General features: G+C 54.6%; 1 protein-coding gene across 1 annotated transcript; it reads right to left on the bottom strand.

Moving 5' to 3' along the window:
- Positions 1 to 26,957: 26,957 nt before the first annotated feature.
- Positions 26,958 to 27,944, bottom strand: LOC309416344 (olfactory receptor 14A16-like; the record flags this gene model as incomplete). Its single annotated transcript, XM_082015906.1, has 1 exon — positions 26,958 to 27,944. One exon carries the CDS (start codon positions 27,942 to 27,944, stop codon positions 26,958 to 26,960), a length of 987 nt encoding a protein of 328 aa, XP_081872032.1.
- Positions 27,945 to 70,720: the final 42,776 nt, after the last annotated feature.

Below are 70,720 nucleotides of genomic sequence, written 5' to 3'. Positions count from 1 at the left end.
GCACAGCGATGCACCTTCATTTTGAATGCATGATGACTACTGTAGAAGGAACCAAACCTGAGGAAAGTTTTACGTGTGTCTGTGTGCATATATTTCTTTTTTTTTTTCCTTAATTTGTAATGAAATTGGGGCGTAAAAAAAATTCAAACCAAACCCAAACTCCTAATCACCCCCTACCTCCTCAAACACCTAGTGTCTTGTCAGCTATAGAATGACGTGTCTCTGTCAGTTAACCTTGAGGAGACATTTTTTTTGTTCCTGACTGTGGGCGAAATCCAAGAACTAGCAAAACAAGGTTCTCGTTCTCTAGAGCTCTGTGTGGGGAATTGTTATAGGAGAGGAGGTCTTAACTTCCTAGGGGGTGAGTGGACTTGCATTTGATCTTTTGGCCACACAACATTTTCCCTCTTTCACCCTAAGGAAAACTCTTTTTTTTTTTTTTTTAATGCCAGTTTCCCATAAAAGCGATGATGAACGATGTGAGCTTCATTTGGTAAACCGATTCCTTTTGACAGAAAGGGAAAATATTGAGTATGCAGTGAACGGAGTCACGGGTGAATCTACCAAGCAGACTGCGACGTTTACTCTCGCAGGCTTTACTGTATCCGAAGCTAGTGGATTCAAGTAATGGATTGGTAAGCGTGTAAGCATTTGCAGAATTAGGACTTTCCAGTTAGCCTTCTTTTCTGTAACGTTTCTGTCTACACCAGCTTGTACGCCAGGATCCTAGCTCATTTTCTGTGCTTGGGTCTTTGCGTTGTTTCTGCATTCAACTTCGTTTCCAGGAAAACACATCAAATCTGTGAATCATTACAGCATGCCACAGTAGTTAATAACCTTTGGTTTCTGTTCCTGGAGCAGATCTGATTGTTTTAAAGGCTATTTATATCTAAAATCAAGGGGTAGCGAGAGCAGGGAAGGCACCTGTTTGGTTGTAACAGATGCATTTGTTGCCAGGACTGACCATCAAGTGGCTGAGAGAGTTTTCTGCTGAAAATAATGAGGCTAATCAGTGTCTTTTTTTTATTATTATGACTCCTATAGCTGTCCTTCATGTGGTGGTTGTGAATTAGCTTTGTGCCACTTTCTAAAGTGTCGGGCTTTTTTATACATCTGGTATATTGAATGGCAAATACGTGATGTAAAGTCTGCAGCTTTACTCCGTAACCGGACTGTAAACCAGGACCTGAATTAACCGTAACTGCAGGGCGTAATGGCACATTTTCTCGGATTTTACCCTCACCGCCTTTCAGGCCGTGGCTGGAAACCTGCTACGCGTGGCGCGCAGGATGCGGCAGCAGCTTTGGCGGCGGATGGCGAGAGGCGAAGGCCAAAGCAGAGGCTGCGCGGATCCCGTGCGCTGGGTTTATTGTTTTACTTAGGAGCGTGGCCGTTCGTCTTAAACTGTTTATGGTGTTCTCGCCCAGTGCAGCAGTTTGCAATCAGCTGGTTTAAGGAAAACGTGATGTCATATCCATCAAAGTTTTAAATATTCTGAAAATCAAATATGAAAAGAAGAACTTTAATCCTGGGTTTCCTGGGATTAGCTCTTGGAATTGTTGTAGAGTCCCTTATGTGTGGCATCACAGGTGGCACAGTCCTGTGCTCGGAAGGGAATGGAAAGTACTAGATGGAGCTGGTTATGAAATTGTGGAAATAGATGCTGAGGGTTAACGCACTGAAAGACAAAGCTGTTACAATTTGCATTGGAATGGCAGAATTAAGACATAAGCAGAGGTAAAGAACTTCCTTCTTCACAAACCCCCAACAAATATACCCCCCCCCCAAATGAATGAATTCATTAAACCTGGAAAGAACAAAATACGCTGCGGCTCACATGTTGCGGAGATGTGTCAGCATCTGGGTCTTTGATTATTTACAAGACCTAATGTCCTTCTGTGGACTTTGAAGGCTGAGTGTTTTGTAGTCTAGCAATTTCCTGCTGCTGTTATGTATTCACGTAGATCTGTAAGGCAACTTTAGTTACCGTTTTTGTATCATCTGATAAAGTATTTGTATAATCTGAAAATTACATTTTTGTGGTACTCTCCTTGGAAAATAGAAAGTAAGCCTGCCATTAGATGCTGGGCCGCAGCAGTTGATGGCGCAGGGTAGTGTATGTTACATTTTGTGCTACGCTTGGTCAAGTCTCCGCTATGTCGTGTTCCCTGTTATTTTATTAAATTTAGTATCTGCACTTTCCATTTCCAGACAGGCCTCTCGTTCAGAGCTTGGAGGCACGGTTCTCTCTGCGTCTGGCTCCTCGTCCCTATCTTTTCACTCCTTCCTCTCCTCCCTGTAGCCTGTCGCTATCGTTTTCTTTCACCATCTCTCTCTCTGCCTGGCTCCGGAACCCCATTTTTCCGTTCCTCTCTCTCTGTCCGTACTTTTTCTTGCCCTGGCTCTCTTTGTCTGGCTCCCTGTCCCCGTTTCTTCCTTCTTGGCCCCGTAGCACGTTGTGATGCCGTTTCTTTCTCCGCCTCTGCTCTCCCAGCTCGCCGTCCCTCACTTTTAATTCCTCCCTCTCCGCGCTGTCGCCCGTGCGGTCTCTTGCCTTTCTCCGTCGCTGGCTGGCAGGCTGTCCCTGCTCATTCATTCCTCCCTCTCCCCCCTGCAGCGCCTGTGGCTTTTGTCCGTTCTCCCTCTCGCTGTCTCTGGCTCCCTGATGACCCTATTTTGGACTCCCCCCACCCCCCCACCCACCCCCTTCTTTCCGTGCTCATTGCTGTTCTTCTTGCTCTCCAGCTCTCTTTTTTCCCAGTACCCTGTGCTATTTTCCTGAGGAAAGTTTTATGTGTGTCTGTGTTCCTGTATTTTTTTTCCTTAATTTGTAACTGAAATTGGGGCGTAAAAAAATTCAAACCAAACCCAAACTCCTAATCACCCCTTACCTCCTCAAACACCTAGTGTCTTGTCAGCTGTAGAATGACGTGTCTGTGGAGGTTAACCTTGAGGAGAGATTTTGCTGTTCCTGACTGTGGCGAAATCAAAGAACTAGTTCTTTACCCAGCAGAGAGTGAACCTGTCGAAGCCACGAGCCACCACTTTCTCCAGGAGAATGCTGTGGGAGAGGGTGCCAAATGCGACGAGCGAGGGAAGGCATGCAGTCGACTCAATATGAGTGATAAAGCAAGCTTCAACTTTATTGCAAAACCTTACACATATTTATACACTAAGTTCTACCTTATGCATACTTGTCTTACAATCATTGGCTTAGCCCTAAAGATTACATTATCATACTCCTCCTACTTGCGGTTACTGCTACGTGGTCCGGGTTCCATCCTGTTTTTCTTATACAGTGCTTCTTCTTAGCTGTTTACCACAGCTCCTTCTCCTCAAGGCCGAGCCCTGCAGATGTCCAGCTGTTTACCAGCTTCCCAGTGCCACAGCTCCCTCTTCTCAAGGCCGAGCCGTGCAGATATCTAGCTGTTTACCAGCTTCTCAATGCTGCAGCTCCTTCTCCTTAAGGTCGAGCCGTGCAGAGTGATCCCAACAGCCAAAGGCTTTACTAAAGTCCGGGTGGACAACACCCATAGCCTTTCCCTCATCCACTAGGTCACATGTTACTTAGCGAAGCTTTCTGACTTTTCCTAAACGGTAACCCGGTATAGAGTGACTGTGGCACTCAGATCTGGAAATTAAGAAGTAGGTGTTCATCCTCCCAGTTGTTACCCAACAACAGGTACGGCCTCCTGACAACTGACAGACAGAACAAAAGTATTCCTGGTTTGCTGTTTGGCTAATCGCTGAGAGCTGAAGGGTCTCGCCGTGCCCTTTCCTGGCCCTCTGGTCCCCTCTATTCGTACAAAGAAAGAGGTGACCGTAGTCGCACGCACCGACATAACTGAAACTTTAGAAACAGAGCGCTGCCTGTACATGGTCCAAAGGAAGCGCATCAGGGAGGTTACTTCACGCGCCAGTTGCCTTTTACAGGAGTTCTTTCGCTTTCCTCAGATAAATGAGGCACCGGATAACGTGCCCAATTCCAGTCCTCCTACAGGCACGGCGAGTCGAATGGCAACGAGAAGTAGCCCAGACCGAACACTCTCCAACAAGAGCAGCACAGACCTCACACGAGCTGGTCAAAACAGGGTCAGCTTCCCGTTACCTGGTGCTGCTGTCAGCTCTTCCCAGGTGCTGCCGGAATCTCTGGCACACAGGGAAGAGCAAAGGAACGGTGAGAGCCGCACAGGACACGGTACGATAGCTGGTAGTGCTACAGCTCCAGCCGTGCCAATTTTCAGCAGGGCTCAGAGCCAAGGTGAATTTTGGTGAGGGCTTAACGCCAGCTGAACGTGACATCAGGCTCCTGGGTATTCCAGCCTGGAGCTGGGAAGTAGCTGCGTTTTATCCTTTTCCCGTACCGCCCGCAGTACCATAAAAAACGGGATTAGGAGGATTCAGAATTTGTAACCGCCTCCAAAGGAAGGATCACCTGCGTCCAGACTGCTGGCACCAGATTCCTCTGGCCATTCAGTATTTGGGCCCCACATCTCCCACATGGTCAGGCCCACCGAACAAGCCCTAGACATTCGACTGCCCGTGTACGTCAGGTGCGGCGCACCCGGGAGCGACAGCGTCCATCGCTCACACGGCCCTGTCCTTTCCTGGGCCTGTCGTTAGAAGCACACCTGGGAAAGAAGATCCTGGCCGGCTGCGACGGATTAGGACCGGAAGGCACGAGGGGAGCCCTCGGCGCACTCGCACGGCGGGCGCGAGGCAGCGGCCCCCCCCAGCAGCCAGGCGGTTGCAGGGACTCGCCGCGAGGCCGGCCGCTCCTGCACGCGACCCGTTTCGCGAGCCCCGAGGCAGCCACGATTAACGAGCCCGACGACGCCCGCGCTGGGCTGGGGGTGGGCAGAGGCAGAAGTGGAAGCAGGGGACAGGGACACCGGGTGCAGCAGCGCTGGCGTGGGCGGGAGAGCGGGGAACGGTGTGGGGAAGGGTCACTCGGGACGCCTGCTCCGCTAGCCCGGCCTAAGTGACGGCCGAGGACGCCTAAGCACCGCGTACGCCTAAAGAAACCTGCCGGCGCAGGGTGGCGGGAAGAACACCGGTACGCGACGACCGGCTGAAGCCGCCGCGCCCAGGCCCGGCTGACCGCTGCCACGGACTCCCGATCCCTCTGCCGCAGCAGGAGCTTGTTGCACAGGCACGCGTTCGTTTTGCGCGCGCACGTGCAAGCGTGACTCGGAACGCAGGCTGACGTCAGGCTACAAAAGCCGCCCGAACGCCCCGCTTGCGTCGCATCTGCTTCGCTCGCAACAAGAAGACCCCACTTCTCCTTCCAAGATTTCTTCTTTTGCAGAATTCTTCTTTTATATAGTTATATAAATTATTATATATATTATTATATATAATATTATAATATGATATATATTGTAATATGTTATATAATTATATATATAATACAAGTCTTCTTTTGACTGATACTGGGTTAGGCTGGTTCTCTGGCTCAGCTGCAACAGTCTGAGCAGATACAGTGCCTGTTGCAGGGGTTGGAATAGTGGCAGTGCCCGCCGCGTGGATTGGAGTATTGGCAGTGCCCGTTGATGGGGTTCGAGTAGTCGCAGTGCCCCGACACGGGGGTTGGAGTAGTGGCAGTGCCCTTTGATGGGGTTCGAGTATTGGCAGTGCCCGTTGATGGGGTTGGAGTAGTCGCAGTGCCTGTCGCAGGGATTAGAGTAGTGGCAGTGCCCATTGATGGGGTTCGAGTATTGGCAGTGCCCGTTGATGGGGTTGGAGTAGTGGCAGTGCCTGTCGCTGGGTTTGGAGCAGTTGCAGCGCCTGTCGCAGGGCTTGGAGTAGTCGCACTGCCCGCCATGGGGGTTGGACTAGTGGCGGTGCCCACCGCAGGGGGTTGGAGTAGTGGCAGTGCCCGTTGCGGGGGTTGGAGTAGTGGCAGTGCCCACTGCGGGGGTTGGAGTAGTGGCAGTTCTCACCTCGGGGGTTGGAGTAGTGGCAGTGCCCATTGATGGGGTTGCAGTAGTGGCAGTGCCTGTCGCGGGGGTTGGAGTAGTGGCAGTGCCCGTTGATGGGGTTGGAGTAGTTACAGTGCCCACTGCAGGGGTTGGAGTAGTGGCAGTTCTCACCTCGGGGGTTGAAGTAGTGGCAGTGCCCATTGATGGGGTTGCAGTAGTGGCAGTGCCTGCCGCGGGGGTTGGAGTAGTGGCAGTGCCCGTTGATGGGGTTGGAGTAGTTACAGTGCCCACTGCGGGGGTTGGAGTAGTGGCAGTTCTCACCTCGGGGGTGGGAGTAGTGGCAGTGCCCATTGATGGGGTTGGAGTAGTGGCAGTGCCTGTCGCGGGGGTTGGAGTAGTGGCAGTGGCCATTGATGGGGTTCGTCTACTTGAGGCTGGCCGGGAGGTCAGCTGGGGGGTGAAGTCTGCTGGGCCCACCCCCCTGCTCAAGCAGGGCCACCTGCAGCCGGTTGTCCATGACCGTGTCCAGAGGGCTGTGGGCCATCTCCGAGGATGGAGACCCCACAAGCTCCCTGGGAAGCCTGTGCCCCCGCTCATCCCCCGTACAGCACCCTTTGCACTTCCCCTTGCTGAACGGCATGAGGTTCCTGTCAGCCCATCTCTCCAGCCTGCCCAGGTCCCTCGCAATGGCAGCAGGATCCCCTGTCTTAGGAGCCGCTCCTCCCAGTTGGGTGCCATTCTCCAACTTGCCCTTATCGTCCAGACCATTAATTAAGGAAGGTGTTAAAGAGGATCGGTCCACGTCTTGGCCCCTGGGAGGCACCACGAGCTACTGGCCTCGCACTAGACCGGTCACAAGTGGTGTTCCCCAGGGCTGAGTATTGGACTCTGTCTGGGGACAGACTTTTCAGCAGGGCCTGTTGTGGTAGGACAAGGGGTAATAGTTTTAAAGTGAAAGAGAGGAGGTTTCAACCAGATAGGAGGAAGAAAGTTTTGACAATGAGGTTGGTGAAACACTGGCACAGGTTGCCGAGAGACGCGGTAGATGCCCCGTGCCTGGAAACATTCCAGATCGGGCTGCACAGGGCTCTGAGTCATCTGATGTCATTGAAGATGCCCCTGCTCATTGCAGGGGGGTTGGACTAGACGACTTTTCAAGGTGATTCTATGACTGGGGCCAGTTCTGTTTAATAACTTCGTCCATGATCCGACGAGAGGATCGAGCACAGACTCCTGAAGTTTGCAGATGACACCCCGATGTCTGGGAGTGTTGATCTGCTTGATGGTAGGAAGGCTCTATATAGCGGCCTGGACAGGCTGGCTGGGCCGAGGCCAAGTCTATGAGGTTTAACAAGGCCAAGTGCCGGGTCCTGCACTTGGCTCACAACAACCCCATGCAACGCTACAGGCTTGGGGAGGAGTGGCTGCAGAGCTTCCCCGCGGAAAAGGGCCTGGGGGTGCTGGTTGACAGCCGGCTGACCATGAGCCAGCAGTGTGCCCAGGTGGCCAACAGCATCCTGGCCTGTGTCAGCAATGGTGTGGCCAGCAGGAGCAGGGCAGCGATCATGCCCCTGTACTCGGCACTGGTGAGGCTGCACCTCGAATCCTGTGTTCAGTGTTGGGCCCCTCCCGACAAGAAGGACGTTGAGGTGCTGGAGCGTGTCCGGAGAAGGGTAACCAAGCTGGTGAGGGGTCTGGAGCACAAGTCCTGTGAGGAGCAGGTGAGGGAACTGGGGGTGTTTAGGCTGGAGAAAAGGAGACTGTGGGGAGACCTCATCGCTCTCTACAACTGCCTGAAAGGGGGTTGTGGTGAGGTGGGTGTTGGTCTCTTCTCCCAAGCCACCAGCGATAGGACGAGAGGAAGCGGCCTCAAGTTGTGCCAGGGGAGGTTTAGACTGGATGTTAGGAAAAATGTCTTTACGGAGAGAGTGGTCAGGCAGTGGAACAGGCTGCCCAGGGAGGTGGTGGAGTCACCATCACTGGAGGGATTTAAAAAGATGAGTAGACGTGTCACTTAGGGATATGGTTTAGTGGTGGACTTGGCAGTGCTAAGCAAACGGTTGGACATGATTGTCGTAAAGGTCTTTTCCTTCCTAAATTATCCTACAGTTTGAGGAGAGACTTGGTGCCACTGAGCAGCACCCTCTGGACCTGGCAGTTCCGACCCTTTCAGTCCCGCTCGCTGTTGGCTCATCCAGCCCATTTCTCTTCAAGGGACATGAACTCCATATTTAAAAACAAGAGAGTGCAGGTGGGCACAAGCACGCCCACAGCTTTCAAAGTCCCCTAACAGAAACCGCTTGGACTGGGTATTTCCACCAATTGCCTCAGAACCTACAGGGAAGAAAACAGCCATAAATTACACGCACAAGGCCAACAAGTGTTTTTAATTCTGGCTTGGGCTTTTCTGCCTGTTGTTTACTAATGAGTTCTGTTTTCGCAAGGTGATCCCAGAAGTTGAACGCAGATTAAAGCTCTTCCTCGAGGGACCTGTGGGCAGGCGGGCCAGCTGGCAGAGCTGCCCAACTCTCTGGAAGGTCTCTCTGAGCTCTTCCTGGCCAGAGGCAGCCATGGCAGGAGGGACCGCGTGGGCTGCTGGTGCCCTTTGTGCAGCCTGGTCCCTGCCGGGGCCAGTTTTGGTGCTTCCTGGATTCTTCCTCCTCCTCCTGTCCGGCATTGCAGCAGTCAGGTGCTGTGCTCCTCCCTCATGCAGGGTCACAATCTGCCCCCGTCACCACCACAGCACCCTATGTGCTTGTCTGATGTGCACCTCTAGGGCACTGAGGCCTTCCTCTTCCTCCTCCCCCTCTCTGCTGAGGGGTCAAAGTGTGTGGTGTCCACAGCTGAGCTGCAGAGATCATAGCCCCGCCGTGGGGGTGTGCTCCGCTCCCTCTGCCCAGGCAGGGTTTGCTCCCAAGAAGCCCCGGGAGACCACTTGGAGATGGTATTGGAGCACCCTGGAGCTGCATCATCCCCTGGGGCTCGTTCCTCATGTGGAGGACTTGTTCTCCACCTCCTCCTCCTCCTCCTCCCTGCTGAGCAGTCATAGTCCGTGATCTCCACGAGCCGGCTGCGGAGGTTATAGCCCCGCTGCAGGGATCTGCTTCGCTCTCTGCTCCTCAGCAGCTTCTGTTCCTGAGCAGCACTGGGTGCGGGAGCCAAGGGGGAGCTGCCGTTGGAGGGCCCTGCAGCTGCGCCATCCCTGGGAGCACAGTCGTGGCTTGGAGGACTAGTTCTCCTCCTCCTCCCTGCCGAGATGTCATAGTCCGTGGAGTCCACGAACCAGCTGCGGAGATCACTGCCCCACTGCGGGGATCTGCTGCGGGCCCTCTCCCTGGCACCGTTCCTCTGGCAGCGGGAAGAAGGGCTGAACCCGTGCTCCGCTTTGTCGCTGTCTTCTCGCGCGGTGGGCAGCACACGGTCCAATGGCTGACAGTAGACTGGGCACGCGGCTTTCTTTCTGGACACCAAACTCACGCAGCCGCAGAAGAAGCGGCGCAAGCAGAAGCCCACGTAGGAGGCGATGCTGAGCCCGCCCGGCCAGGCGGGGCACGGCCAGCCTGCAGACGCCTCCCGTGCGCCTGCCCAGGGTAGCTGGCTGGTGCTGGCTGTTGTGGAGCAGCTGCCGTCCTCTGCAGAGTCCTCCAGGCCCACCGCCACGTCCTGCAAAGAGAGCTGTGAAAAGGTCCTGCCCTTTCCTCCTGAAAGGACCAGAAGAGCGGGGAAAGCCCAGAAGCTGTGGCAGGGGACAGCTAAGGGCCTCCCAAAGGCTCTCCTGGAGGGCTGCAAGGGCAGAAGGGCCAAAGGCGGACAAGTGGGACGGATCTAGGGGGGATGCTTTGAGAGGGAGAAGCGTTGCGGCTGGGAAGAAAGCTGCAGTGCGGGAGGGAGAAGAGCAATGCCAAGATCCCAGAAAGACGCGCACTGTCCATGTGGGGCCCTGACCCACCTCCCCAGAGTTACCTTAGTCCGATGAGGCAGACCCTGTGGCCCCACAGAAGCCGCCTGCTTGCTCTCAGCCCCCCACTGGCTGAGGAAGGAAGGGGCATATGATGGTGCCGGCGAGGTAGGAGCCCCTTCTGCAATTTTCACAGCAGAGCACCTGATTGGAGAAAAAAAAGGGTGGTCTCCATTTGGGGCTGTGCTTGCAGCCGTCTCTGGGGTTCAGTCATTTTCTTGGAGCGGTTTCTAGGACAGAGAGAATCATAACCGAGACTGCAAATGGGCAATTCGCTTGGGGTCTTCCCACCAGGTCTGCCCCTGTCGGAGCAAGACCTCGCCTTTATACCCCTTAGGGCCTCCGTTTCTTGGAATCACAGAAGCATCACGCGGTTTGGATTGGAAGGCATCGCCTAGTTCCACCTCCCCTGCCACGGGCAGGGATAACTTCCCCTAGATCAGGTTGCGCAAAGTCCCATCCAACCAGGCCCGGAGCACTTGCAGGGAGGGGGCATCCACAGCTTCTCTGGGAAACCTCTTCCAGTGTCTCACCACCCTCACCGTCAAGAATTTCTTCCTCATATCCAACCGCAATTTATCCTCTTTCAGTTTAAACCGTTACCCCTCGTCCTACCCCTTCACCCCCTGAGAAAGAGGCCCTCCCCATCTTTCCTATAGGCCCCCTTGAAGTGCTGCTCTCTGCATTAGCCACCGTCAGACAGCAGACGAGTAGCCGTGTACCCCCGGGCAGCAGCCTAAAGCCCGCTAGGGAAAGAGAGTGGTTGACGTGGGGTCGTTCAGCTTCGAGAGAACGGAGTGATGCAGGTAGTAATTGCTGCTGTGGCAGAAAGAGAAACACTCCAGAGGAGGAGAAGGAAAAGAGCAAAACCGGGAAAAGGAGAGGTGTTCTGAACGCATTTTCATACTGGTTCTCACCTGGCATAAAACAGTAAATAGGCTTGCTGCCCGAGAACTGTGTCGACGCCACACTGATCCACAGACGCGTCGTCCATTTTGTACCACAGCCCATTGCTGGCCTGTAAGAAAAGGCAACGACAGCTGGAGATGAACTGCGTGGTTTCTCCACAAAAGCACCAGCAGAAAGCTGCAGAACCAAGAGCATGCCAAAACAAATCCAATCCAGCCCTGCAGGAGACCTTCTCGCCGACAGCTGTGGCTACCAGAAAGACTGCCACGCACGTTTGTCTTCCCAAGCACCCATTCGTCCCTTCTTAGGAAGGAAGTTGCACTTTACCTTTGCGTAGCAGAAATAGTGTCCTGCATGACAGCTGCCACCGTGGTGCACCAGCACAGCGTATAAGGCATAGAGGAGCGGTTCTCCAGCGGTCTGAGACGTGTACGGGCGAAGATCCAAGTACTCGGGATACTCCACAAGCTACGGAGCAACCAGGAGGGCTCAGAAATGATCCAGAAATACTACACAAAAGAGCATTCCAAGACTAAAGGCTCGAGGGGCACAAATACATCTTTGGAGCGAAGGGACACGTGGTTTTCCCTGAAGCAAAATGTCAATGTCCAGCTGGCAGGAAGCTGCTGCCAGCCAAAGCAGCTCTGCCAAAGCCGAGCACATGCTGGTCTTCCCTCAGGGACTCTCCTCTCCCCGGAAGGGGACTCAAAAAGCCCACCATGACCAACTTGTGACAGAGCGTACTGCTTTGGGACACCTCCTGCTCCGCGGAGAGAAAGTTGCGCTCCGACTGCGTACACACCTTGCTGATCTTCCCGCCGGTGACGTCTGCAAACCTTTTCAGACACACGGTGAGAACCCTGGGTGCACGATGGATTGTAAACCTCTTGGAGGCGGCAACCATCCTGTCACACCTTGAAACCAAGCACAGAGCCAAGGGATGAAATGCACCCTTCAGTGCACCTTTTTCTCCCCCCCGCCAGAAGGCCAGACAACCTTTCATATCTCACACATCCTCGACGCTCTTTCAAGGCTATTCGGTACCGTAAGGACACACAGAAAAACAGCCGCGTCTCACTACTGTACGTTAAACCTACGTGAAATGCTAACTTCTGCTCGATGACGTGCAGCACCTTCCCGCAGGATCCGGTATTAATATGTCGTTAGTAATCGTCTTACTTGCTACATTTAAAGCAGTTCTCGCCATCCAGCTGCTCCGGTTTCACAAAATCCTCCAGGGCTGCGGTGACAGATGAGGCTGCCTGGAGGAGTGAGAAAGGAGAGCACTGAGCTGAGGACACGCCCTCGCCAAAAGGGCCAGTTTTAGTTTATGCCAAAACCCAGCTCGATGACGCTGAGGGGACCCACCCTGAACCCTCAAGCGGTGCCCAGAAAGCGGCAGAAAGAGGGTATTATGCTGAGCATTGCCCTCCATTCCCAGGGATTCCTAGGGCCACCAGGAGCTACCTCTCTGTGGCACCGCGCGGTTCAGCTCCTGGTGGTGCACAGAGTCATCAAGAGTGAAAACAACACAACCCACCACGCCAGGAGCCAGACTGGTGTGGAGGGAGGGCAAAGGGGAGAAGCATGAGAGTACGTCAAGGGTGCAGAGAGGACGATACGTACTTGTCCGGCTTAAAGCCAGCACCTACAGGGAGACCACTGCCATGGCCTCCCCAGAAGGGCACCGTGCACTCCACTCCACAGGCACCACCGAGCTCTCATTTGTGTTTGTAGTGTGCGTTCCTAAGCCAACTGTGCTGATTCTGGAAAGCTCCAGGGCCCTTGGGGGGTCTTGAAGCACAATTACAAACCCTCGTACTTGTATATCCAAAGGCACGTCCAGGAATGCCTCGTAGGAATCGGAAGCCACTTTGCAGCTCAGGCACGTGACTGGAAGGCAAATGGAAATGCTCAGCGATAGGGGAAGTCGACTGTGCCGCTTTCTGCTCGTCACACCTACCACGCCAGTCACACGAGCAGCTGTTTGTCACAGGCTGACAGAAGGGCACAGGCAGTTCCAAGGAGAGCAGCACTTGTGGAAACGTACCTCTGGATCTCAGAAAGCCCCCAAATATTTGACGGACAATGGTAGTCGACTGAGAAGAGATGTCCCAGCTGGAAATACATGGTAAGGCCGAGAGTTACCGCCTCCGAGAAGGTACTTTGTCCGAAAACCCTGGCCGCGGGTTTTCCTTGAAGGGAGCACATGGAGGAGTCCAAAGGGCTTGGCAACACTGGAAAGGTGATTTGCTTGTGCTTACTCGCTGCTTCCACTCAGGCAAGCTCTCTGCATGGCATCGACAGTATAGCGTAAGAACTCGTGGGCATCTTCCTGCAGGCCAAGCATGAAATGTCCTCCTATTCCTGAGAAAGAAGAAGTTAGTCGTTCTCTCCTCCAACAACGGCAGAAAACGTGTCAAAGCACCTGAAAGGACTTACGTGTGAGAACACTGATGACGGCCCAAGGCTGGATGGCACTGGCTGAGGAACGCAAGACGTTGTTAACGTGCGCTTCCATTCTGCACATCATGCAGAAGCCTTGCTGACGACCTGAAGAGGGAGGGAGGGAGGGAGGGAGGGAGGGAGGGAGGGAAGCTTCTCAGGTTAGCAAAATATCCATAGCGATGGGAAACCTAAGAGAGACCTTGAAGTTAAAAGGAGAGTCTCCACTCCTCCCAAGTCGTCAATGTCCCAACAAGTCGGGGACATTTTAGTGTGTAGATAACTTTCTTCAGAGGGATGCTAAGCGGACAGAAGTTTTCTGTGCAAGCCGCAGAGAGGGTTGAACGTGCAGGAATAGGGACCAAGACCCTGGGCTGGAAGGGCTGCTTCTCTCCTAAATCAAATTCCAGATTCTGGGAATCCTCTGGCAGTGTCAGATGATTGACGAGGAGGTGTTCCGAGAAGTACTCACAGGTCTGGCTGTGCTCACGAGAGAGCAGATAGTTGGCCAGAGGCGGGGTGTACGTCAGGCACTGCAGGATGGAGTTGAGGAAGCACGTATTGCCCAGGTTGTGGAGACCCGCTCCAGCCCTCTGTCGTTGCTGCCAGTCCATGCAAATCTTCTCCGGGGGAAAGAGGATCCTTTGTGGCAGAGCCATTCCCTCGACAACGACTGCAGGACAATGACATTAGGAAAGAGATGAGAGGATATTGTTGCACGAAGGCATATTTTAAAAGTCAAGTTTTCTACAGAAGCAGCCAGGACAAGCAGCTCTAACCTCCGACACAGAACCCTCAGCAGAAGCCTAACACTGCCATTGACCTTTACTGGCCAAGAAACAGTTTGGGAACAGAGTCAGTTCCCCCGCTTCCTTTGCCGAAAGTCCAACAAAGCCACGCTCCGATTTCTGTGCCTCGGGCTACCTTCCTTTCCTTCTAGAGTCTTGAATTGCATTATCAGGTCAAGCCTTCCCTTTGCCGGCTCGTAACTTGATGAAAACAAGCAAGTAGCTCGCACAGAAGGGAACCGTACTGATGTCAGACCTTTCTACAAGCAATGGCACCTTTCCAAGTCTTGTACATAGTGGCAGCGGAGGTATAAGGCGTGCTTTTCTGTCTCTAACTGAAAACACCTGGGTACGTCTGGCTGCTCTCAGGAAACGCCCCAGAATGCACTCTAGGCTGTCAGCACATCAACACTCAGGGATGGAGCACCAGCCACGTCCGTTGCCTTTGGGGATTCACCACGTCCAAGTCCTGCTGGGAAAGCCATTACTCACAGGAGTCCTGCCCCATTGTGGCCATCGCTCCTCTTCGGAACAGAGGGGAAGCTCTGGGTGACAAAGGATGTCAGGACACGCTCCCGAAAGAGAAGATCGGCACCAATCCTGTCACCTGATTGAAAAGGAATAATCGTACCTCGACAAAATGATCAAAAAAACCCCCAAACACAACCCACAGAACAGCATCCGCCACCAAAAGTGTTTCAGCGGTACTCGTAGCTGCTGCTGCAGAGCTGCGGGCTGATGGCCCTGCTGTCCCGGCCACAGGACTCCAGGTGACAGCCATTACCAAGGACCTTTCGAAAGACTGCGTTGCGTGTCACCTTCTCTGGAGAGGCCCTGCTGCTGACCTGTCGCCAGCGTTAGCAGCAGAGCCCTCTGGCTCTGCAGCCCACACTGTCCCACCTGCTATGCAGGAGTGACTGGCTGTCGGCTGCTGCTTTAACGGCTGCCTTTGCCCTGCTCCTTGGCTGTCTCCCTGCCTACCGCAGCAGCCAGGGCGGGCTGCTTGTCATTCTAGGCTGAGCCCAACATTTCAGGCTACCCTGCAGCCCTCTACTTCCCTATCCTAGGCTATGGTGAAGAACCGGAATTGGCAGATGAGAACTCTACCCATAGCCCATCTCTGGCCAGCCCAGAAAGGTGTCATAGCTCAGCCTACAGCTCGGAAGGTACAGACCAGCCTACACTTTTATCCTCTATCTACCTACTCTAGGAGCTGTTACGAAAGACCGGTCGTAATTACCTTTGAAAGACGATGGAAGTTGAGGAGAAGTGGGCAGTAAACAATAAATGGTTGGAAAAAAGTAGCCACGCGAGTAGGAAAGGGAGGAGCCGAGTTATCCCGAAGGCCAGCTCAGCCCAACTGGCTTTCGCCGGCCCACTTCTCAGGACCCCAAGCCCTGGCCAGGTGAGCTCACAATCGCTGGGTGGGTGCCGCATCACTGCCCCTTTGTGACATGGGGCTGCATGGGGACATGTCGGGACAGAAGGGCACAGACAATTGCAAGGAGAGCAATAGTTGTGGAAAAGTACCTCTGGATCTCAGAAAGCCTCCAAATACTTGATGGACAATGGTAGTCGATTGAGAAGAGAGAAGAGATGTCCCAGCCGGAAATAGGTGGTAATCGGAGCTCAGGCTTAGGGCAGAGAGTCATGTCCTGCAAGAGTTTTGCTTTGTGTCTTAGAAGTAGGGAAAGGAACGTACCTTCCTAAGAGCTCTCCTCCTTAAACTCTCAAAGCTGTTAACACACAGGGGTCTTTGCGAATCAAAAACTACCTAAAGAGGAGGCCACCTGAAGTGATTTCCATGTAGCAGACCCTGAAATGACTTACATGTGAGGACGCTGATGACAGCCCAAGGCTCGAGGGCAGTGGCAGAGAAATGCAGGACCGTGCTGACGTGCGGTTCCACTATGCTCATCGTGCAGAAGCCTTGCTGGCGACCCGAAGAGGGCAGAGGGAGAGCGGAAGGGGAAGCAAGCTTCTCAGGTTAGAAAATATCCGTAGCAACAGAAAATCTTGAAGGTCTAAGAACAGTCTCCACTCCCATGTACCAGTGGAAGGACAAAAGAAGGGAGAAGGGATAATCTGACAGTTCTTGCCACTGAAGCCAGAGGACGACCGCCGTACAAACCACCGGGCTTACAAGCAGTCCAGCGGTCCGACCCGGTGTTATCCGCAGCTGAAAAGCTTTGTTTGACTGTCCCTGCTGAAGAAAGCGACTCTTGGAAAAGGCACAAGCGACTCAAGACCCCCAGGGAACACGGACAGCAGATACGGAAAACCTCCCTATGTTACCTGAGCAACAGGTGATTCCTGTAGAAAAAAGGCATCACCATCTCGGGCACTCGGGGACTGCTGCACTAGCCCAGGCAGTTACCCCCGTAACAGCCGGAGCCCGACGTCAGGGACCAGACGAGCTCAGTGGACATTTTGTGCACATTTTATGGACGTTTTACAGTGCTGGCCCACAGAGCCAGGGAGCGATACCTGTGTGTTGTGTCAAAGGACAGGAAGGGGAGTGGTGGTTCTGAGGATGTACTGGGCAGCGTGGGGCCTGAGCCTGGGGTTAATGGTGTGGAAAAGGGGGTAGAGAAGGGACTGTCAGGGTGGTCCCCATGGGAAGGACACCATGGGAATGGGCTGCTTGTTCCAGCTTTATTGCAAAAAAGAAATTATTCAAATATGGCCGTTGTCAAGAGGACAATTTAATCTCTCCAGGGCTCAGCAGGGCCAGCAGCACCACGACCGCAGGCTCCATCCTGACGGTCGCCTGCGTCTTGTCAGGATGAAGATGGTCTGAGCTGCCAGGGAGCTGACCAAGGGTTCAGTGTCTGTCCTCAAGGGCAGGAGGGCTGCAAGAGAAGGAAGCAGAGCAGTCATGAAGCCCCACTGCCTCCATGAAGACCCCCAGGAGTCCCCTCCAGAGCGCGCCAGGCCCACCCCTCTCTTTCCCTGGCCAGGAGGAGCAGCTGGGACAAAGGGAGCAGCCGGAAGCTGCTGCTCAGGAATGCCCCACGTGCCCCTGACAGGCTCCTCTGGGCCTGAAGCGTTTTCCTGGAGCAGGGCCAGGCATGGCAGCACCCTGCCCAGGCTCCGTGCCCTGCCCCACCAGCCCCAGCCAGCACCACACTGCCCCTACTCACCGTTGCAGATAGCCCACAGGTTAAGATGGCTGAGGTTCCCCCGTGCAGCAAGCCCTAGGCACAGAGCTCCTGTCAGACCTGCTGCCCCCCAGCACGTTCCAGCCCCCGAGGCTGCCAGCTTGGCCGCACACCCTCCTCCCCCTCAGCAGCGCTGACCCCAGGCAAGGACAGTACCCCAGGGCGGTGGGACTGAGCACGGCTCCCAGCCAGCCCACCTGCGTGGTGGGCCCTGCCGCGGCTCTGGCAGCCACAGGGCCGCCCCTTGCTGCCAGTGCCGCGGCAGGGACTGGGGCCAGGCTGCCAGAAGAGGGACCCTGGGGCTGTGGCTCACCGATGAACCTGACGGCTGCCTCTCGCAAGGTGGCCTGCGTGTCCTCCAGGTACGGCAGGCTCTGACACAGATATTCTTCCACCCTGCTCCTGTCACGCAGTAGCTGGAGAGAGCACAGAGGAACGGAGCTGGTACAGACCCCCCCAAGCCACCCCGACCCGTCCCTCCTACCAGCACCCACCTTCCCTCCCAGCCTGGAGCCCTGTGGGGCTGAGGTTCAGAGAGAGCCGCAGGCAGCGGGGGCCCACGGGTGCCGAGACCCCTCTGTCCCACTGCCAGGGCCCACATGGGCCAGGGTCGCCTTCAGCACCCTGGGGCAGGGAGAGGAGAGGGGCCTGGAGAAGAGCCCTGGTGGGCTCCGTGCTTGAGGGCAGGGAAGGAGGATGCAGCTCCAGGCTCCAGGCTGGAGCAGGGCAGGCGAGGCACAGCTGCACAGCCCTCCCCATGGGCACGTGGGGCAGTCCTTGTCCAGCCTGTCCCTGGGACTTGGGGGTTGTCCTCACCAAGCACTCTCCGATCTGGTGTGCCTGATAGGTCTCGGCCAGGTAACTGAGTTTCCTCCAGCCCAGGAGCTCTGCACAGGCAAGGAGGGTGTCCCGAGAGGCCTGCAGAGAAGAGCAGAGGCTGGGAGATGGCAGCACGGCCCAGGGGAGGAGACCGGCCATCCTCCTCCTCTTGGCCAGGCTCCGAGCCCATTGCCAGCCCCTGATGGGACCCTGAGGGGACACAGGTTCCATCACTGATGTCCAGCAGCCCTTTGCCTCATGCCCAGGCTGCCCCTGTGGTGTCAGCGCTCACTTCGCCGTGACACAGGGCACTGATCACTGCACCTTGGCCACACTTTCCATCTCGTCATGCATATGGATGAACAGCGGGAGCAGGAGCCTCTGCACTTGCTTCTTCATCTTTTTCTTGATTTTCCCTGCCACCGTCTTCATCATGTCACAGAAGTGGCTGATGGAGAGCTCCCGCACCTGGCCAGACTCCTGGTAGGGAGGAGCACAGGGGGACTTGAGCAACAGCCGCTCCCTGCCCACGGTGAGCAAGGGCGTTTGCGTGGCTGATGTGAGGGGACGTGCTCCGGGGTGGGCTCCTGAACACAGGAGCTGTGGGCCAGATCTGCAGCTGCGGCTGAACGACCCCAGAGCCCTGAAAGGCCACGCAAGAGGAGCGAGGAGGGCAGCCCTGCCCGCGTGCTGCCCGCAGGGCTGCGCCCAAGGGCAGCTGTCTTTGGCGAGTGCCCATCTGTGGGGCTCAGGCTCCCACGGCAGCCTTACATCGTCAAAGAGGGGCAGCAGCTTCTCCGCCAGCTGCAGAGTGATGCGGTTGGCCTCCTCCCTCTTCATGTGGCCCATCACGTTCCTGAGGAGCACCAGTGCCTTCGTCTTGACGTCAGGGTTGCCATCCTGCAGGGTCTCCATGATGTCTGGCAGCAGGACCTGCATTTTTCTTGCCTGCATGAAACACACCGGTTCCTTCTTGTGAAGCGGAGACAGACTGCCCTGGCAAACATGCCCCGGGGGCTGAGCACCTCCCTCCCGAATGGCTTCCCAGCAGGGGGGCCAGGAGCCACTGCAGCAGCCGCCTGGCAGGCAGCGGCCGCTGGTGGGGATGCGGGGAGAGGAAGGGAAGGGAGTGCAGGAGAGCAGTGTCCCCTGCCCAGCCACTCCCTCTTCCCACCGGCCTGTAGGGGAGGATGGATTGGTAACCCTCTGTGCCGGGAGGGCTCCCCAGGCACCCACCAGCCCCCTCCATAGCGGGGAGGGTGGCTGGAGCTGTCAGCCCACATGCTGACTCCCAGCCAAGGCCAAGCCAGTGCATTACCCACTGCCTCAGGCCCCGGCTGCCAACATGGTTCCACTTGACTGCACTCTGCTCACCGTCTCCGGGGTCTTCGAAAGCGTGATGAGGCCCCTGAGCACCAGTGAGAGCATCACCAGGCTTGGATGCCTCAGGTACCTCTGGGCTTTGTACAGGGCGGCAAACTCCTCTGCCTCAATGTCAGCGCTGCTCAGCAGCTAAAAGGAAGGCAGCAGTGAGAGACCAGCTGAGCGCGCAGGGCTCCCTCCACCGCGCTGGCACAAAGGAGGCACGACGTGCAGGCGGGGCAAGTGTCTCTCCAGACTTGAAACCCCCTCAGCCTGTGCAGAGGCCGTGCCTCTGCCCCACGCCCAACTGGCCTGACTCTGGCTTCTGCCCTTTCTCTGCCGCTGCCCCAGGTTTCCAGGCTGCAGAGCTGGGCAGGGGGAAGCAGGCAGGGGGGAAGCAGAGCGTTGTCCTGGCAGGGGCAGGCTTTGTGTTTTCTCATTGCGGCCAAAACAGCACAGGGCGGCCCCGGGTGTCTGGCGCTGGTGCTGGGCAGGTCCCTGCTGACCCTAAGGGGATGTGTCCCTATGTACTGGGGGAGGTGGCCATTTGGAGGCAGACGGAAGGGGAGGGGGCCGTGCCTGTTTCCCTGGGGAGGCAGGCACAGCCCTGAAGCTGGGCACGGTCACTCACAGCCAAGGGATAGATGCAGGCGTCCTCCGCGGCACAGCTGAACACCTTGCGCAGCCGCTGGTCCTGGAGCATCCTGAGCAGCTCCGTCAAGACATTCCCCAAAGCCCAAGGCACGGAGATCATCACCTCCCACATGGCCAGGGCGGCGCTGCAGACCCAGAGCGCTCAGTCAGCCGCGCTGCCTCGGCCACTGCACCGCGCTCGAGCCAGGCTCTCTAGACCCAGGCGATGCTGCAGCAGGGCCCAGCCCACCCGCCTCCCTTGGGGTGCTGGGGGCCCTGACCGGGCAGGCAGAAGGAGGCTGAGGTGCCGTTCCCCATGGGGCAGGGAGGAGCCTGGAGGCAGGGCTCTGGCTTGGCCAGCTTTGGCTGCTGCAGGGCTGACCGACCCACCGAGGCTGGGATGCGTGGTGGGATAGAGGGCCCTGCTCCTTGTGCATGTCCTGCAGTTGTCCGAGACTCTCTGGCAGCCAGAGAGTCTCTGGGCCCCCTCCCCACAGGGAACCCTCAAGGCTGTCTGGGCTGATACCTGTCACATGTTGGAGAGACCTCCAACAGGTTCCAGACCGCTTTCATGGGGCACCAGTCAACCAGCAGGAGAAGGAACAAGTCCAGGCTGTGCTTGGTTTGCTTCATGTGGATGCACTCCACATTTTTGTGGATGGACGTCATGATCCTTGGCACCTGGAGGGGACACAGGTGAGGTTGGTGCTGCCACAGGAGTACAGCCATTTCCCCAGCTGCCACTGAAACTGCTGCCCTTCCCATCCCTCTCTGCTGCCCTGAAATGGCTTCTGGTGTGTGAGAGAGCTGGGTTAGGGAAGGACGGACGGAGGAACAAGGCCTGACAGGGCTCATGGGCAGGCAGTCCAGCCCCAGGGCACTTACATCCGTCAGCCAGGAGGCAGGGTCTCTCATGGCCATGTCCAGGATGTTGGCGCCCATCTGCCTGTCATAGACGTCATCTGCTGTCAAGGCCTCAATGGCCACGAGGAGAACGTCTGTCATCTGAGAAGGATGGAGGTATTCTCCAAACACCTACGGGAGGAAGGAAGGGCGGGAAGACGTGTCACACCAGGCACCCTGATGGAGTTGCTCGGCTGAGCGGGGCAAACAGCTTTGGCAAGAACTGCCTGGCAGTGCTGGCAGCAGTGCCCATGGGAAAGCTGGACACAGCGGGCGCAGTCTCTGCAGGGCAGAGGATGACAGCAGAGGGTCCCCGGGGTGAGGGAGGAGGGCTGGGGTCATGGGCACCACGTGTTGTTCCTACAGATTACTGTAGCTGTGGCCAGGACACTGGAGTGCCGCCCCTGGATAGTCCCTGCTCGAGGACAGCAGCAACCCTCTCACCAGGGACAGTGAGGCCATTCCAGCCCCCCTGATTCTGGGTCCCGTTGCTCACACAAGCCTCCTGCTGGTGCCACGGACAAGGGTCCCAGCAAGGGGGCAGCTCATTACCGTGGTCTTGTCGCTGCTGTCGAGTGAAGAAAGCAGCCAGGTGCTCTCAGAATCCCATCCCCGCTGGAGCTCTGGATTCTCCCCTGGCATGGAGGGGAAACACAGAAGAGTCGATAGGACACAGCATCTTTGCCAACAAGCTTCCCAAATGGTGAAGAGAGCTCAAATCTCAGCATGGCTGAGGAGGGCGGCTGTGCTGGGGCCAGCTCCCAGCACCGAGCACCCCTGGCATTCAAGCACCGCCGTACCCTGGTTTCGAGCCGGTCGCATTCGCTGGCCAAAACCCTGCCCATCCCCAGGGCCCCCTCACTCACCGATCTCCAGCGGCTGCACCATGGACACCTCATAGGGCTCCGGGGGAGAGCTGCTCTCCTGGCGAGCCCCCACCTCCTCCCAGGCCACCCTGGGGCAGCTGGGGGGTCTCTCCGCCATCCTGCGAAATGGAGGAAAGTGCCGGGGGGACAGGGGCAGCTCAAGGGAAACGCCTCGGTGCTGTGAGGCTGCCGGTGGCAGCAGGGAAAGACGTGGGCTGTGCTCGGGGTCTCCTCGCCAGCTCCGCGCTTCTGCCCCGTCCCGTCGCTGTCCTGTCACACACTGCAGGGTCGCGGCCGCGCTGGCTATATATGGTGCCGTGGGGTGTCACAGAGGGGGGTCACAAGGGGCCCCACTGTGACCCGCCACCCGGGCCGGGAGGGGCAGGGTGTCCACTGCAGGGGGTAGGGAGTCGGGTCGCCATTGGCCCAGGGGTGCTCTCGGGGTGCCCCCAGGCCCCCATCTGCCCTGACGTCCCCTCGGGACCTCCCTGTACCCTCCGCCTCGTCCCAGAGCCCTGCGTTCACATGCCTCGGCGTGGCCCCACGACCTCCCTGGGAGACCCCGGCTTCTCCCGCTCTGTGTAGCGCTCTCTTCACATCTCTACGGTTTCTGGCACCTCACAGCTACGTCCTTTCCCCTACTCCGAAAACCTCTCTCAGCACCCGGAAGCAAAAGACGTTTCCGCCCGCTCCTCCCCTCCCATCGCTTTTGGGGATACAGTTGCCCATGGGACTCTTACGGTGTGTATCGCTTACCAGATGCTGCCAGAATAGGAAACCTGAAAGAAATAGTCTCCCCCTTTTCTGCACTGCCTGAACTTCTTCAGTCCACGCCCTCACCTACAGCCTGAGACGGAGAACTTGAGGAGTCAGTCAGAAAAGCCTTCCCTGTGGATCTCACTGGGGTCCAAACCAAGGCTGACTGATTTGAACAGCTTCTAAGCTGCTCCGTGTTTGTGCCTGTAGAGCTTTCCCGAGATTTCTAAGGTGGGCAGTGGAAAGGATAGGCATTTTTGTCTGCTGTCTGATGGCTTCCAGAAGCTCTCATTCACCTTGTGTTCATCAGCCTTGGCTCAAGGTGCAACTAACTGCTTCAGAAAGCGAGAAACTGTTGGAGATGGCAGACCGTGAAAGGTGAAAACTAGTTGGGCTGGGGTGAAACCGGTGAGACCATAAAGGGAAAACCTACCAGACAAAAGATCAGACAGAAGAGCGTCAGGGTAGAAGGGGAAAAGAAGGTGTCCTGAGGCTGCCTGAGGTGGGGTTAATTTTCCCCACAGCAGCGCTCAGAGTGCTGTGCTTTGTACTGGTCGCTAGAACGGTGCTGATAACACACCAGGGTGTGGGCTACTGCTGGGCCGTGCCCGCACAGCATCAAGGCTGTCTCTCCAACATTCCCCCCACACAGCAGGAGGCTGGGGGTGGGCAAGGTCTTGGGAGGGGACACAGCCAGGACAGCTGGCCCAAACTGGCCAAAGGGGGACTCCATACCAAATGACGTCAGCTCAGCAATAGAAGTTACGAGAAAGGAGCAGGAGTGGGCAGCATTTGTTGTTTCCACGTTTGTCTTCCGGAGCAACTGCTACACGTACTGAAGCCCCGCTTCCCGGGAAGTGGCTGAACATGGGAAGCAGAGAGTAACTTTTGCTTCCGCGCACAGCCTTTGCTTTCTGCTTATTAAATTGCTTTTATCTTGACCCGCTTCTTTTGCTTTTTCTTTTTTTCCATCCTGATTTCTCCCCGCTGTCCTGCTGAGGACACAAGTGACAGAGTAGCTTGGTGGCACCAGGCATCCAGCTGAGATCAACCCACCACAGTCCTATTTGGTGCCCAGCGTAGGGCCCAAGACAACGGCCGTTTTGCATTCAGCTGCTGTAGCTATAGTAGTTATTAACAGCAAGCTCCTGTGCGCGTCACTGTTTCTCTCTTCATTTCGCTGAGCTTGGGAACACGCTGATAGAAATAATGGCTGTGTGCGTTGCCCTGGCATTGGTGGCTGTGCTGTGCTGGGGGTCGCGCTTTGGGGGAGGATGAAGGAACTTGGGAACGTGCTTAAAAATGGGGGTTTAGGCCCTCAACATGAAATGTTGGGCCCTAGAAAAAGGAGAGGTTTGGCCAATAAAGTCAAGATTATGTCCCTAAAAATGGGCCTTTGGGTACAAAAAAGGATGGGCTAGATGCTAGAAATGACGTTTTGGAGCGTGCAAAGGAGGGGAACCTATTGGTTCCTCTATGGCCCGGAGAAATGGAGCCTTGGTCCCAAATATAGGGCTTTGGGCACTATAGTGGGAGCTTTGAGCTGTAAAAGAGGGCTTTAGACCCTATAAATGAGTATTTGAACCCTGAAAAGGAAGGGTTTGGGCCTTCTAAATGGGGCCTTGGGCCCTATAAATGCGGCTCTGGAAATTAAATTGCAGCTGTGAACTCTGAAATTAGGTTTTGTGCCCTCAGATGATGTGTGGGTACCAAAACCTATGGTTTTGCACCCTCAAAATGGGTCTTGGAGACTGAAATTGAGGCTTTGGGCCCCCACCATTGCAGGCTGAACGCTAAAAATGAAGCTTTAGTCCCCAAAAAGGAGGCTTTGGAAGCTAAAGGTGAGCCTTTGGACGCTAATGAGGCTTTGGGACCTAAAAGGAAGGCTTTCAGCCTAGAACCCAAGCTTTGGACTCCAGATATGAGGCTGGGAAAGAGCCACAGCCTCGTGCGCCCTTGCGGACTCACAGGTGAGGACGGTGGCCCTATTGCAGGGCCGGGTGCTGGCGGCAGCGGGGGGGAGGGGTGCAGAGGTGGCGCCAGGTGGCCTCGGTGTCGCGCACCCCGTGGAGGCAGCGGCAGGTCTGGCCCAGTCTCGGCAGCTCAGGCAGCTTCAGGAAAGAGATGATGTGCAGTAGGTTGGGGGGGGTCATCAACCCTGGGACACGCCGTGCTTTGACGGGGAGACCCCAGTCCCGCCAATCCCCCTACTCAACTCACCACCTCTGTGGGGAGACACTGGGTGGCGGCCACGTCCTCTGCCTCATCACCACCCTTCAGGCTGCTGCAGGGTCACCTGGGCTGCAGGGAGCAGATATGGGTGAGGTGACAGCAGGTGGCCCCATGACAAACATCACCCCCCACTTGGCCTCGTCCGGCCCTCCACCATCCTGGCGACCTCACCGTCACGTCCTCGTCACCGTTGGTGGCCCGCCGGTGGCCTAAGGCTGCTGTCTAGCGGCACGGCCACGGGATACTGACGCTCTGTGAGGCGGGAGCTCCCATGGAGGTGGGGGGTTCCAGAACACGGGGGTGGGCGGATGAGGACGGAGGGGCGGAAGGGGGGAAGAGAGGCCCCAGGCCTGGGCCGGGGGCTGCTCGGCGTCGGGGCAGGCCCCATGTTGAAGCTCAGCCTGGCCGCCAGCGGAGCCCGCCTTCTTCTCACAGGGGTCTCCTCTGGCATAGGTCGGGAGGGCTGTCAGTCTTCTCCCCTGAGGTGCTGCTGCCTTGGGTGGGGCCCCTAGGCTGTCACTCCGGCCTGGGATGGGGCCTCCCCTCCCCTGAGGTGCTGCTGCCTTGGGCTGGCTCCCAGGTGGTCAGGCTGCCCAGGTGCAGTTCACCTGAGGTGAAGGTCTCTCTCATTGGCTGCCTGGGCTGTCACTTGAGGCGGCCTGCTGTGGTGCTCGCCCTTCCCGGAGGTGATGCTCTCTCTCATTGGCTGCCTGAGGGGTCACTCCACCCCAACACCAGTGCCCACTCTTCCCCGAGGTGGTGTTTCCTCCGATTGGCTGCCTGGGTCAGACAGCTTATCAATCATCTGTGTGATGCTCTCCCGCCAGGCATGATTGGTGGAGACAGCATGGCCCGCCCCCCCATGCTGCCCAGATTCTTCAACACAGGCCTCGTTTCCTGCAGGCCTGCAAGCTTCATTGGTTAATTACATATCAATCATGTGCCTTGCCCCCACCTCCTCAAATGCAATTGGCTGTCCTGGGTCCGCTGACTCCCCACGGACTTCTGGGCGGAGGTTGCCACGCGCCTGGCTCCGCCTTTGGGGTTTAGACCCCCAAAAGGAGAGTGTGGGCCCCAAGACAAGGCCATGGGTCATAAAAGGCCGGCTGGGACCCTACAAATGAGGATTTCAGCCCTAAAAGGGAGGCTTTGGTAATTAAAAGGAGGGCCAGATGCCAAAAATGATGCTTGGGACCCTGACGACGAGGGGAACCTGTAGGTTCCGGCCTGAGCTGCCTTTGGTGCCCAGTCTCTCCACGCAACACCCCACCTCTGCTGTCCTGGGGGACCCCCGTATAACAGCCGGAGCCCGACGTCAGGGACCAGACGAGCTCAGTGGACATTTTGTGCACATTTTATGGACGTTTTACAGTGCTGGCCCACAGAGCCAGGGAGTGATACCTGTGTGTTGTGTCAAAGGACGGGAAGGGGAGTGGTGGTTCTGAGGATGTACAGGGCAGCGTGGGGCCTGAGCCTGGGGTTAATGGTGTGGAAAAGGGGGTAGAGAAGGGACTGTCAGGGTGGTCCCCATGGGAAGGACACCATGGGAATGGGCTGCTTGTTCCAGCTTTATTGCAAAAAAGAAATTATTCAAATATGGCCGTTGTCAAGAGGACAATTTAATCTCTCCAGGGCTCAGCAGGGCCAGCAGCACCACGACCGCAGGCTCCATCCTGACGGTCGCCTGCGTCTTGTCAGAACGAAGATGGTCTGAGCTGCCAGGGCGCTGAACGAGAGTTCAGTGTCTGTCCTCAAGGGCAGGAGGGCTGCAAGAGAAGGAAGCAGAGCAGCCATGAAGCCCCACTGCCTCCATGAAGACCCCCAGGAGTCCTCTCCAGAGCGTGCCAGGCCCACCCCTCTCTTTCCCTGGCCAGGAGGAGCAGCTGGGACAAAGGGAGCAGCCGGAAGCTGCTGCTCAGGAATGCCCCACGTGCCCCTGACAGGCTCCTCTGGGCCTGAAGCGTTTTCCTGGAGCAGGGCCAGGCACGGCAGCACCCTGCCCAGGCTCCGTGCCCTGCCCCACCAGCCCCGGCCAGCACCACACTGCCCCTCCAGGAGCCATATGTACCTGAGGTCCTTGGGAGAAGAAAAAATAGGTTAGGAGGCCAAGATTAAGAATAACAAAGGTACAAAACAAAAAGCAAAATGCAAAAACAACCCCCAAAACAATGCGACGGGAAAAGAAATACAGAAATGAAGAAAAGTTAGTCCTGGGTTTTCCTGAAGTACACTGGGAGTGCTTGTGGCCTAATGGGCACCTTAATCAAAAGTAGACCATATAGAAGTATTTTCCACAGGGCATCCTTGATTTCCTTGTTCCTCATGCTGTAGATGAGTGGGTTGACTGCTGGAGGCACCACTGCGTACAGAACTGCCACCACCAGGTCCAGGGATGGGGAGGAGATGGAGGGGGGCTTCAGGTAGGCAAATATGCCAGTGATAAAAAAAAGGGAGACGATGGCCAGGTGAGGGAGGCACGTGGAAAAGGCTTTGTGGCGTCCCTGCTCAGAGGGGATCCTCAGCACAGCCATGAAGATCTGCACGTATGACACCACGATGAACACAAAACAGCCAAAAACCAACAAAGAACTTAATACAAGAAGCCCAAGTTCCCTGAGGTAGGAGCGTGAGCAGGAGAGCTTGAGGATCTGGGGGATTTCACAGAAGAACTGGTCCACAGCATTGCCCTGGCAGAGCGGCAGTGAAAATGTACTGGCCGTGTGCAGCAGAGCATGGAGAAACCCACTGCCCCAGGCAGCTGCTGCCATGTGGGCACAAGCTCTGCTGCCCAGGAGGGTCCCGTAGTGCAGGGGCTTGCAGATGGCAACGTAGCGGTCGTAGGCCATGATGGTGAGAAGGGCACACTCTGCTGAAATGAAAACAACAAACAGAAAGAGCTGTGCAGCACACCCCAAGTAGGAGATGTCCCTGGTGTCCCAGAGGGAACTGGCCATGGCTTTGGGGACAGTGGTGGAGATGGAGCCCAGGTCGAGGAGGGAGAGGCTGAGGAGGAAGAAGTACATGGGGGTGTGGAGGCGGTGGTCGCAGGCTATGGCGGTGATGACGAGGCCGTTGCCCAGGAGGGCAACCAGGTAGATGCCCAGGAAGAGCCCGAAGTGCAAGAGCTGCAGCTCCCGCCTGTCTGCGAGCGCCAGGAGGAGGAAGTGGGTGATGGAGCTGCCGTTGGACATTGGCTGTTTCTTGGCACGGGGGCACTGTTCAAACAAGGAAGGGAGAGGGTAGAATTAGGAGAGACTCCTCTGAGCAAAGCCCCTCCATTTGCCATAGCAACACCCCCAGCTGAAATGCATTTCCTTTCCCTGCGCTGTGCTGGCTGAGTGTGCTGTGAGGAGCAGCAGCTCTGCCCGTGTGCTGCCAAGGAGTCAGCTTTGCTCTGCTGCAGCGGGTGCCTGGAGCTGGATTGTGACAGCTCCCGTGTTCACCAGGGATGTCAGAGGCAATCCACCTTCAACGGAGAATTCAGTATCTGCACTCATGGCTCGGAAGAGCGGGGGCTGCAGAAGAGAGGCTTGGCATGTCCCTATAATGATTTTGTTTCTGGTTTTTATTTTCCATCATCACGTCTGGTGAGTGTTCTTTCTGGGGGTAGAAACACTCGTTTTTGTGACTGACAATGCGCAGAGTCTTGAGACGAAAGAGGCAAAAGGGCTCAGCTCTCTGGAGCTTGGTGCCAAGTCAGGAGAGCTGCAGTGGCCATCTCTCTGTTTCCCACCTGCCCTGTGCTTTCGCTTGTGCTGCCTTGAAGATGACCTCACACACAAATTACCCTTTAAAGAACCACCAGTATCTGTGCTCTGATGAGAGCAGGGGAACGCGGTTGCCAAGGGCAGATCTGCAAACTGTGCAGCGTCCCAGCCCAGAGGTGCAGTCGCGATGCAGAGAGCAGGACGCAGCCCCTCGCAGAGAGAAGCAAAGGCCTCTGAGAGGGGAGTGCCGACCCCCAGGGCAAGGCTCAGCACCCCGGGGGCCCGCGGCAGAGCTGCGCCTTTCTGGGGCAGCTCGCGAGCCCAGCAGGACGGGCCAAGCAGACAGTCGGGGCTCCCGCAGAGGAGATGTTCTAGCGAGAGCGTCAGCTCCTTGCCCAGCAGGCAGCGCCCAGAAGACATCGGCAGGGACGGCCCGGAGAGAGCTGCCTGAGCGCAGCCTCCCGCAGCGCTTGTCTGCAGTTCCCCCCGGCCCCGGCCCCTGTCTCTGCTGCCTGGAGCTGTCCCTGCCCGCAGCTCTTGCTCTGTCCCCAGGTGTCCCCTCCCTGCCAGTGCTCACAGAGCCCGTCCCAGCGCTGTGTGCTCAGCTCTGCCCTGCAGACACCTCCCAGCAGCAGGGCCCTGCCCTGCCCTGCCCTGCCGGGGGTTGCTCCTGCCATGCAGAGCTTCTCCCGGCAGTGCCCTGGGGAGCTCCCCGGGCAGGCTGAGAGCTGACCCCGGCAGGCGGCAGAGTCCCTGTCCCGGCACACAGCCCCTGGGGTGCAGGGACCCTGCTCGGAAGGACAGCCCTGGGCACCCCTGGCTGCACCCCCAGACGCACACCTTCCCAGCCATGCCCAGAAGGCAGCCGTCGTGCCTGTCCCTCCGATGGTGCAGCAGGGAAGCCCTGCTCCGCAGCACGCCCTCCTCCTCTGCGCTGCAGAAACCGAGGGACTCCTCCCGGCAGCTCCCAGGAGCCGTCGGATGTGCCGGTTCTAGGAGGTGCCTCCAGGAGAGGCAGCGGCATTGCCCTGCAGCCAGAGACTTACCACAGACGGGGCTGTGCAGATCTCTGCCGCGGGAAGCTCTCGGCATCCCCCCCCTCCCAACTGCCTTTATGCTCTCCCAGCCTCGCAGGTCTCCTCTCGGTGCTGCAGGCCGTGCCCCCAGCCCCGCTCCTGGGCAGAGCTGGCTCTCGGCAGCGCTGCCCACTTGCCGTGAGCTCCTTCCGTCCCAGGAGCCCAGCCCAGCTCCGCCGCAGAGGACCAGCCCGAGGCACTTTAATGACCCCTCTGGTGGGTTGGGTGCCGACTCCATCCACCTCAGGCCCTGAGAGGAAGCTGAAGAACCTCTTGAGAAGGCAAAGGCAGATGCCACGTCCAAAGCTCCTTGGAGCACTCATGGGTCCCACTGAGGGACACTGCTGAGAAAGCGTCCCCAGGGGCTGGTTAGGGCAGAAAGCTGCAGGCAGTGATGACAGGTCGAGAAAAACACGGTAAAGGTGGCTCTGATGCTGAGTAAACCTGCGCGTGTTCTGTCAGGCCAAAGGGCCAAGCCCTGACCCCGACCCTGGGAAGGGAGATCCTGTCCCTTACGCATTGCTCAGGGCTTTTCCTGGGGCCGTGTGACCTGGGGACGTGCAATGTCAAGTTCAAGACTATGGGGCAGCACCTCCAGGCTCTCGGCTGGAGACAAGGAGGCCACGAGGCCCTCGTGCTGTCAGGATAAGATGTGTCCTGGCAGGCCTTGGTGGAACAGGCCACAGCCAGAGCCAGCGGCAGAAAGGCCTCAGCTCTGGCGGGGGCTTTATTCTTGCCAGCTCCCTTGACCCTCTCCACCACAGGCTGCCCTGCGGTGTCCTATGCCGGCACCTTTTTCCTTGCGGGCTGTGGACACCCACCATGCTCACCAACCTTCCTCTCCCTGGAGCATCTTCCTGCGCTTACTGACATCTCTCCACCCTCACGGGCTCTTCCTTGGAATACAAAGCTTGGGCTAATCCAGGCTCTCTCTGGGTGGCCTGTTGTGCCACAGCACTGCCCTTGGAGTGACATTTCACATAACTCCAAGTGACATGAAATCCTCATCTCCAGCCGCAACTTCCAAAGCTTCACGTCCTGCCATTACATCTTTCTCGTGTTGCTTCCCAATTTGGAGAAATTAAAATTGCCGTCTCTGAAACCACACTGCAGCCAGTCTCAGGACAGTCTGGGTGGCCACGCTTATCCTGACGCAGCCCTGCATGTGGGTGGCCTTGCTCACGGTGAGCATCACCACTGGCTGGTCTGGTGTCCCTCGCAGTGCCCAGGCCCTTCTCCTCAGGGTCACTGCTCAGCTGCTCAGGTCCCGGCCTGCCCTGATGAACAAGGTTGTTCTTCCTCCTCGGGCAGGACTGGCCACTTCTCCTTGCGACCTTCAAGCGGTTTCTGTGGGCCAGAATCGCAGAGTTCCTCAGGGTCCCCGGACTGGAGCTCCGTTTGGTCAGCTGTGAATGCCTGTGTGCGGACAGCTCACCCTGACGGTGCTGCCTCTCACAAGAGGGGAGCGTGAGGAGCTGCGGGGCACTACAGACCCAGCTGGGAACTGCCAGGAATGCAATCCCTGAAACACCAAATGAGATTACAAAACACGCAAAAGCAGAGTCAGCAGGGAAAGGGAAAAGCAGGGCTGGGCTGTTTGTGTGTCAGGCTATGTTAGAGGGAAATATGGAATCATAGAATCCTTAAAAGACATCTACATGTCTTTCAGATCCCTCCAGTTCTGCTGACTCCAGCAGTCCCTGGGTAGCCTTTTCCAGTGTTTCACAACACTCACTGAAGAAATGTTTCCAATATCCAATCTAAACCTCCCATGGCACAACTTGGGAGAAGAGACTGATACCCACCGCACTACAACCCCTTTCAGGTAGTTGTAGAGAACAATAGGGTCTCCCCTCAGCCTCCTTTTCTCCAGGCTAAACACCCCAGTTCCCTCAGGCTCTCTCCAGCACAGAATCCCAGAACCTCCGAGGCTGGAAGGCAGCCACCTTCCACCTTCTCTGTGCTTCCTCTTCCACCTCCTGTCTCACCCACGCCAGCCTCCTGACACCTTTTTTTGACTTCCAGCATGTCAGGGTGGATCCTTCTGGAGCTTGAAGAGCAGATCGTTAACCATCAAAGAGCTCTCTGCACGCTTTTTGTCTGCAGGGCTGTATCCCATGGGATTCTCCAAAGCGGGTCCCTCAGCAGGCCAAAGCCTGCCCTCCTGAAGTCCTGCTCCTTGCTTTGTGCCCTTCTCTCAGGATCCTACACTCTGCTTTCTCACCCCCGACTGGCACATCCCTGACCCGCTCTTCCTTGTTTGTGAGCCCACAGGGCCCCTCAGCTCACTGCCTCCTGAGTCACCCTGGCCCAGAAGATGTGCTCAGTGAGCTCCAGAACCCTCCTGGGTGCCTTGCACCTTGCTGTGGTGCCTCTGCAGCAGAGGCAGTTGGGACAGTTCAACTGTGCCGTGAGCTCCAGGGCCTGCAACCATGAGGCTTCTGCCAGGTGTCTGAAGAAGGCCTCAGCCACCCGATCAGGAGGTCTGGAGCAGATGTCCGTCCACCCACCCACCCACCCACCCACAGTGCTGCCCACGTTGTTCTGCCCTCTGACCCTGGCCTACCAGCTCTCAGCTAACTCATCGCCTGTCCCCAGGCAGAGCTCCGCACGTTGCTGCTGCTCTCTCACAGAAAGGCCACTTCCCCTCCAGGTCCAGCCCTATGGCCTTATCAGGACCTGGCCGCAAGACCCCACGCTTTCCCCAGGAGGTGCTTTGGGCCACCTTCTCCCTCAAGTAGCCAACTCACAGACCCTCGGGGCTCGCCAGTGCCTAGTCCAGACTCGGGGTCCCTAAATACCTGCCTCCCAGGGCTCTTCTACCGACTGGCTGAACTGGTTGGATGTACGCTAGTGGTTACACCCGCTGACACACACACCCCCCGACATGACCCACACACTGCCCGATCTCGGCACTTGGTGGTCCCCAGGCACACAAGCCCCCACGAACTGTGGTTCCCACGCCAGGGCGTCCGTCCCAAGAGCAGAGATCTCCTCAACCCAGAGAGCTGTCTTCCTTGCTCCAGGCGTCCCTCTGGTCTCGAGGGCCCTGTGGTGCCTGAAGGCCGGTCCGAGCAGTAAAAATGGAGGTGAGGAAGACATTGACTCTCTTGGGCTTTTCCGTAGCCTGGGCCATATACCATGTACACTTTCCTTAGTCTTCCTTTTGCTCTATAGGTAGTTGTAGGAACTGTTTTTGTTGTCCTTCCGGTCACTAGCGAGATTCAGCTTGAGTGTGGCTTTGCCTTTCCTAACACCAACTCGACACGCTTGGGAAGTTATCATTGATGTCCTTGTCATGGTTTAGCCCGAGCCATCAACCAAGCACCACACAGCCACTCGCCCTCCCATGGTGGGATGGAGGAGAGAATCAGCAGCGTAGAAGGGAGAAAACTCGTGGGTTGAGATAAAGACAGTTTAATAGCTGTAGCAAAAGCCGCGCACGCAAGCAAAGCAAAACAAGGAATCCATTCACCACCTCCCATTGGCAGCAGGTGTTCAGCCATCTCCAGGAACGCAGGGCTCCATCACGCCCAACGGTGACTTGGGAAGAGAAACGCCGTAACACCGAATGCCCCCCCACCCCTTCCTTCCTCTTGACCACAGATTTATATACTCAGCATTGACGTCGTATGGTACAGTATATCCCTTTGGCCAGCCTGGGTCAGCTGTGCTGGCTGTGCCCCCTCCCATCCTCCCGTGCACCCCCAGCCTTCTCGCTGGCAGGCGAAGAACGGGGACGAAGAAGCTGGGACGTTTTTGACTGCTTAGCAAGAAATGAAAATATCAGTATATTATCAACATTATATTAATCCCAAATATAGCCCCCTACTAGCTTCTATGAAGAAAAGGAAGCTGCCAAGGTGGTTCAAGTCCAATACCAGGAGGACAAAGGTGTGAGAACATGAGGCTTCTTCCAGTATCCTGAGAAGGTCTCATCTACTTCTTCCTGATCAAGCAGTCAACAACAGACACCTACTAGAAGGTCACCCACATTCTTCTGCCTGCTCATCCTCTCCAACAGGATCTCAACTGTCCCATCATCTATCCCAAGGCAGAGCTCCAGGCTTTGCCACTGCAATTTCCTTTACTATTATCTCCTCTTTGTATTTACTATCTGTCTTCTCCTACAATTCCTATCGCTGTGATCTTGATCGAGGCACCACACGTCAGGTGAGCCATCTGCACGCACACATTAACCTCTGACCCAATGGAGCTTCACTCCCAATGGACCTCGAGAAACTCTGGGATTTGACCAACAGAAGCCTCAAGAAGTTTTCTTCAGACAACGGATCTTCTCCTGCTGATCTCCTGATGTTCTGATGTATCAGGGGGCAGAACCACCTTGTTGTGCTGGTTTTGGCGAGGCTGGAATTAATCTTCGTCATAGCAGCCCGTATGCTGCTGTGGTTTGGATTTGTGACCAAACCAGTGCTGATAAGACACCGATGGTTTAGTTACTGCTGCACAGCGCTTGCGCAGCATCAAGGCCTCTTCTGCATCTCCTGCTGCTCCACCGGCGAGTAGGCTGGGGGTGCACGAGGAGTTGGGAGGGGACACAGCTGGGACAGCTGAGCCCAGATGTCCAAAGGGATCTTGCAGACATGTGACATCATGAATGAGCGAGCAGCTGTGTGGGACTTAGCTGTCTACCAGGGCTAAACCACAACAGCCGTGTGTCAAGGCAGGCTCGGGCCTGACTGGTTGAGGAGCAGCCTCAAGGAGAAGGGTTTGGGCATTACGAGGGATGCCAGAGCAGCCAGTGGTGCTGAACAGGAACACGGCCATGAGCACACTGGACTGCGTTGGGAGGAGCGTGGCCACCCAGACAAGGGTAGTTATTGTCCATCTGGACTCCGCACTGCTGTGGCCACATCTGGAGTACTGTGTCCCAGGGTGGGGCTCACAGTTATGGAGCAATGGGGAGGAACTGCCACGTGGCCAGAGCAAGTCTGCCAAGATGGGGTAGGAGTCGTGTGTGGAGAGGCTGCGAGTTGGGCTTCTTTAGCCTGGTGAAGGGGAGGTTGAGGGAAGAAGAGCAGCATCTCGAGACAGCTTGAAAGTGCCTTTCCTAGATGATGGCACTTCTTTTGGTAGTGGGGAACAGCATGAGAAAGGGAAACCACCAGAAACCGCAGCTCTGGAGGCCCAGAGTGGAGCTGAAGATAAAGCAACGTCATTCTGAGGGTAGTGCTGCGGTGCAAAAAGTCACTCAGAGGGAGTCAGGATCAGCCCATGGCTTTGTGTTTCAGGGATGGAGATGATGGCACGGATGGAGAGACACCAGTACGGGGAGGGACATACCAGGGTGAGAAGAAGGTGGGGAAGCTCGTTGAGTGTCTGCAGCCTGCAGGGAAAGAGGCAGAGGCGTGGGACAGTGTGGGACGGCCTGTGGTGCAGATGGCTATGGGCACTGGCCAGGCTGAAAGGCCCTGGCAGAACCAAGGTCTTTGCCCCCTTGGCTATGGCTGGTGGCCCTGCCACCGAGGCCTAAGAGGAGACACATGGTTGCCGTGGCCATGGAGCCTCATTGCCTCCTTGCACCCACCCTGGGGAGGCCAGGAGGTGTCATACCGTTGTCCTTCACTAGGCATCGCACTCCCCACATCCCCAGGCAGAGCCCTGAGCCACATGGGACGGACAGGATCTCCCTTCCCTACAGTTGGGGGTCAGGGCTTGGCCATCCTCCTCCATCAAACACACCAAGGGCTGTCTCAGCATCAGAGCTGCCTGCACTTTGCCTGTGCCTGCCTGCAACAACAGCCTCCAATTCCCTGCTCTAACGAGTCCCTGGGGAGGCTGTGTCAGTAATGGCCCTCAGAGGGACCCGTTAATGCTTCAAGGTACTTTGGGTTTTGCTGCTGACGTTGACTCATGGAAAGGTTTGTGCAAATCTCTTCTCAGTCTCTCAGGCTCAAGGACTCAGCACCAAATGCACCCTGGGGCTCATCACCGTGCAGAAAGCCCTAAGGTGCCTTTCTCTTCCTACACTTACTTTTCACGTCTTCATGCCTTGTGCAGCTCACTGGAGATGTTTCGGGGGTCGGTAAAGAGGAAGAGTTCAATGAGTACTTAATAAAAAAGGAGCTTTGCTTCTTCAGGGTATTTTTAATACTTTCTCAGTCTACTGAGGAGGGGAGAGCAGCCCTCGGCAACACATATTGATCCAGGCTGTCTGCTACGGAGCTCTGGCAAGGAAGGAAAAGCCGTCCCTTGGGCTCTGCACGGACAACCTTGCTCCTCACCTCCCAGCCCCACCAGTTCCCTCATCGGCCACCTGGGACTCGCATCCCTTTTCCTCACAGCAGACTTCACCACCAAGGGCTGCAGCTGGATGGTACAGCTCCTGGGAACGAACGGAATGCCGAGGAGAAGTCCAAGAAGGCCATCACCGACGTCAGCGCCCATGGAGAGCCGGAAGATGCGGGCTAAGGCACCGAGAACGCCCTCAGCCACGCTCCTGCCGAGAGGACCGCAGCGTCCCCTCGCCGCGGCCCTCCCCATCTCTGCATGTTCTCCTCACCGTTGCCTCACTCCCTCTCCTCTCCCTCTGTGGGCAGGCGGCCATGATGGCAGAGGAGCTGAAGAAGGAGCAGGACACCAGCGTGCACCTGGAGCGCATGAAGAAGAACATGGAGCAGTCCATCAAGGACCTGAGCTGTGGCTTGACGAGGCTGAGCAGTTGGCCCTCAAGGGGGTCAAGAAGCAGCTGCAGAAGCTGGGGGCCCGCGTCAGGGAGCTGGTGAACGAGCTGGAGGCTGAGCAGAAGCGCAACGCCGAGAGCATCAAGGGCCTCCGCAAGTCCGAGCGGCGCGTCAAGGAGCTCAGCTACCAGGTGGGGCCATGACAGCCCTGCCCCTCTTCATCCAGAGCCGGGGCATGACCGACCACACAGCAGAGGTCGTGGCTGCGGGGACAGGGATGAGAGTATGACCCACCACTCCTGTACCCATGGAGCTAGAATGGGGTTGACCTGGTGGTCACAGGGACATGTCTGAAAAGTTTGACCTGGTGGCTGTAGGGACACAGGAGACACACAAGGTTGACCTGGTGAAGGTAGGGGTTGACCCAAAAGTTGACCTGGTAGCAATAAGGACACGTGACCAGGATGACCAGGTGGTCATAAGGACACGTGACTCAGAAGGTTGACCTGTTGCCTCTATGGACACGTGATCCAAAAGCCCGTTCCAATGCTTGACCACTCTCTCAGTAAAGACATTTTTCCTAACATCCAGTCTAAACCTCCCCTGGAGCAACTCGAGGCCATTTCCTCTCGTCCTACCGCTGGTTACTTGGGAGAAGAGACCAACCCCCACCTCACTACAACCTCCTTTCAGGACGTTGTAGAGAGCAGTAAGGTCTCCCTTCAGCCTCCTCTTCTCCAGCCTAAACAATCCCAGTTCCCTCAGCTGTTCCTCATAGGACTTGTTCTCCAGACCATTCACCAGCTTCGTTGCCCTTCTCTGGACCCACTCCAGCGACTCAACGTCCTTCCTGTAGGGAGGGGCCCGAAACTGAATACAGCATTCGAGGCATTTAAAGGACAATGCAATCATCAGGCACAGTCAACATGGGTTCACAGAGGGAAAGTCCTGCCCAACCACTTTGATATCCTTCTAGGAGAAGGTCATCGGCCTGGTGGATGAAGGGAAGGCAGTGGATGTAGTTTTTCTGGACTTCAATAAAGTTTTTGATACTATGCCTCACAGCATCCTTCTGGACAAGTTGTCCAGCTGTGAGACAAGAGGGTTCACGGTGCGCTGCTGAAGAACTGGCTGAAGGGCAGAGCTCAAAGGGTTGTAGGGAGGCAGTGTAGCGGTGGACTCTTAGAAGCTCTGGAGCGAGCAGGACGAAAAACAACACTCTGGAGTAAAGCGAGGGAGTATCAGCACGGGTCAGCACAGCCCCCATCCCATTTCTATGCTTGATTAGCTACAGAAATGAGGCTGTATGGAAGGGCAAATGCTAAAAATCCTGAAAATTGATCATTACTTGTTTCCCTTTTTGTTGACCAATCCACTCTTGACATCCACAAATACTTTTCCAGACATGCTCCAGGATGGCAAGGGAAAGGAAGAGATGAAATTGTTAGCAGAGCAACTTTTGGCTTTGATGGCAAGGAGAGTAAGTAGGAGAAACTGAGGGAAAAACAACAAGAGGAAGAAGGTTCCTTGCCAGACACAGCCCTTGGAGGTCCAGGACCCTTTTTCTCAAGAGGGACGGGCCAGGGGCAAGGACGCCAGAAGACACGAGGACTTTTTTCCCTCGAAATTTCCCAGTCCAATCGCTGCTCCTATTGTAGGTGACCAGGACACTGCAAAAACATTTGCCCTTTTAAGGCCTGTTTTTCTCTGGCACCACAAGTCATGCCCGGTTTAACCGTGAGGTCCCAGTTCAATTCCCCTGCCCCCGCACAAGAACACACTAATGCCCAGGATGGACAATTACTGGGAACCTCTTCTGAGCCACCACGAGTAACGCCCACAGGATTTTGGATACTGTAAACCCACAAGAGCCCCAACTGACCCTTCGTCTATGGGGGGAAGCTTACTTGTGCCATTAGATACGGGCGCTACACGCTTGGCTCTAAACAAACGACCACAAAACATGAACACAGTGGGACAAAAAGATACCACGGGAATTGAAGGAGGTCCCCAACACGTACCCCTGTTAGAAGAGGCACCCCTCCAGGCAGGGCCCCTATCAGTTATGCATCCTTTTATACTACTTGAAAACAACCCAACCAATTTGTTAGGGAGTGACTTACTCTGCAAACTGCAGGCAAATCTAAACTGCTTCCCCCAGGGCATGCAGCTCCCAATACTGCCCAAAATGTACCTAAAGTAGGTGCCACTCTACAGGAAAGCCCTAGAGACCTCACCCTACCAAAAGAGCTGCAGAAACTCCTGCCCCGTACTTGGGGGTAGGACCCCCAAAATCCACAAACACGCTTATCCTGTGAACTAAAGAGGGTCCCCTACCTTCACTCAAACAGCACCCGTTACCGCATGAAGCCGCTGAAGGGGAATCACCCCCAATCCAAAGCTGTTTATGCCAAGGGATCTTAAAAGAATGCCAGTCACCACCCAACACCCCCACGGCAGCCTTTAAAAAACCTAAACCAGGCACAGATGGGAAAGCCTGTCTTCTAATTCATACAGGGCCCAAGAGCCACCATCGAGTGGGGAGAAACACCCCGCCCTATAGTGCCCGATCCATGAAGTATTATCACCTGAATCCCCCCAAATTCCAAACATGATACTGGAATTGATTTCTGTGCAGCATTTTTAGCATCCCCATTCACCCACATTCCCAAAGGATTTTTGCTTTTGCTTGGATGTCAGGACAACTTGGACCCAATTACCTCACGGATTCCCAGGGTTGCCAACTATTTTTTCCTGGGTATCGGTCAAAGTTGTACAAGGTATAAAACTGCCAGGGAAATTTGTACTCACACAATATGTCGATGACTTACTTAGAGCTAGTCCCAACTCCCACACATGCAAAATCGATACTCCAGAGTTATCGACAGAGCATTGGCCGATAAGTCACACTCCAATTCTGTAAATCAGAAGTGGAATATTCAGAAGGAATATCTTAGAAGAAGGAGCTCAACTTTTATCCCCAGATCACTTCCAAGCAGTCCAAATACTCCCTGGCCACCAACTAAACACACCAGCTGTGAGCCTTTTCGGGAGCTGCAGGGTTTGGTAGACCATGGATTGCTGCTGTTGGAGAATGAGCAAAGCCCCTCCCCAGCAGTAAACATCAGGACCAAGCACAGCTGGAACAGGAAAGAATAAATTCCCGCGGCAGTTCTATGCGAAGTGCCCTCGCCTCTCTCCCCAGCCGGCGAAGAACTGACTTTTACAAGACCCAGTCAGCTCCTCAGCCCCCAGTGACCTCACCAGCACCGGAACCAGCCACGTGCATTCATCTGTCCCAACGGCTTCCTTAGCCACCTATGACGTCACAAGGAGCTGCACCAGCCAGTTCTGTGCTTGAGCCCTGCCAGCTACCCAGCCACCTCTGACCTCACATGAACCGGCACAACCCAGGGCCTTGCTCCCGCCCTGTGGCCTGCTCAGGCAGACGTGACATCACAAGCACCTGCACAGGCCAGGGGCATTGCCCTGCCCAAAGAGCTGTGAAATATGTTCATCTGCTTCGTGTGATGAAGTGTAACCTTCTGTACTTTTATGGATTTCTCCTGCACCATAAAAAGGGGTGTTTTACAGGAGATTCGAGTAAAGTACTTTGCTGGTATATCAGCTCAAACCAGTTTGACCACTGACCGCATAGTATTGTGTAAAGAGAAACTTGTAAAGTGCATGCATAAAGTTTGGGGTCATCCTGGGGGCATGCTGAGGAAGATTCGAGAAGACTCTAGCAGGAGAAGAGGGCATGCGCTGAAGAAGACACGCCTGTTCATTAATATGTATTAGAAGACACGCCTATTCATGAATATGTATTAGCGAACAGGATCACGCTGAGGAAGAGTCGAGAAGATTCTAGAAGGAGAAGAGGGCATGCGCCGAAGAAGACACGCCTATTCATGAATATGTATTAACGGACAGGATATAAACCAGGAACAGGAACTGTACCACGTGCGTCTTGGTGGAGCGGAGACTCCCGGCGCACCCAGCGCTGTTTGCTTGCCTCTATTCGCTTAATAAACTGTAAACTTAAATTGGAATCCTGTTTGGGAATAAACCATTTATCACAACTGGGGGCTCGTCCGGGATGGTCTTGGTTCCTGAATTCTGACTTGATCTAGGAGGGGCGCCCCACCATTTGGTGGCTCCTGATCAGGTCGGGTCGGGACTAACGCCATCCTGAACCTGAATAGGGGCAAGCAAAGAATTTAATTTTTTTATGAGCTCCCTTGCCAGCTGCAGCAGTTTATTTTGCCCGTAATTCTGCGCGCAAAGATCTGAACGAAAACGACGGAGTCGTAAGCATTTACGGTGTATACCGTTCGGTTGGGTGGGATTCACTTGCCTGTGTGTGTAAGAGTGTGACTGAGATGGAACCTAGTTCCGAAGCGATTGTGGAGGTCTTCTAAACGCGGTTCCAATCTCCCGCGAGGGACTTGGCCGGTGAAGGACCGAAGCGATTCCTATGGGATTCGTGGGTGGGTGATACGTCCTAAACCCCCTGCAAGACACTCTTACTGGTAACCAAGGGCTGTAGGAATTGCCACAGTAAAAATTCCTAGATGGGTCAGACGAAACCGAGAACCCAGGACCAGAAGAAAGGGAGCGAATTACTAAAAATACCTCCGGAGAGTCCATTAGGAATAATGATTGAAAATTGGAATGATAGGGGCCCCAGAAAAGGAAAAAGTAAATTAAAATTCGTTCAATATTGTATGGTAGAATGGCCAAAAGAACCTTTGAGACCACATGTCTTTTGGCCCGTTTTTGGATCTTTTGAAGACTGGGTCTGCCAGGCTTTAAATATATATGTTAATTTGAAGGAAGCTTTTAGTCAAGAGGAAAGCGATTATGCCTCACTATTTACATTAAAAACAGATAAAAAGTTTGAGGAAGAGGAGAAAAGAGAAAAGGAAAAAGAAAAAGATGATAAATGAGAACCACTGGGTAACCTACCGCCTCCATATCCTAATACTCCATCTTCGGCGGCGGCTCCTCCTCCGGTGGCCGTAGTATCTCCACCACCAACAGCACCGGAATTAGATCGACCTCCGGCTGCATGTACGAGAAGTAGGACTGCTGTATCTGAGGGAGCTTCTCTATATCCCTTACGAGAAGGACCCCTCGGAGGCAATCAGGGAGGCATCGGGTTTGTGGCAGTCCCGTTAAATAATCATACAGGGAATAAGGGAAGAGGTTCCCCGAGGCCGGATACAGTGGCTGGGACCGCACTCCTTAGAACGCAATTTGTAGCTAAATCCTGGGGGATATAAGACTTAGAGAAGCCCAGAAAGTCCATGTTAGGAGGGACGAAGAAAAACAAAAAGCAAAAGATGGAGAAAGATTTCCAATCCCCGTCTGTTACTACTGTAACAAGAGGGGACATGTTCAGAAGAAGCGGGGACAGGATATAGAAAATGTTCAAAGAAGATTCGGAGTGTCAGGGGCTATATCTCCTGGGACTTCAACATCAACAGAGCCCTTGATAAAATTATTAATTGGTCCCCATAAAGAGGAAGTTTTATTTTTAGTGGATACAGGGGCCGAAAAATCAACCATTCAAAAACTTCCAAAAGGAATAGGAAAAGGGAAGAGTTAGGTGTCAGTAGTAGGAGCAAAAGGAGAGCCTTTTAAAGTAAACATATTGAAAGATGTAGAAGTAGAAACAGAAAAGAAAATTTGTCTTAATGATTTACTTTTGCTCCCTGAAGCGGAATACAATTTATTAGGAAGGGATTTGATTTTGAAGTTAAACTTGAGCATTCAGAGTCAAGGGGACAAATTGCAGATTAAATTATACACTTTAACACAAGAGGATGAAGAAGCTATTAACCCCTCAGTGTGGTATAAGGAAGGGGAAACTGGAAAGATAAAAATGGACCCCATAAGGGTTCAAATAATAGATCCGCACCACCCAAATAGAATCAAGCAATACCCGATACCTATGGAGGGTCGAAAAGGATTAAAACCTGTAGTTGACAGACTTCTGGAAAAAGGAACCCTAGAACCATGTATGTCCCCTCATAACACGCCCATTCTTCCCGTAAAGAAACCGGATGGGTCATACAGGATGGTGCAGGACTTAAGAGCTGTAAATCAGTGAACAATCACTAAATTGCCTGTGGTGGCAAATCCTTATACTTTATTGAGTCATATATCTCCCAAACATACTTGGTATAGTGTAATAGGTTTGAAAGATGCTTTTTGGGCCTGTCCTCTGGATGAGGGATCCAGAGATTATTTTGCCTTTGAGTGGGAGGACCCCGAAACAGGACGAAAACAACAGTTAAGATGGACTGTGTTACCACAAGGGTTTACGGAGTCACCAAATCTATTTGGACAAACTTTAGAGAAAATCTTACAAGATTTCACAATACAAATACACAAGGAGGTAAAATTATTGCAATATGTGGACGATTTATTAGTAGCAGCGAAACTGAAGAGGGGATCCGAAAAGCCACCATTAAATTGTTAAATTTTCTAGGGGAAAAGGGATTAAAGGTGTCCCGATCAAAGCTACAGTTTGTAGAACAAGAAGTAAAATACTTAGGACATTGGCTGAGTAAGGGAAGGAAGAAGTTAGATCCTGATAGGGTATCTGGGATTACCCCCACAAACTAAAAAGGAAATTAGGCAAATATTGGGATTATTAGGATATTGTAGACCATGGCTTGAAAATTATAGTGAAAAAGTAAAATTCCTATATGAAAAATTAACTAATAACCAACTTAAGTGGTTTATTGAAGATGATCAGAGATTTGAGGAAGTAAAAAAGGCATTAATACAAGCACCTGTATTGAGCCTCCCAGATCTAGAAAAACCTTTCTATCTCTTTGTGAATACATCAAGCCAGACAGCATATGGAGTTCTTACTCAAGACTGGGCAGGAATCCAAAAACCCGTGGGGTATTGTTCTAAGTTACTTGATCCAGTAAGCAGAGCATGGCCTGCTTGTCTCCAAGCTTTGGTTGCTACAGCATTATTAATAGAAGAAGTTAGGAAGATTACCTTTAGTGCTCCTTTAAAAGTGTATACCCCACACAATGTCAGAAATGTTTCACAACACGAAGCGGAAAAATGGTTAACGGACAACCGGATCCTAAAGTATGAAGCAATACTAATAGACTCCCCTGACTTAGAACTGAGGGTGACTTCTGCTCAGAGTCCAGCACAATTTTTGTTTGGAGAACCATCAGAGGAATTACAACATAACTGTTTAGAGGTAATTGAGACCCAGACAAAGGTGAGACCAGATTTAAGAGATGCTGAGTTGGAAAATGGAGAAGCGCTGTTTATAGATGGCTCCTCCCGAGTGGTAGAAGGGAAGAGGAAATCGGGATATGCAATAATTAATAAGGACTTAGAACTGGTGGAATCAGGACCTCTGAGTCCATCATGGTCAGCTCAGGCTTGTGAGCTGTATGCCCTATGTAGGGCCCTGGAATTACTAAAAGGAAGAAGCGGGACTGTATTTACAGATTCTAAATACGCATATGGGGTGGTCCACACTTTTGGAAAAATTTGGGAAGAAAGAGGTTTGATTAATACTCAAGGGAGGAATTTAATACATCAAGAATTAATAGTAAAGATTTTGAAGGCGTTAAGAGAACCAAAGGAGATAGCAGTGGTACTGTAGATAGCTAGGGTCTGGCGGCCGGAAGATATCGCGCTGTACGGAAAGTTAGGGCCCCTGTCCTAAAAGCCAATAGCGTTTAATTTATGATGCAAGCAGACGGAAGTGAGGTTATAAACCTAAGCTATATAACGCCGTGTCACAAACTAATAAACGCCATTTGCCGTCTACCACATTGGTGTCAGGGAGCTGATGGCCCGAGCGGCCTGGGGTTGGTCGCCGTGCCGTTCCTGAACCAGGTCGCCACGCCTGCGAAGGCAACAAGTGGTGCCGAAACCCGGGAATCGTCGCCTGGACGGGTGAACGGCGGCCGGAGCGGCAGGACCAGCCCGGCGTGGAGGACGCTCCCGGACCAACAAGGAGGATGGAAGCCCTTGTGAAGGTCGTATCACAATTACATAAGCAGTGGGGTATTGATTGTAAACCCAAAGATTTTACTCTCGCAGTTGCGAGACTTTTGCAAATTGGGGTCATTGCCCAGCCGGTGGATATTCTCCGCCCTGAAGTGTGGGATAAATGCACTAAAGCGTTAGCTGAAGAGACGATGTCCTTGGGTCGTGGGAAAAACCTTAAGTCGTGGGGGAAAGTCGTACAAGCCCTGCAGAAGGCCATACAAGAACAGGACACCTGGAGGGCGGCAAAGAACTGTTTGTTGGCCACCCCGAAACTGGGAGTCGGGGCAGCCACGCAGACTTTGCACCCCCCAGACGATGACGATTCTAGTGAGCCTAAAGATCTGCAAAAGGGCGACACGTCCCCTCAATTCCCGAACCCCGAGCCGCTTACGGACGGACAGAAACGAGCTAAACTCTTCTGGGGTAAGCTAGCCGAGGAGGCCAGGGGCGCCGCCGAGAAATCAGAGTGTGAGGAAGTCTGGGCTACACCACCGCCCTATGCGCCCTAAGATGGCGCCGAGCAAGAAGGCAAAGGGCGGGGCGAGGATGCCCTTGGCGGGAACAGGGAGGAAGCGTTAGCGTTAACAAGCGCACACAACCGGGAAGGGGAGGAGAACGAGAAAAAGAGAGGTGATGAGGGTGACCGGGAAGGCGAGGAGAGCGCGAGCGAAGGGCGGAAAGCCAATCAGAGCGGCCATCCGAAAAAATGCCCTTATAGGGCAAACACCCCGCCGCGCAGAGGGCGGGGCGAGCCAAGAGGGCGAGAACGGCCCGCCCGCAAGGGAAGTGGGCGGGGCCGGAGCCAAACAAAGAGGTACTGCAAACCGGAAGTAACCAGTCAGTCGAGTTCCGACTCTGGATCAGACACTAGCTGGGACGAGTGGCTCACAACCGATTCAAACTCAGAGAAGGAGGAAACGGAGATAAATAAAATCAAGAGCCAAAATATTCCCATCCAAATTAAAGCGGAACCGCGAAGGGGAGAAATCCCTCTCACGGACTGGAGGAAAATAAAAATTGCGTGTGCCGACTGGGCCCCATCGGCCGCGCTAGCGTTCCCGGTCCGGGTGACAGATGGGGGACAGAGGGTCCACTCACCAATAAACCCTAAAGATATACAAGCGATTGTTAAGGCAATTGCGGATAAAGGGCTTAATTCTGCCATGGTCTCTACCCTCATAGATGGTGTCTTTGGGGGAGACGACATGCTCCCGTTCGATATAAAACAAACTTGTAGAATGATCTTCGACGGGGCAGGGATGATTGTTTTTCAACAAGAATGGGAGGACAACTGTGCGAAACAACTAGCCCGAATAACCGGGGCGGATCACCCGCTACATGGCTCCAGCCTGCAGCGGCTGATGGGCACAGATCCAACAATGATTACCCCCCAGGCGCAGGCCCAGGGCCTGCGGGCTCATGAAGTAATGACAACTACTCGTGCAGCCAGAGAAGCTATTCGCACAGCCTCTAGAGTTATTGTCAAGCCATCGCCATGGTCCACAATAAAACAAAATGAAAATGAGAGCTTTACGCAATTCGTGGATCGCCTCCAGGCAGCGGTCGACTCCTCAACCCTGCCCGCAGATGCGAAGGGCCCGGTTGTTGCAGATTGCTTACGTCAGCAGTGCAATTCGACAACCAAGGAAATCCTACGGTCACTGCCAGTGGGGTCGAGCATTGCGGACATGATTAAGCACGTCACGAAGGAAGAGCATCTAGCCCCGATGCAGGTGGCTGTTCGTGCTGCAATAGCTAATGTGATGACATGTTTTAAATGTGGCCAGGCGGGACACGTTGTAGCAAACTGCCCTCGGTCGGGGGTTGCACCAACAGCGCTTCCCCCATGCCAGAACCGACCCAGAGGACCGTGTTGGGCCTGCGGAAAGAAAGGACATTTTGCTAAAGAATGTAGATCTAAAACTCAGGGAAACGGGAAGGGGAGAGGACGCCTGGGCCGCGCACAGCCCTCTCCCACTTGGGACACCAGGCGGCCCAACTACGCCAACCCCAGGTGGGGCGAAGCGCTCCCGAACCCGCTACCCCCTCGAGAAGCGACCAACTTTACGGTTCAACCGACGATCCAGTCAAACCTGTCCCTACCTCGGGGACAGCAAGGACCACCCCCTGGGGGCGAGACCCCAGGGTGGCCCTGGCAGTAAAGTGTGATAACCCGCCAGTGGTGTGGGGGACCTGTTCCCTCTATAATACCTTAAATGACACCACCATTAGTGTTCCCTTTTTAATCGATACTGGAGCAGATGTTACAGTTATCCCTGAGACGAACTGGCCCCCACATTGGAAATTGGAAGACGCCCCCATGGTGGGCGGAGTCGGGGGATTAACCCGAGCTCGAAAGAGTGTTCAATTAGTAGCAATTATGCTTCACACTGAAAAAGGGCCGGAGAAAACCATTGCCCTCTTCCCATATGTCATGTCACGAGTCCCACCCCTGTTGGGAAGGGACGCCCTAGCCCTATTAAAAGCCAGGGTGACAAATTTACCGTAAGGGCCACTGCCGCATACCCACTCCCACCAATTAGACTGACGTGGAAATCGTCCGACCCAGTGTGGGTCGAGCAGTGGCCCCTGTCAAAGCCTCGAATGGACGCTCTTCTTGAGCTAGTTGACCGCGAACTACAACGAGGTCATATAGAGCCTTCCACTAGCCCATGGAACACCCCAGTTTTTGTAATACCCAAACGAACAGGCGAGGGGTTTCGCCTCCTCCATGACCTGCGTGAAGTAAATAAAAGAATCCAACCAATGAGCCCCGTCCAAACGCTGTTACCCATGAACTCTATGATACCGAAAGGACAACCTTGTGCCGTCCTTGATATTAAAGACTGTTTCTTTTCGATACCCCTACATGAAGAAGACAAAGAGCGGTTTGCTTTTTCTGTCGTGTTCCCAAACAGCCACCGCCCCAACCTACGCTTCCAGTGGAAAGTGCTGCCTCAGGGAATGATCAACTCGTCTACCATCTGCCAAATTACAGTGGATCGGGCGTTGACACCGATTCGGCGTAGTGACCCGACCGTGACTATCATCCAATATATGGACGATATCTTGATCGCCGCACCGTCAGGAAGTCAGGTGGACCAACTAGTATCAACAGTTTCGGAAACCTTAAAAACAAATGGGTTCGAGATCGCGAGTGCGAAAGTTAAGAGGACCATGTGTGAGCTTTTTGGGAGTGGAGATCACAAGTTCCTACGTAACCCCACCCCAAATAAAGATCCGTCGGATCATCAAAACGCTCCATGATATGCAGCAGTTAGTGGGGTCCTTACAATGGCTCCGCAACATTGTCCTGATCTCTCCCGAGATCATGGCCCCCCGTATGACCTTCTGAAGGGAAAGAACCCGTGGGAACAAAAAACTCTGACAATGGAAGCGATAGACTCTCTTGACTTTATCGAGCAACAGGTATCGTCAAGCGTGCTCACCAGGTGGGACCCAGATATACCACTCGATCTGTATGTACATTTCACGGAGGGAGGGGGAGTAGGGGCACTAGCCCAGGGACCTCCTGAAAAAGCTCAACCAATACAATGGATAGTCCTGGGAAAACCGTCACGTGCATTCTCTCCGGGAGTCGAGTGCCTCGGTAGCCTCATTATGAAAGGCAGAAAACTCGCCCTAAGACACCTAGGCATTGAACCCGCCAGGATATACCTACCCTTCCGCAAACAGCTCCCAACGCTATCAGTGGCGATGTCAGAGTATCTAGCTATAGCTCTCGTCGGATTTGGCGGAGAAGTCCGGTATGCTACAAAACCCCCCTGGGCTCAAATGCTGGCAATTGTCAACATCGACCTCCCAAGGAAGATCATGGATCGGCCCCAACAGGGACCAACGGTCTTCACAGACGCATCCTCGGCGACCTCAACCGCAGCGGCGGTATGGCAATCAGGAGGAGAATGGCACTGCATTAAAACGACCGATTGTGCGCTTTCAGTCCAGCAGCTAGAAGCGATGGCCGTAGTACTAGCGTGCGGACTGTTCCCAATGGAACACCTCAACATAGTGACCGATTCGATGTTCGTGGCTAAGCTTTGCCTAGCCATGTCAGGACCCGGCGTGTCAACATCCACAACAGCTATCATGCTGGAAGAAGCACTTTTTTCCAGAAAGGGCACCATATCGGTCATCCACGTCAACAGCCATGACCCAATCAAAGGGTTTTTCCAAACCGGCAACGACAAAGCAGACGGTGCTGCAAAAGGGGTGTGGACGCTAAGAGAAGCCCGCCAGCTACACGAGTCTCTCCACATCGGAGCTAAAGCGCTAGCAAAGAAATGCGGGATCTCGGTCACTGATGCGAAACACATAGCAGCCACGTGTCCCCATTGCCAGAAAGCACCACTGTGGTCCAGTGGAGTCAACCCCAGAGGCCTTAAGGCCTCCGAAGTGTGGCAGACGTATTTTACGCTCTGTCAGTTGCTGAAACCTCGAGCGTGGCTAGCAGTAACCGTAGATACATATAGCGGAATGATCATAGCCACACAACACCTCAAAACCGACTCCAAAGCGACCATCCAACATTGGTTGACACTCATGGCGTGGCTTGGCGTCCCTAATCAGATCAAAACAGACAACGGCCCAAACTTCGCCTCCAAATCAGTCCAGGCATTTGCTTTGAAATGGGGTATCACCTTAACACACGGTATTCCATATAACAGCACAGGTCAAGCTATAGTCGAACGAGCAAATCAAACTCTGAAATCTAAATCAGAGGTGTTGGCAAAAACAGAAGGTTTTGCCAACGCCGTTCCCCCGGGAGACCAAGCACGCCTGCTAGCTACCGCTCTTTTAGCACTAAATCAATTCCCCAGGGGAGGAGAGGTGAATAGCCCCACCCAAAAACACTGGGCCGCTCAAGCGCTAGAAGGCGGCCCGTTAGTTATAATCAAAAATGAGCTGGGAGAATGGGAACAAGGGTGGAGGCTAGTCCTTACAGGGCGAGGGTATGCTGCAGTTAAAAAAGATGGGAAAGTTAAGTGGTGTCCGCTTAAGTCTATTAAACCGGACCTTCAGAATAAAGCTAATGAAAACTGTGAGTTTTTGTCCACAGGATCGGATTATCGGACGTCCTTGTAACCCGTACACCCCGGTGGCGAGAGAGGACGACAAGCCGACAAGCATCCTGTCCGCACCTGGGAGCTCCACTCTGGTGGAATCCAAACAGCAGCGACCTAACCTCCAAAGGGGGAGGCTACGATGTCTTTGTGTGATCTTGATTTTAGGGCTCGTCACTATAGGGCAAGCAGTATCAGAACACCATCCCCATCGGCCATTTAAATGGTCCCTCCTTCGATTCGATGATCAACAAGTTATCGCAACCCAAATTACATCAGATGCGCCAAGTTTTAATGCCTCTCTGTGTCAGCTTGTCCCGAGAGACCGATGCTGGAGATACCTAGGATTTTATATGTGTCCCAGCTCGAACCCGGGGAAGAGTTATTGCAACTACCCTAACCAATATTACTGTAGCTACTGGGGATGTGAGACCATAGCCCCTGCTTGGATACCGGGTAGTGGCAGAGACAAATACCTAAAAGTCCAGTGGGGTCCATATAAGTGCATTCCACCACAAGCATGGTGAGGACGCGGAAATTGTCAGTATCTCTTCTTAAATCTTACTGAGCCCCAAGAAGACAGTTGGTTACTTGGGAAAATGTGGGGGATAAGGTACACAGAACCAGGGACAGACAAAGGTGGTTTAATCCTCATAAAAAAGGAGATTATCCCGAATGATCCACTACCAGTAGGCCCCAACCGAGCAATCGGGCCTAACCCGGTTCTTATCCCGAAAATCAGACCATCACCACATAATATTGTAGCTAGTACCAAAGTTACCGCACCCAGAGCAACACACACCACTGAAACTCCCAATCAAAATTCTCTCTGGAAAATGATGCAAGCTAGCTATCAACTACTGAACAAAACTAACCCAAATCTTACAGAGCATTGTTGGCTGTGCTACGGAATAAGACCACCCTTTTATGAGGCTGTAGGAGTAAGTGACATACCCAGACGAGTAAATGGCTCACATCCAGCCCAGTGTATATGGGACACAGAAAAGCAAGGAATTACATTAGCGCGGGTGGTGGGAAGTGGCGTGTGCGTAGGTAAAGTCCCAAAGCACAAAAAACAACTATGTGCTAGCGAGACACAAGATAAAACCCCTGCAAAATGGTTAATACCGGCCAGCAATACCAAGTGGGTGTGTTCCACTATGGGAGTTACACCTTGTCTATCGTTGGAAAAATTTGATAAATCCTCAGAATATTGTGTCCAGGTAACTATAGTCCCCAAAATCTTTTACCATACTGAAGACTTTGTCTACGACTCACAGATTACCCCGGAACATCACCTGTCAAAACGAGAACCCCTTACAGCACTAACAATAGCTACTCTAATGATCGTAGGAGGTGCGGGAATAGGTACAGGAGTAGCATCCTTGGTGCAACAGAACAAAGAACTTAGCGCCCTGAGGTGGCAGTAGATGAGGACCTGGCTAGAATCGAACAATCAATAAGTGCATTAGAACAATCAATTAGATCACTATCTGAGGTAGTGTTGCAAAATCAAAGAGGGTTAGACTTGATGTTCTTGCAACAAGGGGGAGTGTGCGCTGCACTAAGGGAAGAATGTTGCGTATATGCGGACCACACCGGAATAGTGAGGGACACTATGACTAAATTACGAGAGGGATTAGAGAAACGAAAAAGGGAACGAGAGGCACAACAAGATTGGCTCACATCGTGGTTTAACCATTCACCATGGCTGACCACTCTGATATGTACCTTGACAGGGCCGATCGTAATTATCATGATAGCATTGATCTATCAATGAGGTGAGGAACTGGCTGGATGGCCGAGCCCAGAGAGTTGTGGTGAATGGCATTAAATCCGGCTGGCGGCCGGTCACGAGTGGTGTTCCCCAGGGCTCGGTTCTGGGACCAGTCTTGTTCAATATCTTTATAGATGATCTGGATGAGGGAATTGAGTGCTCCCTCAGTAAGTTTGCAGATGACACCAAGCTGAATGGGAGTGTTGATCTGCTGGAGGGTAGGAGGGCTCTGCAGAGGGATCTGGACAGGCTGGATCGATGGGCAGAGGCCAACTGTATGAGGTTTAATAAGGCCAAGTGCAGGGTCCTGCACTTTGGCCACAACAACCCCATGCAATGCTACAGGCTTGGGGAGGAGTGGCTGGAGAGCAGCCCGGCGGAAAGGGACCTGGGGGTGCTGGTTGACAGCCGGCTGAATATGAGCCGGCAGTGTGCCCAGGTGGCCAAGAAGGCCAACAGCGTCCTGGCCTGTATCAGGAATAGTGTGGCCAGCAGGAGCAGGGAAGTGATTGTGCCCCTGTACTCGGCACTGGTGAGGCCGCACCTTGAATAGTGTGTTCAGTTTTGGGCCCCTCACTACAAGAAGGATGTTGAGGTGCTGGAGCGTGTCCAGAGAAGGGCAACGAAGCTGGTGAGGGGTCTGGAGCACATGTCTTATGAGGAGCGGCTGAGGGAACTGGGGTTGTTTAGTCTGGAGAAGAGGAGGCTGAGGGGAGACCTTATCGCTCTCTACAACTACCTGAAAGGGGGTTGTGGCGATGAGGGTGTTGGTCTCTTCTCCCAAGTAACTAGTGATAGGACAAGAGGAAATGGCCTCAAGTTGCGCCAGGGGAGGTTTAGATTGGATATTAGGAAAAATTTCTTCACTGAGAGGGTGGTCAGGCATTGGAACAGGCTGCCCAGGGAGGTGGTGGAGTCGCCATCCCTGGAAGTGTTCAAAAAACGTGTGGATGTGGCACTTCAGGACATGGTTTAGGGGACATGGTGGTTCTGGATTAATGGTTGGACTTGATGATCTTAAAGGTCCTTTCCAACCTAGTGATTCTGTGATTCTGTGATTCTGTGATTCTGTGATCTTTGGACCCTGTATATTGAACAGACTCGCATCGTTTGTTAAGAGCCGACTAGAGAAGGTCAACATCATGTTGATAGAACGCCAACAGCTGCTTTAAGAATGTTCTTGTTCAAAATTTCCTTTAACTATCCCCAGTTATACCCCGTTGCTCCCAGGTGCCCCCCAGTCACATCTCGCCGTGCCTTGTGTTTTCTATTCAAGTTCGTAATATGTATATATTTTTTAACATTATTATAACGCACTGACTAAGAGTAGGATGCATTTAGTATGTTTCCTATCCAAGGTTACGAGATATATATTCTTTAAGATTGCTATATTTTAACCAATTTAACTTATTAATTAAATAGTAATTTAATTACTGTTAATTAATATTAATAATTTATTTATTATTATAAATTAATTTAATTAATTTAATTATGCATAGGGAGGGGGGAAATGTAGATAGCTAGGGTCTGGCGGCTGGAAGATATCGCGCTGTACGGAAAGTTAGGGCCCCTCTCCTGAAAGCCAATAGCGTTTAATTTATGATGCAAGCAGACGGAAGTGAGGTTATAAACCTAAGCTATATAACGCCGTGTCACAAACTAATAAACGCCATTTGCCGTCTACCACATTGGTGTCAGCGAGCTGATGGCCCGAGCGGCCTGGGGTTGGTCGCCGTGCCGTTCCTGAACCAGGTCGCCACGCCTGCGAAGGCAACATGGTACATGTGAGGGGACACCAAAAGGGATTAGATTATCGAACGAGAGGAAATAACTTAGCAGCTAAAGAGGCCCAGGAAGCAGCCTTGAGGGCTAAAGTTGCCAAAATTAATGTCCTACAAACAAAGGAGGACACCAGCAAAGAAGAACGAGAGGAAAGAGAGAAGAAGTTTACGCCAGAAGAACAAACAAAATTGGAGAAAATAGGAGCTAAATTAGAACAAGGAAAATGGACACTGCCCGATGGGCGAGAAATGTTGCCAAAAGCCTACACCAGGCGAATATTAGAACGTTTGCGTGTGCAAACACATTGGGGTACAAAAGCGTTAAGTGATCATTTTCTTAAACAATTTGGTGGTATTGGAATTTTTGAAATAGCAAAGCAAATTACACAAGGTTGCTTAACATGTCAAAAGGTAAATAAGACAGTGTTTCGACAAACAGCCACGGGAGGGAGAAAAGACCTTTTGAGAAAGTACAAGTCGATTTCACTGAATTGCCTAAGGTAGGGAGGATAAAATATTTATTGGTAATAGTAGATCATTTAACACAGTGGGTAGAAGCGTACCCTGTAGCACGAGCTACGGCACAGATGGTGGTAAAAATTTTATTGGAACATTTGATACCTAGATACGGGATAATCCAGTACATTGATTCTGACCAGGGCACACATTTTACTTCTACAGTGGGAATACCACATTCCGTGGCACCCACAAAGCTTGGGGAAGGTAGAAAGAATGAATCAAACAATAAAACAACAATTGGCTAAATTAATGATTGAGACGCAAATGCCCTGGACGAAATGTTTACCATTGGCACTTCTAAACATAAGAACGAAACCATACAGTGAGACTGGATTATCGCCATATGAAATGTTCTATGGCGTGCCTTATTTTCAAGGAATGCCTCTGGGGAACAATGTAATTGAGGATCATAGTATCCAACAATATATAATTACCATTGGGAAAAGATTAAAAGAATTAAGAGAGATTGGGATGGTGGCCCAAACACCACCTTTAGGATTTGCAATTCATCAGTTAGAACCAGGAGATAAAATTCTGATAAAAACATGGAAAGAAGGAAACTTATCTCCCCTCTGGGAAGGACCTTTCCTTGTTTTATTAACTACAGAAACAGCTGTGAGAACTGCTGAAAAAGGATGGACACATGTGTCGCGAGTGAAAGGTCCAGTGAAGGAGTGGAAGGTCACATCTGACTAAATTGCTGTGGGAATTTTATTGCGGCTACTCCTGTAATGAAACAGGAGTGAAACATGAAATTCCCACAGTTGCTAAAAATCTATTTGTAAAGTCATTGAATATAACTAATTGTTACGTTTGTGGTGGAACAAATCAAGGTGAACGATGGCCATGGGAAGCTATGGAGAGAAATGTAAGTAATCCCCAAGTTTGGAAAACAATGGGAAAGGGTAATAGGAAACAACAATGGGTACTCCAAACGAGTATAATCGGAAGGAGTTGTTGGCAAAAGAAGAACAGGAAAAAGGAGCTGGAACTAGAAGTTGTCCTTTGTGTAGAAGGTGGTGTGCATTTGTAAGATTAGTGTTGCAGGCTAACTGGCAGTTTTCTGTAGCCATAAAGCCTTGCAAATAAAGAGGATCGCCAGGCTCGGGCAAGTGCTCAGGTCTGGACAAACCACTGATCTATCAAAGCTCTGGCCTTCACAAGCAGTGCTCAATTAATTTGGGTACTAAGAAAGCACCCCCTTAAAGGAAAGAAGAGGGCAAGACCGGAGGGGAACTGGTGTTGCGGCTTAAAAAGGGTCTGCCAAGGGCTGCAACCCCTTCGGGCTGTGACCGCCGATCACTATGGCCCTGACCGGACCTCTTCTAGTTCTACTTGGGGTGAGTTCCTTGACTCTGACTACGGCAAATAATTGTAGTCAATATTGGAACAAGTCCAGCTGGGGTTTACCCCAGAAAAATGGAAAAAGTGAGGACCTTTTCTAGTTGTACAGCGCATAACTGTAATCAACAATAAAACCTAGTTTTTTCCTGTTACCCATAAATTAGGGAGAACGAATGGCCTCCTGAGAGACAAACTTGGAATGGAATAGGATTTTGGGGAGATTTTATGGGTGGTGATCGGCTTACTAAAATGGGGATAGTTGTATTGAGGATATGTGGGGGATTGTTACTAGATTAATCTACTCGGTTATACTCAATTGGAAATGAAAACACGAATCAATACTATAAAGAAAAAGATGGGGGATTGTGAAATATGTTTATCTGATTCGTGTGATGAAGTGTAATCTTCTGTACTTTCATGGATTTGTCCTGCACCATAAAAAGGGGAATTTTACAGGAGAATGTTAAACTGCTTTGCTGGTATATCAGCTCAAACCAGTTTGACCGCTGACCGCATAGTACTGTGTATAGAAAGTGCATGCATAAGGTTTGGGTCATCCTGGGGGCACGCCGAGGAAGATTCGAGAAGACTCTAGCAGGAGAAGAGGGCATGCGCTGAAGAAGACACGCCTGTTCATTAATATGTATTAGAAGACACGCCTATTCATGAATATGTATTAGCGAACAGGATCACGCTGAGGAAGAGTCGAGAAGATTCTAGAAGGAGAAGAGGGCATGCGCCGAAGAAGACACGCCTGTTCATGAATATGTATTAACGGAGAGGATATAAACCAGGAACAGGAACTGAACCGCGTGCGTCTTGGTGGAGCAGAGACTCCCGGCGCACCCAGCGCTGTTTGCTTGCCTCTATTTGCTTAATAAACTGTAAATTTGAATTGGAATCCCGTTTGGGACTAAATCATTTATAACAACGCTGATGACAGCCCAAGGCTCGAGGGCACTGGCAGAGAAATGCAGGACCGTGCTGACGTGCGGTTCCACTATGCTCATCGTGCAGAAGCCTTGCTGGCGACCTGAAGAGGACAGAGGGAGAGCGGAAGGGGAAGCAAGCTTCTCAGGTTAGAAAATATCCGTAGCAACAGAAAATCTTGAAGGTCTAAGAACAGTCTCCACTCCCATGTACCAGTGGAAGGACAAAAGAAGGGAGAAGGGATAATCTGACAGTTCTTGCCACTGAAGCCAGAGGACGACCACCGTACACACCACCGGGCTTACAAGCAGTCCAGTGGTCCGACCCGGTGTTGTCCGCAGCTGAAAAGCTGTGTTTGACTGTCCCTGCTGAAGAAATCCACTCTTGGAAAAGGCACAAGCGACTCAAGACCCCCAGGGAACACGGACAGCAGATACGGAAAACCTCCCTATGTTACCTGAGCAACAGCTGATTTCCATAAAAATGAGGCTTTGGAGTCTAAAATGAGGCTTTGGAAGCCAAAACTAAGACTTTGGAAAGTAAACATGAGGCTTTGCACACTAGAAATGTAGCTTTGGAACCCCAAAAGAGGTTTTCCGCATGAAAAATGAGGGCTTCGACCCTCAAAATGAAACGTTGGGCCCTAAGAAGGGACAGGTTTGGATGATTAAATCAAGATTACAACCCTGAAAATGGGCCTTTGGGTACAAACACGGATGGGCTAGATGATAGAAGAGACGCTTGGGAGCCTGCAAAGGAGAGGAACTTATTGCTTCCTCTACGGCCCAGAGAAATGAATTGTTTGTTAAAACAAACCTTTGGGCACTACACTGGGGGCTTTGAGCTGTAAAAGAGGGCTTTGGACCCCCAAAATAGAGAGTTTAATCCCTCAAAAGGAAGGGTTTGGCCTTCTAAATGGGGCCTTGGACCCTAACAATGGGGCTTTGGAAATGAAATCGCAGCTTTGAACCCTGACATTAGGTTTTGTGCCCTCAAATGACGCTTGGGTACCAATGCTTAGGTACTCACCGTCACGTCCCCATCACCGTTGGTGGCCTGCCGGTGGCCTAAGGCTGCTGTCTAGCGGCACGGCCACGGGATACTGACGCTCTGTGAGGCGGCAGCTCCCATGGAGGTGGGGGGTTCCAGAACACGGGGGTGGGCGGATGAGGGGGGAGGGGCGGAAGGGGGGAAGAGAGGCCCCAGGCCTGGGCCGGGGGCTGCTCGGCGTCGGGGCAGGCCCCATGTTGAAGCTGAGCCTGGCCGCCAGCGGAGCCCGCCTTCTTCTCACAGGGGTCTCCTCTGGCATAGGTCGGGAGGGCTGTCAGTCTTCTCCCCTGAGGTGCTGCTGCCTTGGGTGGGGCCCCTAGGCTGTCACTCCGCCCTGGGATGGGGCCTCCCCTCCCCTGAGGTGCTGCTGCCTTGGGCTGGCTCCCAGGTGGTCAGGCTGCCCAGGTGCAGTTCACCTGAGGTGAAGGTCTCTCTCATTGGCTGCCTGGGCTGTCACTTCAGGCGGCCTGCTGTGGTGCTCGCCCTTCCCGGAGGTGATGCTCTCTCTCATTGGCTGCCTGAGGGGTCACTCCACCCCAACACCAGTGCCCACTCTTCCCCGAGGTGGTGTTTCCTCCGATTGGCTGCCTGGGTCAGACAGCTTATCAATCATCTGTGTGATGCTCTCCCGCCAGGCATGATTGGTGGAGACAGCATGGCCCGCCCCCCCATGCTGCCCAGATTCTTCAACACAGGCCCCGTTTCCTGCAGGCCTGCAAGCTTCATTGGTTAATTACATATCAATCATGTGCCTTGCCCCCACCTCCTCAAATGCAATTGGCTGTCCTGGGTCCGCTGACTCCCCACGGACTTCTGGGCGGAGGTTGCCACGCGACTGGCTCCGCCTTTGGGGTTTAGACCCCCAAAAGGAGAGTGTGGGCCCCAAGACAAGGCCATGGGTCATAAAAGGCCGGCTGGGACCCTACAAATGAGGATTTCAGCCCTAAAAAGGAGGCTTTGGTAATTGAAAGGAGGGGCCAGATGCCAAAAGTGACGCTTGGGACCCTGACGACGAGGGGAACCTGTAGGTTCCGGCCTGAGCTGCCTTTGGTGTCCAGTCTCTCCGCACAACACCCCACCTCTGCTGTCCTGGGGGACCCCCGTAACAGCCGGAGCCCGACGTCAGGGACCAGACGAGCTCAGTGGACATTTTGTGCACATTTTATGGACGTTTTACAGTGCTGGCCCACAGAGCCAGGGAGCGATACCTGTGTGTTGTGTCAAAGGACAGGAAGGGGAGTGGTGGTTCTGAGGATGTACTGGGCAGCGTGGGGCCTGAGCCTGGGGTTAATGGTGTGGAAAAGGGGTAGAGAAGGGACTGTCAGGGTGGTCCCCATGGGAAGGACACCATGGGAATGGGCTGCTTGTTCCAGCTTTATTGCAAAAAAGAAATTATTCAAATATGGCCGTTGTCAAGAGGACAATTTAATCTCTCCAGGGCTCAGCAGGGCCAGCAGCACCACGACCGCAGGCTCCATCCTGACGGTCGCCTGCGTCTTGTCAGGACGAAGACGGTCTGAGCTGCCAGGGAGCTGACCGAGAGTTCAGTGTCTGTCCTCAAGGGCAGGAGGGCTGCAAGAGAAGGAAGCAGAGCAGCCATGAAGCCCCACTGCCTCCATGAAGACCCCCAGGAGTCCCCTCCAGAGCACGCCAGACCCACCCCTCTCTTTCCCTGGCCAGGAGGAGCAGCTGGGACAAAGGGAGCAGCCGGAAGCTGCTGCTCAGGAATGCCCCACGTGCCCCTGACAGGCTCCTCTGGGCCTGAAGCATTTGCCTGGAGCAGGGCCAGGCATGGCAGCACCCTGCCCAGGCTCCGTGCCCTGCCCCACCAGCCCCGGCCAGCACCACACTGCCCCTACTCACCGTTGCAGACAGCCCACAGCTTATGCTGGCTGAGTCTCCTCAGATGCCGTGCAGCAAGCCCTAGGCACAGAGCTCCTGTCAGACCTGCTGCCCCCCAGCACGTTCCAGCCCCCGAGGCTGCCAGCTTGGCCGCACACCCTCCTCCCCCTCAGCAGCGCTGACCCCAGGCAAGGACAGTACCCCAGGGCGGTGGGACTGAGCACGGCTCCCAGCCAGCCCACCTGCGTGGTGGACCCTGCCGCGGCTCTGGCAGCCACAGGGCCGCCCCTTGCTGCCAGTGCCGCGGCAGGGACTGGGGCCAGGCTGCCAGAAGAGGGACCCTGGGGCTGTGGCTCACCGATGAACCTGACGGCCGCCTCTCGCAAGGTGGCCTGCGTGTCCTCCAGGTACGGCAGGCTCTGACACAGATATTCTTCCACCCTGCTCCTGTCACGCAGTAGCTGGAGAGAGCACAGAGGAACGGAGCTGGTACAGACCCCCCCAAGCCACCCCGACCCATCCCTCCTACCAGCACCCACCTTCCCTCCCAGCCAGGAGCCCTGTGGGGCTGAGGTTCAGAGAGAGCCGCAGGCAGCGGGGGCCCACGGGTGCCGAGACCCCTCTGTCCCACTGCCAGGGCCCACATGGGCCAGGGTCTCCTTCCGCACCCTGGGGGCAGGGAGAGGACAGGGGCCTGGAGAAGAGCCCTGGTGGGCTCCGTGCTTGAGGGCAGGGAAGGAGGATGCAGCTCCAGGCTCCAGGCTGGAGCAGGGCAGGCGAGGCACAGCTGCACAGCCCTCCCCATGGGCACGTGGGGCAGTCCTTGTCCAGCCTGACCCTGGGACTTGGGGGCTGTCCTCACCAAGCACTCTCCGATCTGGTGTGCCTGATAGGTCTCGGCCAGGCAGTTCCAGCCCAGGAACTCTGCACAGGCGAGGAGGGTGTCCCGAGAGGCCTGCAGAGAAGAGCAGAGGCTGGGAGATGGCAGCACGGCCGAGGGGAGGAGACTGGCCATCCTCCTCCTCTTGGCCAGGCTCCAAGCCCATTGCCAGCCCCTGATGGGACACTGAGGGGACACAGGTTCCCTCACTGATGTCCAGCAGCCCTTTGCCTCATGCCCAGGCCGCCCCTGTGGTGTCAGCGCTCACTTCGCCGTGACACAGGGCACTGATCACTGCACCTTGGCCACGCTCTCCATCTCGTCATGCATATGGATGAACAGCGGGAGCAGGAGCCTCTGCACTTGCTTCTTCATCTTCTTCTTGATTTTCCCTGCCACCGTCTTCATCATGTCACAGAAGTGGCTGATGGAGAGCTCCCGCACCTGGCCGGACTCCTGGTAGGGAGGAGCACAGGGGGACTTGAGCAACAGCCGCTCCCTGCCCACGGTGAGCAAGGGCGTTTGCGTGGCTGATGTGAGGGGACGTGCTCCGGGGTGGGCTCCTGAACACAGGAGCTGTGGGCCAGATCTGCAGCTGCGGCTGAACGACCCCAGAGCCCTGAAAGGCCACGCAAGAGGAGCGCACGCAGGGCTGCGCCCAAGGGCAGCTGTCTTTGGCGAGTGCCCATCTGTGGGGCTCAGGCTCCCACGGCAGCCTTACATCGTCAAAGAGGGGCAGCAGCTTCTCCGCCAGCTGCAGAGCGATGAGGCTGGCCTCCTCCCTCTTCATGTGGCCCATCACGTTCCTGAGGAACACCAGGGCCTTCGTCTTGACGTCAGGGTTGCCATCCTGCAGGATCTCCATGATGTCTGGCAGCAGGACCTGCATTTTTCTTGCCTGCATGAAACACACCGGTTCCTTCTTGTGAAGCGGCGACAGACTGCCCTGGCAAACATGCCCCGGGGGCTGAGCACCTCCCTCCCGAATGGCTTCCCAGCAGGGGGGCCAGGAGCCACTGCAGCAGCCGCCTGGCAGGCAGCGGCCGCTGGTGGGGATGCGGGGAGAGGAAGGGAAGGGAGTGCAGGAGAGCAGTTTCCCCTGCCCAGCCACCCCCTCTTCCCACCGGCCTGTAGGGGAGGATGGATTGGTAACCCTCTGTGCCGGGAGGGCTCCCCAGGCACCCACCAGCCCCCTCCATAGCGGGGAGGGTGGCTGGAGCTGTCAGCCCACATGCTGACTCCCAGCCAAGGCCAAGCCAGTGCATTACCCACTGCCTCAGGCCCCGGCTGCCAACATGGTTCCACTTGACTGCACTCTGCTCACCGTCTCCGGGGTCTTCGAAAGCGTGATGAGGCCCCTGAGCACCAGTGAGAGCATCACCAGGCTTGGATGCCTCAGGTACCTCTGGGCTTTGTACAGGGCGGCAAACTCCTCTGCCTCAATGTCAGCGCTGCTCAGCAGCTAAAAGAAAGGCAGCAGTGAGAGACCAGCTGAGCGCGCAGGGCTCCCTCCACCGCGCTGGCACAAAGGAGGCACGACATGCGGGCGGGGCAAGTGTCTCTCCAGACTTGAAACCCCCTCAGCCTGTGCAGAGGCCGTGCCTCTGCCCCACGCCCAACTGGCCTGACTCTGGCTTCTGCCCTTTCTCTGCCGCTGCCCCAGGTTTCCAGGCTGCAGAGCTGGGCAGGGGGAAGCAGGCAGGGGGGAAGCAGAGCGTTGTCCTGGCAGGGGCAGGCTTTGTGTTTTCTCATTGTGGCCAAAACAGCACAGGGCGGCCCCGGGTGTCTGGCGCTGGTGCTGGGCAGGTCCCTGCCGACCCTAAGGGGCTGTGTCCCTACGTACTGGGGGAGGTGGCCATTTGGAGGCAGACGGAAGGGGAGGGGGCCGTGCCTGTTTCCCTGGGGAGGCAGGCACAGCCCTGAAGCTGGGCACGGTCACTCACAGCCAAGGGATAGATGCAGGCGTCCTCCGCGGCACAGCTGAACACCTTGCGCACCCGCTGGTCCTGGAGCATCCTGAGCAGCTCCGTCAAGACATTCCCCAAAGCCCAAGGCACGGAGATCATCACCTCCCACATGGCCAGGGCGGCGCTGCAGACCCAGAGCGCTCGGTCAGCCGCGCTGCCTCGGCCACTGCACCGCGCTCGAGCCAGGCTCTCTAGACCCAGGCGATGCTGCAGCAGGGCCCTGCCCACCCGCCTCCCTTGGGGTGCTGGGGGCCCTGACCGGGCAGGCAGAAGGAGGCTGAGGTGCCGTTCCCCATGGGGCAGGGAGGAGCCTGGAGGCAGGGCTCTGGCTTGGCCAGCTTTGGCTGCTGCAGGGCTGACCGACCCACCGAGGCTGGGATGCGTGGTGGGATAGAGGGCCCTGCTCCTTGTGCATGTCCTGCAGTTTTCCGTGGCTCTGGCAGCCAGAGAGTCTCTGGGCCCCCTCCCCACAGGGAACCCTCAAGGTTGTCTGGGCTGGTACCTGTCACATGTTGGAGAGACCTCCAACAGGTTCCAGACCGCTTCCGTGGGGCACCAGTCAACCAGCAGGAGAAGGAACAAGTCCAGGCTGTGCTTGGTTTGCTTCATGTGGATGCAATCCACATTTTTGTGGATGGACGTCATGATCCTTGGCACCTGGAGGGGACACAGGTGAGGTTGGTGCTGGCACGGGAGTGCAGCCATTTCCCCAGCTGCCACTGAAACTGCTGCCCTTCCCATCCCTCTCTGCTGCCCTGAAACGGCTTCTGGTGTGCGAGAGAGCTGGGTTAGGGAAGGACGGAGGAACAAGGCCTGACAGGGCTCATGGGCAGGCAGTCCAGCCCCAGGGCACTTACATCCGTCAGCCAGGAGGCAGGGTCTCTCATGGCCATGTCCAGGATGTTGGTGCCCATCTGCCTGTCATAGACGTCATCTGCTGTCAAGGCCTCAATGGCCACGAGGAGAACGTCTGTCATCTGAGAAGGATGGAGGTATTCTCCAAACACCTACGGGAGGAAGGAAGGGCGGGAAGACGTGTCACGCCAGGCATCCTGATGGAGTTGCTCGGCTGAGTGGGGCAAACAGCTTTGGCAAGAGCTGCCTGGCAGTGCTGGCAGCAGTGCCCATGGGAAAGCTGGACACAGCGGGCGCAGTCTCTGCAGGGCAGAGGATGACAGCAGAGGGTCCCCGGGGTGAGGGAGGAGGGCTGGGGTCATGGGCACCACGTGTTGTTCCTACAGATTACTGTAGCTGTGGCCAGGACACCGGAGTGCCACCCCTGGATAGTCCCTGCTCGAGGACAGCAGCAACCCTCTCACCAGGGACAGTGAGGCCATTCCAGCCCCCCTGATTCTGGGTCCCATTGCTCACACAAGCCTCCTGCTGGTGCCACGGACAAGGGTCCCAGCAAGGGGGCAGCTCATTACCGTGGTCTTGTCGCTGCTGTCGAGTGAAGAAAGCAGCCAGGTGCTCTCAGAATCCCATCCCCGCTGGAGCTCTGGATTCTCCCCTGGCATGGAGGGGAAACACAGAAGAGTCGATAGGACACAGCATCTTTGCCAACAAGCTTCCCAAATGGTGAAGAGAGCTCAAATCTCAGCATGGCTGAGGAGGGCGGCTGTGCTGGGGCCAGCTCCCAGCACCGGGCACCCCTGGCATTCAAGCACCGCCGTACCCTGGTTTTGAGCCGGTCGCATTCGCTGGCCAAAACCCTGCCCATCCCCAGGGCCCCCTCACTCACCGATCTCCAGCGGCTGCACCATGGACACCTCATAGGGCTCCGGGGGAGAGCTGCTCTCCTGGCGAGCCTCCACCTCCTCCCAGGCCACCCTGGGGCAGCTGGGGGGTCTCTCCGCCATCCTGCGAAATGGAGGAAAGTGCCGGGGGGACAGGGGCAGCTCAAGGGAAACGCCTCGGTGCTGTGAGGCTGCCGGTGGCAGCAGGGAAAGACGTGGGCTGTGCTCGGGGTCTCCTCGCCAGCTCCGCGCTTCTGCCCCGTCCCGTCGCTGTCCTGTCACACACTGCAGGGTCGCGGCCGCGCTGGCTATATATGGTGCCGTGGGGTGTCACAGAGGGGGGGTCACAAAGGGCCCCACTGTGACCCGCCACCCGGGCCGGGAGGGGCAGGGTGTCCACTGCAGGGGGTAGGGAGTCGGGTTGCCATTGGCCCAGGGGTGCTCTCGGGGTGCCCCCAGGCCCCCATCTGCCCTGACGTCCCCTCGGGACCTCCCTGTACCCTCCGCCTCGTCCCAGAGCCCTGCGTTCACATGCCTCGGCGTGGCCCCACGACCTCCCTGGGAGACCCCGGCTTCTCCCGCTCTGTGTAGCGCTCTCTTCACATCTCTACGGTTTCTGGCACCTCACAGCTACGTCCTTTCCCCTACTCCGAAAACCTCTCTCAGCACCCGGAAGCAAAAGACGTTTCCGCCCGCTCCTCCCCTCCCATCGCTTTTGGGGATACAGTTGCCCATGGGACTCTTACGGTGTGTATCGCTTACCAGATGCTGCCAGAATAGGAAACCTGAAAGAAATAGTCTCCCCCTTTTCTGCACTGCCTGAACTTCTTCAGTCCACGCCCTCACCTACAGCCTGAGACGGAGAACTTGAGGAGTCAGTCAGAAAAGCCTTCCCTGTGGATCTCACTGGGGTCCAAACCAAGGCTGACTGATTTGAACAGCTTCTAAGCTGCTCCGTGTTTGTGCCTGTAGAGCTTTCCCGAGATTTCTAAGGTGGGCAGTGGAAAGGATAGGCATTTTTGTCTGCTGTCTGATGGCTTCCAGAAGCTCTCATTCACCTTGTGTTCATCAGCCTTGGCTCAAGGTGCAACTAACTGCTTCAGAAAGCGAGAAACTGTTGGAGATGGCAGACCGTGAAAGGTGAAAACTAGTTGGGCTGGGGTGAAACCGGTGAGACCATAAAGGGAAAACCTACCAGACAAAAGATCAGACAGAAGAGCGTCAGGGTAGAAGGGGAAAAGAAGGTGTCCTGAGGCTGCCTGAGGTGGGGTTAATTTTCCCCACAGCAGCGCTCAGAGTGCTGTGCTTTGTACTGGTCGCTAGAACGGTGCTGATAACACACCAGGGTGTGGGCTACTGCTGGGCCGTGCCCGCACAGCATCAAGGCTGTCTCTCCAACATTCCCCCCACACAGCAGGAGGCTGGGGGTGGGCAAGGTCTTGGGAGGGGACACAGCCAGGACAGCTGGCCCAAACTGGCCAAAGGGGGACTCCATACCAAATGACGTCAGCTCAGCAATAGAAGTTACGAGAAAGGAGCAGGAGTGGGCAGCATTTGTTGTTTCCACGTTTGTCTTCCGGAGCAACTGCTACACGTACTGAAGCCCCGCTTCCCGGGAAGTGGCTGAACATGGGAAGCAGAGAGTAACTTTTGCTTCCGCGTGCAGCCTTTGCTTTCTGCTTATTAAATTGCTTTTATCTTGACCCGCTTCTTTTGCTTTTTCTTTTTTTCCATCCTGATTTCTCCCCGCTGTCCTGCTGAGGACACAAGTGACAGAGCAGCTTGGTGGCACCAGGCATCCAGCTGAGATCAACCCACCACAGTCCTTTCTGGTGCCCAGCGTAGGGCCCAAGACAACGGCCGTTTTGCATTCAGCTGCTGTAGCTATAGTAGTTATTAACAGCAAGCTCCTGTGCGCGTCACTGTTTCTCTCTTCATTTCGCTGAGCTTGGGAACACGCTGATAGAAATAATGGCTGTGTGCGTTGCCCTGGCATTGGTGGCTGTGCGATCACCAAATTGATAATATTTGATAATATTTGATAATATTTGATAATACTTATTGAAAAATAAGTGTAGGAAGAGAAAGGCACCTTAGAGCTTTCTGCACGGTGATGAGCCCCAGGGTGCATTTGGTGCTGAGTCCTTGAGCCTGAGAGACTGAGAGGAGATTTGCACAAACCTTTCCATGAGTCAACGTCAGCGGCAAAACCCAAAGTACCTTGAAGCATTAACGGGTCCCTCTGAGGGCCATTACTGACACAGCCTCCCCAGGGACTCGTTAGAGCAGGTAATTGGAGGCTGTGGTTGCAGGCAGGCACAGGCAAAGTGCAGGCAGCTCTGATGCTGAGACAGCCCTTGGTGTGTTTGATGGAGGAGGATGGCCAAGCCCTGACCCCCAACTGTAGGGAAGGGAGATCCTGTCCGTCCCATGTGGCTCAGGGCTCTGCCTGGGGATGTGGGGAGTGTGATGCCTAGTGAAGGACAATGGTATGACACCTCCTGGCCTCCCCAGGGTGGGTGCAAGGAGGCAATGAGGCTCCATGGCCATGGCAACCGTGTGTCTCCTCTTAGGCCTCGGTGGCAGGGCCACCAGCCATAGCCAAGGGGGCAAAGACCTCGGTTCTGCCAGGGCCTTTCAGCCTGGCCAGTGCCCGTAGCCATCTGCACCACAGGCCGTCCCACACTGTCCCACGCCTCTGCCTCTTTCCCTGCAGGCTGCAGACACCCAACAAGCTTCCCCACCTTCTTCTCACCCTGGTATGTCCCTCCCCGTACTGGTGTCTCTCCATCCGCGCCAGCTGTTCCCTGAAACACAAAGCCATGGGCTGATCCTGACTCCCTCTGAGTGACTTTTTGCACCGCAGCACTACCCTCAGAATGACGTTGCTTTATCTTCAGCTCCACTCTGGGCCTCCAGAGCTGCGGTTTCTGGTGGTTTCCCTTTCTCATGCTGTTCCCCACTACCAAAAGAAGTGCCATCATCTAGGAAAGGCACTTTCAAGCTGTCTCGAGCTGCTGCTCTTCTTCCCTCAGCCTCCCCTTCACCAGGCTAAAGAAGCCCAACTCGCAGCCTCTCCACACACGATTCCTACCCCATCTTGGCAGACTTGCTCTGGCCACGTGGCAGTTCCTCCCCATTGCTCCATAACTGTGAGCCTCACCCTGGGACACAGTACTCCAGATGTGGCCACAGCAGTGCGGAGTCCAGATGGACAATAACTACCCTTGTCTGGGTGGCCACGCTCCTCCCAACGCAGCCCAGTGTGCTCATGGCCGTGTTCCTGTTCAGCACCACTGGCTGCTCTGGCATCCTTCGTAATGCCCAAACCCTTCTCCTTGAGGCTGCTCCTCAACCAGTCAGGTCCGAGCCTGCCTTGACACACGGCTGTTGTGGTTTAGCCCTGGTAGACAGCTAAGTCCCACACAGCCGCTCGCTCACTCATGATGTCACACGTCTGCAAGATCCCTTTGGACATCTGTGCTCAGCTGTCCCAGCTGTGTCCCCTCCCAACTCCTCGTGCACCCCCAGCCTACTCGCCGGTGGAGCAGCAGGAGATGCAGAAGAGGCCTTGATGCTGCGCAAGCGCTGTGCAGCAGTAACTAAACCATCGGTGTCTTATCAGCACTGGTTTGGTCACAAATCCAAACCACAGCAGCATACGGGCTGCTATGACGAAGATTAATTCCAGCCTCGCCAAAACCAGCACAACAGGGTGGTTCTGCCCCCTGATACATCTGAACATCAGGAGATCAGCAGGAGAAGATCCGTTGTCTGAAGAAAACTTCTTGAGGCTTCTGTTGGTCAAATCCCAGAGTTTCTCGAGGTCCATTGGGAGTGAAGCTCCATTGGGTCAGAGGTTAATGTGTGCGTGCAGATGGCTCACCTGACGTGTGGTGCCTCGATCAAGATCACAGCGATAGGAATTCTAGGGGAAGACAGATAGTAAATACAAAGAGGAGATAATAGTAAAGGAAATTGCAGTGGCAAAGCCTGGAGCTCTGCCTTGGGATAGATGATGGGACAGTTGAGATCCTGTTGGAGAGGATGAGCAGGCAGAAGAATGTGGGTGACCTTCTAGTAGGTGTCTGTTGTTGACTGCTTGATCAGGAAGAAGTAGATGAGACCTTCTCAGGATACTGGAAGAAGCCTCATGTTCTCACACCTTCGTCCTCCTGGTATTGGACTTGAACCACCTTGGCAGCTTCCTTTTCTTCATAGAAGCTAGTAGGGGGCTATATTTGGGATTAAAATAATGTTGATAACATACTGATGTTTTCATTTCTTGCTAAGCAGTCAAAAACGTCCCAGCTTCTTTGTCCCCGTTCTTCGCCTGCCCGCGAGAAGGCGTGGGGTGCACGGGAGGATGGGAGGGGGCACAGCCAGCACAGCTGACCCAGGCTGGCCAAAGGGATATACCGTACCATACGACGTCAATGCTGAGTATATAAATCTGTGGTCAAGAGGAAGGAAGGGGTGGGGGGGCATTCGGAGTTATGGCGTTTCTCTTCCCAAGTCACCGTTGGGCGTGATGGAACCCTGCGTTCCTGGAGATGGCTGAACACCTGCTGCCAATGGGAGGTGGTGAATGGATTCCTTGTTTTGCTTTGCTTGCGTGCGCGGCTTTTGCTACAGCTATTAAACTGTCTTTATCTCAACCCACGAGTTTTCTCCCTTCTACTCTGCTGATTCTCTCCCCCATCCCACCATGGGGGAGCGAGTGGCTGTGTGGTGCTTGGTTGATGGCTCGGGCTAAACCATGACAAGGACATCAATGATAACTTCCCAAGCGTGTCGAGTTGGGGTTAGGAAAGGCAAAGCCACACTCAAGCTGAATCTCGCTAGTGACCGGAAGGACAACAAAAACAGTTCCTACAACTACCTATAGAGCAAAGGGAAGACTAAGGAAAGTGTACATGGTATATGGCCCAGGCTATGGAAAAGCCCAAGAGAGTCAATGTCTCCTCACCTCCATCTTTACTGCTCGGACCGGCCTTCAGGCACCACAAGGCCCTTGAGAGCAGAGGGACGCCTGGAGCAAGGAAGACAACTCTCTGGGTTGAGGAGATCTCTGCTCTTGGGACGGACGCCCTGGCGTGGGAACCACAGTTCGTGGGGGCTCGTGTGCCTGGGGGCCACCAAGTGCCGAGATCGGGCAGTGTGTGGGTCATGTCGGGGTGTGTGTGTCAGTGGGTGTAACCACTAGCGTACATCCAACCAGTTCAGCCAGTCGGTAGAAGAGCCCTGGGAGGCAGGTATTTAGGGACCCCGAGTCTGGACTAGGCACTGGCGAGCCCCGAGGGTCTGTGAGTTGGCTACTTGAGGGAGAAGGTGGCCCAAAGCACCTCCTGGGGAAAGCGTGGGGTCTTGCGGCCAGGTCCTGATAAGGCCATAGGGCTGGACCTGGAGGGGAAGTGGCCTTTCTGTGAGAGAGCAGCAGCAACGTGCGGAGCTCTGCCTGGGGACAGGCGATGAGTTAGCTGAGAGCTGGTAGGCCAGGGTCAGAGGGCAGAACAACGTGGGCAGCACTGTGGGTGGGTGGGTGGGTGGACGGACATCTGCTCCAGACCTCCTGATCGGGTGGCTGAGGCCTTCTTCAGACACCTGGCAGAAGCCTCATGGTTGCAGGCCCTGGAGCTCACAGCACAGCTGAACTGTCCCAACTGCCTCTGCTGCAGAGGCACCACAGCAAGGTGCAAGGCACCCAGGAGGGTTCTGGAGCTCACTGAGCACATCTTCTGGGCCAGGGTGACTCGGGAGGCAGTGAGCTGAGGGGCCCTGTGGGCTCACAAACAAGGAGGAGCTGGTCAGGGATGTGCCAGTCGGGGGTGAGAAAGCAGAGTGTAGGATCCTGAGAGAAGGGCACAAAGCAAGGAGCAGGACTTCAGGAGGGCAGGCTTTGGCCTGCTGAGGGACCCGCTTTGGAGAATCCCATGGGATACAGCCCTGCAGACAAAAAGCGTGCAGAGAGCTCTTTGATGGTTAACGATCTGCTCTTCAAGCTCCAGAAGGATCCACCCTGACATGCTGGAAGTCAAAAAAAGGTGTCAGGAGGCTGGCGTGGGTGAGACAGGAGGTGGAAGAGGAAGCACAGAGAAGGTGGAAGGTGGCTGCCTTCCAGCCTCGGAGGTTCTGGGATTCTGTGCTGGAGAGAGCCTGAGGGAACTGGGGTGTTTAGCCTGGAGAAAAGGAGGCTGAGGGGAGACCCTATTGTTCTCTACAACTACCTGAAAGGGGTTGTAGTGCGGTGGGTATCAGTCTCTTCTCCCAAGTTGTGCCATGGGAGGTTTAGATTGGATATTGGAAACATTTCTTCAGTGAGTGTTGTGAAACACTGGAAAAGGCTACCCAGGGACTGCTGGAGTCAGCAGAACTGGAGGGATCTGAAAGACATGTAGATGTCTTTTAAGGATTCTATGATTCCATATTTCCCTCTAACATAGCCTGACACACAAACAGCCCAGCCCTGCTTTTCCCTTTCCCTGCTGACTCTGCTTTTGCGTGTTTTGTAATCTCATTTGGTGTTTCAGGGATTGCATTCCTGGCAGTTCCCAGCTGGGTCTGTAGTGCCCCGCAGCTCCTCACGCTCCCCTCTTGTGAGAGGCAGCACCGTCAGGGTGAGCTGTCCGCACACAGGCATTCACAGCTGACCAAACGGAGCTCCAGTCCGGGGACCCTGAGGAACTCTGCGATTCTGGCCCACAGAAACCGCTTGAAGGTCGCAAGGAGAAGTGGCCAGTCCTGCCCGAGGAGGAAGAACAACCTTGTTCATCAGGGCAGGCCGGGACCTGAGCAGCTGAGCAGTGACCCTGAGGAGAAGGGCCTGGGCACTACGAGGGACACCAGACCAGCCAGTGGTGATGCTCACCGTGAGCAAGGCCACCCACATGCAGGGCTGCGTCAGGATAAGCGTGGCCACCCAGACTGTCCTGAGACTGGCTGCAGTGTGGTTTCAGAGACGGCAATTTTAATTTCTCCAAATTGGGAAGCAACACGAGAAAGATGTAATGGCAGGACGTGAAGCTTTGGAAGTTGCGGCTGGAGATGAGGATTTCATGTCACTTGGAGTTATGTGAAATGTCACTCCAAGGACAGTGCTGTGGCACAACAGGCCACCCAGAGAGAGCCTGGATTAGCCCAAGCTTTGTATTCCAAGGAAGAGCCCGTGAGGGTGGAGAGATGTCAGTAAGCACAGGAAGATGCTCCAGGGAGAGGAAGGTTGGTGAGCATGGTGGGTGTCCACAGCCCGCGAGGAAAAAGGTGCCGGCATAGGACACCGCAGGACAGCCTGTGGTGGAGAGGGTCAAGGGAGCTGGCAAGAATAAAGCCCCCGCCAGAGCTGAGGCCTTTCTGCCGCTGGCTCTGGCTGTGGCCTGTTCCACCAAGGCCTGCCAGGACACACCTTACCCTGACAGCACGAGGGCCTCGTGGCCTCCTTGTCTCCAGCCGAGAGCCTGGAGGTGCTGTCCCATAGTCTTGAACTTGGCATTGCACGTCCCCAGGTCACACGGCCCCAGGAAAAGCCCTGAGCAATGCGTAAGGGACAGGATCTCCCTTCCCAGGGTCGGGGTCAGGGCTTGGCCCTTTGGCCTG

This window comes from Phaethon aethereus (genome assembly GCF_964289735.1).
Source record: "Phaethon aethereus genome assembly, contig: HAP1_BTS, whole genome shotgun sequence".
Classification (NCBI taxonomy): domain Eukaryota; kingdom Metazoa; phylum Chordata; class Aves; order Phaethontiformes; family Phaethontidae; genus Phaethon; species Phaethon aethereus.
Note: the sequence above shows the minus strand (reverse complement) of the source record. Positions and strands in the feature narration are given on the sequence as shown.